The sequence below is a fragment of the Lycium barbarum genome, chromosome 11 (genome assembly GCF_019175385.1).
Source record: "Lycium barbarum isolate Lr01 chromosome 11, ASM1917538v2, whole genome shotgun sequence".
Classification (NCBI taxonomy): Eukaryota; Viridiplantae; Streptophyta; class Magnoliopsida; order Solanales; family Solanaceae; genus Lycium; species Lycium barbarum.
The window spans coordinates 110,913,058-110,985,146 of NC_083347.1; the positions used below are offsets into that span (position 1 = coordinate 110,913,058).

The 72,089-nt window shown below is 36.7% G+C and overlaps 1 long non-coding RNA gene, 1 other non-coding gene and 1 pseudogene across 3 annotated transcripts; 2 read left to right on the forward strand and 1 right to left on the reverse strand.

Annotated features, from left to right (window-relative positions):
• Window positions 1-1,822: 1,822 nt before the first annotated feature.
• LOC132618478 (uncharacterized) lies at window positions 1,823-14,533 on the forward strand. 2 transcript variants are annotated; one of them, XR_009574141.1, is made up of 5 exons: window positions 1,823-1,955; window positions 3,083-3,177; window positions 3,271-3,329; window positions 13,950-13,987; window positions 14,109-14,533. It is a non-coding gene; the product is annotated as an uncharacterized LOC132618478 (long non-coding RNA). The 2 variants fall into 2 exon arrangements; XR_009574140.1 differs by lacking the exon at window positions 13,950-13,987 and having other exon boundaries at window positions 14,109-14,529.
• A 3,249-nt stretch (window positions 14,534-17,782) lies between these two features.
• On the reverse strand, window positions 17,783-18,909 carry LOC132620112 (serine--tRNA ligase-like; annotated as a pseudogene).
• Window positions 18,910-22,500: 3,591 nt separating this feature from the next.
• Window positions 22,501-22,572, forward strand: TRNAE-UUC (transfer RNA glutamic acid (anticodon UUC)). Its single transcript has one exon. It is a non-coding gene; the product is annotated as a tRNA-Glu (tRNA).
• Window positions 22,573-72,089: the final 49,517 nt, after the last annotated feature.

The window sequence follows — 72,089 nt, forward strand, 5'->3', positions numbered from 1 at the left end:
ATTACCACAGATATTTTGATTGATTAAGTGAGAAAAGAAAAAATAGTACTCCCTCTGTCCCTATTTAGGTGGCTAAGTTCGGATTTTCGAGAGTCAAACTATTCTAATTTGGTCATGAATTTGGAAATGGAGTCTGTAAGTTTTCTGAAATAAAATTTACATACTTAGATGCTACATATAAAAATACTATAAGTTACAATAATTGACAATTCAAAATATTTAAAAGACATGAAAAAGTTACGGTCAAAGAAAAACTTGTTTGAATCTTGAAATCCGAAAGAATGCCACATAAATTGGGACGGAGAAAATAGTGTGTTCACACAGAAAAATTAACAAGTTTCCTACTTGAACTATCACCATGTGTGATAGTTTAGGTAGGAAAAGGTTAAATGATACTCACATGTTAGAGACACTCTTCTCTGCTGATGAGATAGATTGCATTAAGCGAATTCCACTAGGATTTGCTCTATGGGATGATCAATGGATGTGGAAACTTGATAGGCAAGGATGCTACACCATCAAGAGTGGTTATTCAGTACTGCATAATGCTATTGCACCAATCCTGAATGGTCAATTTTGGCGAAAACTTTGGAAATTGAAGATGCCTCCTAAGGTGTTGAATTTTGTTTGGAGAGCTTCGAATGGTGTCCTTCCAACCGGCTATAATTTAATGAGCAAGAATATTCTTTAATCCAACTTATGTCCTACATGCCTCCGAGGGACAAAAAAAATATTGCACTCTCTAGTTGAGTGCAACGCGGTGAAACCGGTATGACTTAAATCATCTTTAGGTTGGTGGCAATTTGGTCCATCGCTTTTCATTGGCTTAATTCGCTGATGGAAATTGTGACTCTTGATCAATTACATGAAGCCATTATGATTCTTTGAGAACTTTGGAATGCTAGAAATAGTCTTGTGTGGTGGGGAAAATCTCTGCGACCCGAAGCTGTTATCCAAAAGGCAGCCCGATTTTGGCAGGACTGGACTTAGGCAAGAACGCAACTTCTGATCATATAGCGATGGGAACTGACTTTGCAATTAAATGGTTTCCTCCTGATGAGAATATTCTTAAATGTAACATTGATGCTTCTTTTGATCTTGCTTCGGGACTAGCAGGAGTCGGTATGCCAGTCCGGGATTCTCATGGAAACTTCATAAGAGGTCGCTCTAGTCGGTTAGATAGGCCACATGACTCACTCATGGTAGAGGCTTTGGGTGTTCGAGAAGAATTAAGCTGGCTAAAGAATCACTTTACATCAACACCTATTATTGTGGAGATTGACAACCTTTTGGTTAAACAAGCATTGAAGAAATTTTGCGGCACCAACTCTTATTTTGATGTTATTATTCATGATTATAAAGCACTCATGTGTGACTTTACTTCTATTTCTTTGTCTTTTGTCAAAAGATCAGCGAACCAGTGTGTCCATCTGTTAGCTCGGGCTTCGGTTTCTATGTCTGATGCTATGGAGTGGATACTAGATCGTCTATCTTTGATTCATGATGTACTCAACTTTGATTTGATTAATAATTGATCAGAATGCCTTTTTCAAAAATAAAATAAAATACATTGATGGTGATAGTTCAGGTAGGAAACAATTGATAGTTGAAATCGCAAAAAACTGATAGTTTAGGTGTGTTTTTGACCACTAACTCAAAAATTAATTCTAAGCAATATCTATCAAAAGCAAGGATTGAATGACAAGTGTCATCACGATAAAAATCACAATTTAAAAACACAAAATAAATAAATAAAAAACGGCAACTAGTTAAAAAAACTGCAAAGAGCAAATAATAATTAAAAAGCCACTTGGCAAGATAAAAAGAAACCGGATAAATTCAAGCCGCAAAAATCAGTTTTGAAGAGCGCAATTTTTTTGAAGAACCAGTTTTGTTTCTCAATTAACATAAACCTAATCGGAATCCAAGCCCTATGCTCTCTCACTTTCATCCAGGTTTTCCTACAAGTTTTCTTTGTTTCAGTAATTAGAATATGTGTCTTCCGCTCATTCAATGTTTTTCCATCTTTGTTTGGTGATCTTTCGTTATTTCATTGTAGTTGTTTGCTGGTAATTGGATTTGGTGGAGATATCATAGTTTATGTTCATGCATGTCACTAATTGTACCTAATTTCGTTTACCTTTTTTTTATATAGGAATTTGGTAAATTAACTCATTGCCTACAACTGGGCTTTTGAGAATTCAATCAATTTTTTCTTTTCTTCATATCGTAAGAACATTTTGTACATATCATTGAAATTTGTTTTGTTTTTCTCATTCCTCTGCTTCAGAAACTACTGGAGTGCATCTCTATTTATTTGAGTGGACGGAGCCCTGCGTGATCTTGATATAATGTTCTACAAGGTGGACATTTTGAGATTAAAGACAAAAATCCCTAAAACATTACCCGTTATGTGCTTTTCAAGATTTGACTCACCAAGAAGCCGTGATTCGATATATTAGTTAAAGCCTAATTGACTAACTATCACTTAATGACTTTTAGAAGATAACTGATCCAAAGGTTTATATATCACTATATGTGAGAGAAATTAAGCACAAACAATGTGCTATCTGCAGCCAAATATCCACCTAAAGTATAAAATCTTCACAATGAAATGAAGATAAAGAAGAATAATGGGATGAGTCATTGTAGGAAGAGATTGAAAAGAAAAGTGTTGATGCTAAATAAATTGGACTGCCAGAACATAAGCCTAAAAATATTGTGATTAAACAAAAGAAACTTCACCACAGATAAAACACCAGTACCAATTTCTTCAACTACCAATAAACAGCTCCTCTTCATTTGTTGCTTTATCAATTCCAATTTCAGATGCATTTCAGAGAATTCCAGTAAGATATAGCAAATTAAAAGGCTTGGAAAAGTTCATCTCTTAATATATTCTTTAGAGCTCAATATGATACTGCATATTGTCGACTCCTGATTTCATTTAAACATTTACTGCAGTTGACTTAGTGATGTATTAAAATGTGCATTATTCATATTATTCAGTCTGTACTTTCAGTTTCAGGCATTTGTATTTCGTTTGGGGGGTCGTCCGCATCATCTTTTTGCTCTTTTTCAGGTGATACCAAGAATATTTTCAGAAGCTACTAGAGTGTATCTCTATTATTTTTGCGGACGGAGCCCTTGTGTGATCTTGATAGGATGTTCTCAAAGGTGTTATTTTCTTTTGTCACCATTCTTTTTATCAATTTGATTTTATTATTGAGTGACAATTTCTTAATTATATTACTTTACTTTTTGTTATAGAAATGCAGAGAGGAGGACGAACAGGGGCATATATATTTTTGTTGCATTCCTCCCGTCTGGTATGTTTTATTCATATTTGGTTTTCCTCTTTCAACATGTTTTACTGGTGGACTCTGTACATGTATTTGGTTGTGTCTTCAAATGTCTTTATGGGAAGTTTCTGCTTAGTTGCAGAAGCTGCTAAATCATTTAACACACTAAATTTTCATCCGCAGCCAGGGGCGGATCCACTGTGGGTTCGCGGGAACCCACAAATTTTATCCGAACTTTGTATTTTGTGAAACCCTTCAAATATATAAGAAATATGAGCTGAGAACCCAGTAACAACAGACACTGCTAGCTGGGAACCCACAAGTTTCAAATCTTGGATCCGCCTCTATCCGCAGCAGAAAAAAAAAAGAAAAAGGAAGAACACTTTTACACTACCAAGGTGGGTTAGACAAAATTTCCAAAATAATTAAGCAATTTTCTATTCCAATTTTAACCCTTAAGGATTTTATTAGGTAAACATCTGTCATTTAACAATTCCAAAGATACATCATTGGCATTCACCAAAATCGGTTGACATGAAAACAAGTCCACCTATATGCCTTTGCTTATATCGACTAACTGAGATCAATTGTCACGCACCGAACCATGGCCTGGCCGTAACACGACACTCGGTGCCTGGCTGCATGTGACCAAACGAACCACATGGCTTGCTGAATCATCATGAGGCATACATGAGCGGAAATATAACGTGAAGTGCATGATGAGCCTTTATAAAACATAGTCAGTCATAATATTAAACATAAGTTTTGGTTAAGTCATGAATGCGGACAATATCATAAATGAGCCAAAACGGCTAACTAACTCTGGAAGTCTAACATAACACTTGTCTTGTCTATGAAACCTCTAACATGAGTCTGAAACACGTAACATAATTGCTGGGACAAGGCCCCTAGCATACCTTTAGATGCAAAACTAAATAAAGAAAGACAATGCCTAAACCCCGAATGAGATGGGGCTCACCAATTAGCTGGTACGTGCAGATCCTAATGAGCAGAGGCGTCGTCCTGTAAATCCATACCGGCACCATGAAATGCAGGCCCCCGGGCAATAAAAGGGGACGTCAGCACATTGAATGTATTGGTATGTAAAGCAACTGAAAGAGATAACATGGGACATGGAATAACATGATAAGAACTGAAATTGAAAACCTAGACATGAACATGAGCATGAGCACGGGTACATATATATTATATATATAACATAAGTAAAACATTATACGTAGGGAGAGCATTTCATAAACCGACTATGTGATATCACCACGTGGGTACGTGGAGTCTGGTACCCCGCCGGACCAGCAGAGCCCCCATACCTTGCCAGGGTATAAGGTGGTAACGTGCCTGATGGATCCATTCAATGTAAATTAGGGAATCGTTCTAACTGGGCGGAGCGATCCTTGTCCTATGGTGGCTATGTAGTTTCAGGCTATCTGAGCCTTCTTGGTAACTTGTGCAACTCCCCAAAACATAAACATGATATAGTTGGCTAAGAAGCCTGTGACTTTCGTGACATAACTTGTAAATAACTGGTAATCATGATTTCACAAAATAACTTGTAAACATGGTTTCATGAAATAACTTGTATTTAGCATGTATGTATCTCAAATCATGGCATGAAGATAATTATTTAATACAATTGCATGAAAACTTGTAGACATGTAGGATATTTATGTAATAAGCATTATTATTTAAAACATGCGTGCAAGAACTCATGGAACACGAGATATGGGTGTTCATGGATTACGGCCGGATTCTCAATAATCATAAAGAAATATTAAGAACTCAATGATGGAATTATAACAATTCATGCATAATATAATCATGAACATGGACGGTTATCATGAGCATCGTAAAGAATCATAATCTATGGATTATGAGGCGTGGGGAAGAATAATGATGTTCCCACACGTAGATAGTAACTCTACATACCTGGTAATGCTCCAAACTTGAATTAAAGATTTTAACGTTGAAGAAGGTTTCCAAAATCTTGAATTCTTGAACCTTGAGATGGGCTTTCTTGAAAAACCTAGTTTAGGAATGATGATTTCTTATTTAGATTACAAGGATATGTATTAGAATTGACTTGGAATAATTAGAGTAGGCTTACCTTGGTGTTCTTGATGATGGAAGAGGGTAGGAGGTCGTTCTAGGGCTTGAAGGAATGAAAAATAATGATTTGAACTGATATGGACGAATATATACTATTCTACAAAATTGAATTTTACGCCCAGCAAAATACTGGCCGTATTTTGAAAGACGGGCCGTATTTTGAAATACGGTCCGTATTCCGTGTGGGCTGCACTGCATCTCTTCAGTAAAATGGCTATAACTCTTTGCACAGATATCCGTTTGACCCTCATAATATACCGTTGGAAAGGTATTTCAAAGATCTACAACTTTCATCAAGAAAGTTTTCCCAAATTCCAATTAAGGGTTTAAACACGGACCGTATTTAACAATGTAACATCCAAATGCCAAATTCCAGAATGCTCAGAAATCTTTGGTACCAGTTTACGACTTCAAATACGGCCCCTATACTGAAATACGGTCACTGTTCATTGGCATAAACCCCCATCGTACAACTGAACAGGAAAATTCCAATTCCCACATTCTTTATCTGATTTTCTAAGTTTAGGATTATGGTCAAAGCTTAGGTTAAGGTACGAGGTGTTACAGTATCTCCCCCTTAGGTCATGGTTAAAAATATGGCTGGGCATGGCTTGAATACATGAATGTGAAGAAAACCTGACATGACATGAGACATGAAATGATGTGATTACATGAAAACATGGATACTGAAGCATGAGACATGAAACATGAGCGCTGGATACATGACATGAGCCGGAAACATGAGACATGACATAACATGGACTATGGGAATTTACCTTGGGCGTTCTCTGCTTACTCTTCGAACAAATAAGGGTATGTGGATTTCATATCCTCTTCCGCTTCCCATGTAGCCTCTTCAACTTTCTGACTCCTCCATAAGACTTTCACTGAGGCTACTTCCTTAGTTCTCAACTTGCGAACCTGACGGTCAAGAATGACTACGGGAATCTCCTCATAAATCAAACCGTCCTTAACTGTTATAGTATCAGCAGGAACAACCAACGATGGGTCTCCTACGCACTTCCTTAACATGGATACATGAAACACTGGATGTACAACAGCTAACTCTTGGGGCAACTCAAGTTCATAAGCTACTAGACCGACCTTTCGTGAAATTCTGTAAGGTCCAATATATCTGGGACTAAGCTTCCCATTCTTCCCAAATCTCATAACACCCTTCATAGGTGAGACTTTAAGGAACACCCAATCATCGACTTGAAACTCTAAGTCCCTTTGCCTCATATCTGTGTAAGAATTCTGGCGACTTCGAGCCATTTTCAAACGCTCTTGAATCAACTTGACTTTCTCCATTGCCTGATAGACCAAATCTGGCCCTAACAACCCTGCTTCACCAACTTCAAACCAACCAATTGGTGACTTACACCTTCGCCCATACAGAGCTTCAGATGGTGCCATCCCAATACTAGCATGATAACTGTTATTATAAGAAAACTCAATGAGAGGCAAGTGATCATCCCAATTACCTTTGAAATCCAAGACGCATGCTCTCAACATGTCCTCTAGAGTCTGAATAGTACGCTCTACCCGGCCGTCTGTCTGCGGATGAAAAGCTGTGCCGAGGTTTACCTTGGTACCCAATCATTTCTGAAAGGATTTCTAAAAGTTCTCTGTGAACTGAGCACCACAATCTGAAATAATGGACACTGGTGTCCTATGCAATCTGACAATTTCATTAACACACAGCTTGGCATAATCTTCTGCTGAATCCGTGGTCTTGACTGTCAAAAAGTGCACCGACTTAGTAAGCCGGTCAACGATCACCCAAATAGAGGCATGTCTCCTAGCTGAACAAGGTAGACCTGATACAAAATCCATATTGATCATTTCCTATTTCCAGACAGGAATATCAATATTCTGAGCCAAGCCACCAGGCCTCTGGTGTTTGGCTTTCACTTGCTGACAATTCAGACACTTAGCTACAAAATCTGCTACATGTTTCTTCATATCATTCCACCAATAAATCTCCTTAAGATCATGGTACATCTTAGTGGAACCTAGTTGAATGGAATACTTGGAGTTGTGAGCTTCTGACATGATTCGCTCTTTGAGCCCATCTACATCTGGAACACATAATCTGCCTCGATACCTAAGGTACCATCATCTCCCCCTTGTTCAAAAGCCGTTGTTTTATTTGTTTGAATCCCCTCCTTCGGAACAAGTAGGGATCCGTATATTGTTTCTCTTTAACTTCAATGACTAAAGAGGAAAGAGATCTATTCTGAACAACCACACTACCATCCTCGGAGTCCAAAAGTCGAACTCCAAGACTGGCCAAACGGTGAACTTCCCTGGACATCACTCTTTTATCTGAATCCACATGGGCTAAACTTCCCATGGAATTCCGACTAAGAGCATCAGCTACAATATTCGCTTTTCCCGGATGATAGAGGATATCCACATCATAATCTTTAAGAAATTCGAGCCATCTCCTTTGCCTAAGATTCAGCTTCTTTAGCTTGAAGATATATTGTAGGCTTTTATGATCGGTGAAAATATCGACATACACTCCATACAAATAATGACACCATATCTGCAAAAACTACAACTGCTAACTCTAGGTCATGAGTCGGATAATTCTTTTCGTGAACCTTGATCTGACGAGATGCATAAGCTACAACCTTACCATGCTGCATTAAGACACATCCGAGACCAACTCCTGAAGCATCACAATAAACTACGAACCCTTCAGTTCCCTCTAGCAGCGTCAAAACTGGAGCAGAAGTCAATCTCTTCTTCAACTCTTCAAAGCTTCGCTCACAAGCATCTGACCATTGGAACTTAACCTTCTTTTGAGTCAACTTAGTCAACGGAGCAGAGAGAGAAGAAAATCCTTCTACGAAGCGTCTATAATAGCCTGCCAGACCTAAGAAACTTCTTATATTAGAAACTGAGGTGGGTCTGGGCTAACTCCTTACGACATCAATCTTCTGAGAATCAACTTTAACACCTTCACCTGAGATCAGATGGCCTAAGAACGCCACTGACTTAAGCCAAAACTCACACTTTGAGAATTTTACAAAAAGTTCGCGATCTTTAAGAGTCTGCAACACTATTCTGAGATGTTCTGCATGATCACCCTTATTACAGGAATACACCAAAATATCATCAATGAAGATAATAACGAATAAGTCGAGATAAGGCTGGAAGACCCTGTTCATAAGATCCATAAAAGTAGCTGGCACATTTGTCAACCCAAATCACATAACAAGAAATTCAAAATGGCCATAACGGGTTCTGAAAGCGGTCTTCGGAATATCAACTTCCTTAACCTTTAACTGATGATAGCCTGATCTGAGGTCAATCTTGGAATAACATTGGGTGCCCTAAAGTTAGTCAAATAAGTCATCTATTCTAGGAAAAGGGTACCTGTTCTTAATGGTGACCTTGTTCAACTGACGGTAGTCTATACACATACGTAAGGAATCATCATTCTTTCGGACAAATAAGACTGGTGCACCCCAAGGTGAAACACTGGGGCAAATAAACCCTTTGTCAAGAAGATCTTTCAACTGGGCTTTTAACTCTTTTAACTCTGCTGGAGCCATTCTGTATGGTGGAATAGATATCGGCTGAGTATCGGGAAGTAGATCAATTCCAAATTCAATCCCCCTGTCAGGAGGGACTCCTGGAAGATCCTCGGAAAAGAACTCTGGAAATTTATTTACAACTGGGACGGACTGAAGAGTTGGATTCTGGGCATTTGAATCCTTGACTCGAACTAGGTGGTAGATATAACCCTTGGAAATCATTTTTCTGGCTTTTAGGTAAGAAATAAATCTACCCCTGGGTACTACTGAATTACCCTCCCATTCTATAACTGGCTCATTAAGAAACTCGAATTTGACAACTTTGGTTCTACAACATACTGTGGCATAACATGAAGCTAACCAATCCATAACCATGATCACATCAAAGTCTACAATTTCTAATTCCGCTAGGTCAGCTATGGTCCTGCAGTGATAGACTAAAACTGGGCAACCCCTATAAATACGTCTAGCTATGACTGATTCCCCAACTGGGGTGGACACCTCAAAGGGTTCATATAATTTTTCTGGTTCATTACCAAACTTTTTAGCAACAAAAGGGGTTACATAAGATAAAGTGGATCCTGGGTCAATAAGGGCATATACTTCAAAAGTGAAAACTGTGAGTGTACCTGTGACAACATCTGCTCTAGCCTCTGTATCCCGACGACCTGTCAATGCATACAAACGGTTCTGACCACTACCTATATTACCGGACCTTGCCGTGCCACGCCCCTGCTGGGCCTGATTATAACGAGGAGCTACTGAATTTATGGACTGCGTCACATTACCTTCGGTACCCTGTCTGGCTGATGGACAGTCCTTCTGAAAATGGCCCTTCTGACCACATCTAAAGCAGGCATCAGTACCCACACGACACTCACCTGAGTGTCTCTTGTTACACTTGTCGTATATCGGATGGGTATTAGTCGACTGACCCACACTAGCTTGAGAGTAAGAGCTTGATGGCCTGAAATTCTGCTTCTTATCATTAAAGAACTTGGGGACTGGGGCACTTGCTGTGGACGGAGCAGGTCCTGCTAACCTGTTCTTAAAGAATTTCCTGTTTCCGTTCCCGCTGAACTGTCCGGTAGACTTGACCCTCTTGTTGAACTCCTTGTCTTTCTCTTTCTGCAAGGCTTCCTCCTCCTTTAGCCTTGTCTCATTACCTTGTACGAAAGCAACCATCTTGGAGATGGTCATTCCCCCATTCTGTGCAGCAATATTGGCCCCATCATACAAATGGGAATTAAGTCCTCCAACAAGCCTCCTCACTCTTGCCCTCATATCCGGTACCATATGTGGAGCATGCTTAGCCAGACTGATAAATTCCAAATAGTAGTCCTCAACTGACCTGCCATTCTTCTTAAGCTTCAGAAATTGCTCAGCCTTAGCCTCTCTGACTTCTATTGGCATGAAGTGGTCCAGGAATACGCTTGTAAATTCATCCCATGTAGTGTCAAGTGCATCCTCACCTCGAGATCATTCCCAAGATTCATACCAAGTGTTAGCAATGCCCTGTAGCTGATACGATCCAAAAGTAGCTGCTTCAGTTTCTGTAACTGTCATAATCTTGAAGATCTTCTGGAGAGCATCAATGTAGTCCTGAGGGTCATCATCTTTCTTTGTTCCCGTAAAGACTGGGGGATTCATTCTGAGAAAGTCCTTAGTCTTAGAAGACTCTCCATTTCCTCCTGAACTTGACCCAGATTCCTGACGTTAGGCCTGAACTGCTACCAATTGTGTGAGCATGTTGATAACACTCCTAACATCCCAATCCGAATCACTAGGAGGTGTAATTGTAGGAGCGGTTGGGGCTGTTGTCTGAGTCGGAACGATCTCTTCGCGAGTTGCTTCTGCAGTAGCCTCCTGGCTGGTGGCTGTGACCTTTCTGGTGTATTTCCTTTTCACAGGCATTTTCTGAAAATACGTACACACACGAATTAGAGAGGCATCCTAAAAGTACTGCTCTAACTGCACGATCTAGAGTATGAAGGAAATGAGACAAATCCTAAATGTCTTGGTGGTCAACTGTTTATATGTATGGGGCCCTCATACATATAAAAGTAACCCCACTGGACATGGTTTCATAGACTCTCCAAAGACACTTGAACCTAGGCTCTGATACCAAGCATTGTCATGCCCTGAACCATGGCCTGGGCGTAACACGGCACTCGGTGCCTGACTGCATGTGACCGAGCGAACCACATGGCTTACTAAGGCATACATGAGCGGAAATATAACGTGAAGTGCATGATGAGCCTTTATAAAACATAGTAAGTCATAATATTAAACATAAGTACTTGGTTAAGTCATGAATGCAGACAATATCATAAATGAGCCAAAACGGCTAACTAACTCTGGAAGTCTAACATGACACTTGTCTTGTCTATGAAACCTCTAACATGAGTCTGAAACACGTAACATAATTGCTGGGACAAGGCCCCTAACATACCTTTAGATGCAAAACTAAATAAAGAAAGACAATGCCTAAACCCCGAATGAGAAGGGGCTCACCAATTAGTTGGTACGTGCAGATCCTAATGAGCAGAGGCGTCGTCCTGTAAATCCGTACCTGCATCGTGAAATGCAGGCCCCCGGGCAATAAAAGGGGACGTCAGCACATTGAATGTACTGGTATGTAAAGCAACTGAAAGAGATAACATGGGACATGGAATAACATGATAAGAACTGAAACTGAAAACCTGGACATGAACATGAGCATAAGCATGGGTACATATATATATATATATATATATATATATATATATATATAACATAAGTAAACATGATAAGTAGAGAGAGCATTTCATAAACCGACTATGTGATATCACCACGTAGGTACGTGGGTACGTGGAGTCTGGTACCTCGCCGGACCAGCAGAGCCCCCATACCTTGCCAGGGTATAAGGTGGTAACGTGCCTGATGGATCCATTCAGTGTAAATTAAGGAATCGTCCTAACTGGGAGGAGCGATCCTTGTCCCACGGTGGCTACGTAGTTTCAGGCTATTTGAGCCTTCTCGGTAACTTGTGCAACTCCAAAAAACATGAACATGATATAGTTGGCTAAGAAACCCGTGACTTTCGTGACATAACTTGTAAATAACTTGTAATCATGATTTCACGAAATAACTTGTAAAAATGGTTTCATGAAATAACTTGTATTTAGCATGTATGTATCTTGAATCATGGCATGAAGATAATTATATAATACAATTGCATGAAAACTTGTAGACATGTAGGATATTTATGAAATAAACATTTTTATTTAAAACATGCATGCAAGAACCCATGGAATACGAGATATGGGTGTTCATGGATTACGGCCGGATTCTCAATAATCATAAAGAAATATTAAGAACTCAATGATGGAATTATAACAATTCATACATAATATAATCATGGACATGGATCTAGGATTATCATGATCATGGTATAGAAACCCTAGTTTTCATAAAGAATCATAATCTATGGATTATGAGGCGTGGGGAAGAACAATGATGTTCCTACACGTAGATAGTAACTCTACATACCTGGTAATGCTCCAAACTTGAATTAAAGATTTTAACTTTGAAGAAGATTTCCAAAATCTTGAATTCTTGAACCTTGAGATGGGTTTTCTTGAAAACCCTAGTTTAGGAATGATGATTTCTTGTTTAGATTACAAGGATATGTATTAGAATTGACTTGAAATAATTAGAGTAGGCTTACCTTGGTGTTCTTGATGATGGAAGAGGGTAAGATGTCGTTCTAGGGCTTGAAGGAATGAAAAATAATGATTTGAACTGATATGGACGAATATATACTGTTCTGGAAAATTGAATTTTACGCCCAGCAAAATACTGGCCATATTTTGAAAGACGGACCGTATTTTGAAATACGGTCCGTATTTCGTGTGGACTGCACTGCGTCTCTTCAGTAAAATGGTCATAACGCTTTGCAAAGATGTCCGTTTGACCCCAATATACCGTTGGAAAGGTATTTCAAAGATCTACAACTTTCATTAAGGAAGTTTTCCCAAATTCCAAATATGTTTTGAAACACGGTCCGTATTTTGAAATACAGTCCGTATTTAACAATGTAACATCCAAATGCCAAATTGCAGAATGCTTAGAAATATTTGGTACCATTTTACGACTTGAAATACGGCCCGTATACTTAAATACGGTCACTGTTCATGGGCGTAAACCCCCATCTTACAACTGAACTGGGAAATTCCAATTCCTACATTCTTTATCTGATTTTCTAAGTCTAGGATCATGGTCCAAGCTTAGGTTAAAGGTATGAGGTGTTACGTCAATATTAGTAATATTTATCTTCATAAATAGAGATGTATTATCTTAAGAAGTTGATATTTGTTTATCTTTTGATTCAAGTGATGTACACTGCTAAAATTAATTGTTGTTTGTTTCTCTTATATGAGTTCTCTGTAGTATAATACTCTCATGTGGGGAAAAAGTAAATGGAGGAGAAAGTTCGCAAAATGGAAAAAAGGTAGAGGGAGAACAGTAAACATATCATGAATCCTCTGTTCCTTGGAGTTGCATTTTGCATATTCTAATTTAACATTTGTTGGTGATTAGGAAGTGGATCTTTGAGCTTTTCTTTTTGGCAGTATGAGTTTCTAGACAGTTTGTATATACCAATTTAAAAATGTGAAAGAACCAACATTCTTTGCCATATCCTTTGTGTTCGATAATATTGTTTAAAGAAGAAAGAAAAAAATATGGCCATCACAAGGTGCGAGTAATGGGTATATAAGGACTGATAATAGAAATAATTGAGGGGTACATTTTGATGATCTGTTGCATCCTATATATTACTTTATAATTTTTATGTCGAAGTTGTTGGTTTGAGTTAATACCATAATTTGTGGTGGTATTTCTTATGATGTCAATGACAGTTCTGACTATACATAAATTAAATCTTTATCTTATCAAAAAAATATAAAACTTAAAAGAATCATTGTTATTGTAGAAATTCTAACGGAGAAGGTTCTTGAAGGTAATTGAGAGGTATATTTTGATGATCTGTTGCATCTTATATATTATTTATTTTTGTGTCGAAGTTGTTGGTTCGTGTTAGTACCAACCTGATTTGCTTAGGTTCATGATGTATTAATTTTCTATGTTTTAGGTGAGAAAAACAAAGAAAAGCTATTCATGAAATGAATGAAGAATATAAAGCTCCATTTCAAGATCAACATCCAAGATAGGGATTTCAACAGCAAAAGAGCACTTGAGCAACTAAAAATAGTGAATTCACACAAAAAAGATCTGCAAAGATACCAAATAAGTGGCTAATTTGGGAATGTATAGACCTATAGCACCTGTTCTTACATTTTGTAAAGAATACCCCATTTGAACTGTTGGACTCTCTATTTGAAGTGCTGGAATTCTATTTTAACTATTAGGGCTCATTTAAATTAATTGTTGTGCTAAAAGACAATTGTAAGACTCGATACTGTACTTGGGGTTACTGTTAACGCAGAGGATAAGATAAGGGTTAATAGTTTTGGGATCAAAGCCAGTCATTTTTTATAATGCTATGGCCATTTTCTCCTCCCAAGCCAAATAAATATAATTGTACTTCTTTATATGGCACATTTGATATTTGCTCTGAGAAAAACGTACGTAAGGAATTCAGTCTACACTTCTGGATTTTGTGCATCACATGAGGCTGGAGATGTTGTCAGTGCATCGATAGGTTATACATGCAATTGGAAAGATAAACTTCTTATGTGTAGGATATTAGGATTTTTGAAAAAACAAAAACCCTTTATTTAGAGCATATTAGGATTTTGAAAGATTACACCATCGTTTCAAACACTTTCTTGAAGTAAATAAGACCATATCAGTCTTCGAGGCGAACTTTGTCACATTTGAGATAAAAAGATGTATATGCAATTTTCATGCCAAAGTTTAAAAAAAGATCGCGTAATTAAAGCCTCAAATTATAGAAAATCCAAAAACATTTCAAAACCTTATAATCAATTTCTTTTTGCATTTAGATTAGCCCAAGAGAATTTTAGATGATTAAAAAATTATTGAATTGTGCATGAAGGTTGATAGTAGCATCATTATCGAGCTAAGTAAAATACTCCTAACCAACTTATATTTTGGTCGTAATAGATTATGCTACTTTTGGTTGAACAAAATGTAGCAGTAGCAATATATTTTTTTACAATATTATGATGGTATTGAGAAAATTATATTAAACAGATTGTGTAGGAAGTGTTTTTCGAAGGAAATATTTTACAACATTATGATGGGATCGTGTATCAATTCAATTATAATTGACTATCAATTGTGGTACATTCTCATTTCAAAAAAAAAAAAAAAAAAAAAAAAACTAAAATATCTAAGATTACTTGACATTAAGCTACTTGGTCAGTAAGTAATGAATAAAACACAGCGATAAGGATTACAGATAAATCTACCTTCCTCAAGCTGCTATAAAAAGTTTCTTTCTAAGTTGTATTGTTTTAAATTGAAAGATGATAGTGTTATTCTTTACTGTAGTATTTTTGAATTGATATGAAATTACTCTATGTTACTATATACCCATATTCCTTTTTGTTGGCCGCAAAATTCAATCTTCTATCAGGTTGCACTATTTCACAAAAGAATATTAATTTAATGCAACTTTTGTTATGATTATTCTTTCCTCTCATATTTATATATTGGTTTGTTTTCCATAAGTAATAACTATTATAACCTGTTGACGTGTTAAATATGCTAACGTTATTTCATGTAATGAGTACAATTTTACAACAAGTTAAATCTTGAAATTGTTCAATAAACCTGTACCATTACTATATTTAGCAAATAACATTTTCCATATAAACCTGTACAATTATAGGAATCTTTCATACTCCTTTATGTCTACCGTATTTTCAAGTAACATTTTCTTATTATTTTTTATATTTAGAATTCGGTATGGATACTAGTACCAATAATGACCAAAAATGCTACTATCCCAACTTTTTATTTGTGGAATAGTATTTATGGAATCCAAAAGGCTGGAAAAAATTATAAAAATTCCTTTACCGGAAATCGAACCCGGTTCTCCTGAGTGAAAGCTAGATATCATAACCGCTGGACAATAATGGATTACTGAGCATATGATGCCATGTTATTTTACTTATTATTTCTTCTCCACCAGTGTTATCAGAAAAAGAAAAGAGTTAAATTACTCTTAGAAGAACCACATATACTTCATTATGAAAATACTATTCTTTCCAAGGAGTTGAAGAAATTGAGCATCATGTTACAGACAGGGTACATTTTTTGCAGGTGTTAAAGACAGGGAATTTACCTCCATTATGAGGATGTTTTTCCCTCAAAACATCAACATTTTCGGAATCCTTAATGAAGTCAGACATTGTATCTCCTGTAAAAGCAATTTCAAGTGTTGCCGTTGTGTATGTGATCTGTCAAAAGTCCAAAGCCAGTCTTTGTCATACATAAGACTAGGACCTCCAGTTCATTCAAAAGACTCATCATCTTCAGAATATGGTCCTTAACCGATGACCCTTCAACCATCTTGGTGTTCAAAAGAGCTTTCATGGTTGTTTGTTTAGCCGCACATGACTCTTGTCTCCAAGCATCTATTGACATTAGCCTCCAGTCCAGCTTTCTAAAAAATAGACAAGCGACTGATAACGCTATTATCGTCCAAGAAATCGTGTCACACTTTGGGAAAAGGAAAGGAAAACACGCTAACATGATTTTAAAAGTGGATCTCGAAAAAGCCACTACAAAAAATAAAAAAAATAAAAAAAATAGGTAATTTGCGGAGGTTGAAAATTGTAATTTACGGAGGTTTTAGCCTCCGCTAGTTACTAAAGAGGCTAAAACCTCCGCGAATTGCAACTTTCAACCTCCGCAAATTACTTTTTTTTTTTGTAGTGAGCGTTTTACCATGGAATGGTCTTTTGTAAGAAACACCCTTCTATACTTCAATTTCCCTCCAAACATAATAAACCTTATAATGTCTTGCATCACGACTAGTAGTGTAGCAATTCTGGTAAATGGAAACCGAACTGAACACTTTGAACCATCGCGAGATATTATGCAAGGTGACCCGGCCCTTTATCACCATATATTTTCATACTTAGTATGGAAATGTTGTCGAGGAAGATTGAGTCTGAGGTACACAAAATAAATTGGAAACCGATCAAAATCTCTCACAAAGGTCTTATATATCTCATCTTTTCTTCGCAGATGACCTAACATTAATGGCTCGTGCTAATGAATCCAACTGCCAAAACATCAAAAAAAATCTTGGAAGAATTCAGTAAAGAATCAGGTCAAACACTAACTATTCAAAATCTAAAATAATTTTTTCAAAGAACTGTCCAGATAATACTAAGATACACCTATCAAAGAGCATGCAAATCAGAGTTGGGAAAGAATTTGGAAAGCATCTAGGATTTCCAATCTTCTATACAAAACCAACCAAGAGAGACTACCAGTTCATAATATGTCACGTGTAATCTAAACTAGCAGGATGGAAGACAAAATTCCTAAATATTGCGGGACAAACTGCAAAAGCATGCCTGAACAATATTCCAACCCATGGTATGCAATATATGAACCTGCCTGGTAACGTCACTAAAATAATGATCATATTCAGAGGAATTTTATATGGGGATCAATGGATTCCAAAAGGAAATTGCATCTTATAAATTGGGATTCTCTCACAAAGGATAAAAATCAGGGTGGTATTAGTGCACAACATACTAGAACCAAAAACTTAGCTCTCCTAACAAAACTAATCTATCCAACAGAAATTTTTAAAAAATAGATTCATCTTAAACCTAAGCAACTTATTATGCTAAAAGCGAATTTCAACACCTTTGATTTGATTCCTTTAGCTTCTTTTGCATGAGGGCCCTCGAAAGGTATGAATTTATTCCCACCCATGTATGGCAACTTTAGGAATCTCAACTCCGTCCTCCTCTGGTAGTTCTCAAGTATACAACACATAGTCCTCTCTGTCGCGGTAAGGGCAGAGTTCAATAAATGCACGTACTTCTTCGCTTGCTCATTTTCTCCAAACCGAATTTCCAATATCCTCGACTGATAATCTGTGAAGTTTGAGCAGGACACAAGTTCTCTATATGTGGATGATGCAGGCCAGGCACCACCCATCGAGATCGTACTTCTTTGCTGCTGCATCATTCAGTGCGCCAGAAACGATAGCCACAATTTGGTAAGGAAGCTTTAGTTGCTGAAAGAATTCCTCAGAGTTTTTTATTATTTCCTCATGCATGTCCCAGGAGTCGTCGCCATTTGGACTGATCAAACAAAACTGTTCGACTTTCTCAAATTGGTGGACTTTTTCCACCAGTGTCCCGGCCATGCTTACCTGCTTCGTTGCGGAAGCAAGTAGAATCCAACATACCTTAACTGTAGCTGTGAAGGATGAATCCATTCATCCGAATGATAAGAACAACATAGGTTGTTCAGCTGCAATCAGATAAGCACACTTCATCAACGAGATCAACATGATTTTTAAGACCCTTCTCAGTCCGCTTCTTTCCCCATGATCGCACTATCACATTATTCGCCTCATCATTACTAACTGGCACTGAATCGTGCACAAGGTTACCAATGAGTTCCAGCTTTGAGTACAAAGCAGCTCGAGCCTCAAGTACTTCTGCCTCATTCTTTGCAATTAGTTGCTTGTTCGCTACAGTGTCCTTGATTTTTTGACTTGCATCCTCCCGGCAGTTTTGAGCCTGGCAACTTCTTTCTTGATCTTGTTTTTCCGCAGATTATGAAGCTCAAACTGGAGCTGACGCCATTCTTTGTCGAGTTGAATGACCTGACCGATCAACGAGATCAACGTCAGCAAATCGACGATGTTGAGATTCACCAATAATTTTGGGATTGTGTCCCTTGTCTTCTCCGAAGAGATTTATGTCCAACATCTTAGATGCTAGTATATTAGGCGGTGGTGGAGAGTTTATGTTTTTGCTACAAGAATAGTCTCTTTCTTTGATGGAAGAACCTATATTTATAGCACATGTAATTTTTGCTAGGTAAGTTTTTATCGGGTTGAGCTTTCTATCCCAACAAGAAACAGTTTTTCATCTATATTTATAGCACATGATTTTGCTAGGTAAATAATGGATGCAACTCCTCTCCGGTACCAAATCTGTCAAGTTTGTCCAGTGCCCTTCTAATATTAATACGCCTGTTACTTTAGAGATCTAAGAGTCTAGATAATTTAATTAAAATAACCCCTAAATCATGGTTAAAACAGAAGTGGCTCTTTGGATGATTACAGCTTCCGAAAATAGTGTCGTATCTTCAATTCGGAATTGGAAAAAAGATTGTGCTACCATGGATAGAATTCATTTGAGAGGGAAACAATGCAACAATCAACAAACACTGAAGATCAAATCATATACTAGGTATAACTACAACAAAAGATCGCAACGGCAAAGAAAATTAGTTGATGAGAAAATTTTCTCTGGAGAATAAGTGGTAGCTCCAAATTGATCAAAACAGGTTCTTCTTACACTATTTTTATTGCTTCAAATTGTGATTCTTATAGTGGAAACTGCTAATATGAAAAAATGTCTATAATGTGTTTGATAAAATAGTAAGAAATTGAGATCCTTAAAGCACATCTTTAATTGAATAAAGCTCACAAACTATTCCACATAAATTTGATTAACCTGTTTCTGTTAACCTGTTGACGTAAACAAACTTAACTGTCACGCCCCGAACCATGGCCTAGACGTAACACGGCACTCGGTGCCTGACTGCATGTGACCGAGCGAACCACATGGCTTGCTGAATCAGCATAATACATAACATAAGCGGAATATAACGTGAATGCATGATGAGCCTTTATAAAACATGGTAAGTCACAATACTAAATAAAATACTTGATTAAACATGAGTGAACCAAAATGGTTATACGACTCCAAATGTTTGACATGACATAGCTGACTTGTCTAGTCTATGAAACCTCTATCATGAGTCTGTCTGGAAAACATACTTACTGGGACAAGGCCCCCAGCATACCTCAGATGCATAACTAATCATAAACAAAAATTAACTAAACCCCGAATGAGATGGGGCTCACCAATAAGCTGATACGTGCAGATCCTAATGAGCAGAGGCGTCGTCCTGTAAGTTCGTACCTGCATCGTGAAATGCAGGCCCCCGGGCAATAAAAAGGGGACGTCAGCACATTGAATGTACTGGTATGTATAGCAACTGAAAGAAATAACATGGGACATGGAATAACATGATGAGAACTGAAACTGCAAACCTGGACATGAACATGAGTGCATACATATACATATAAAAACACGGTAAAAATATCATAAGTAGGGAGAGCAATAACTTATAACCGATCCATGGTCTGGTGGTTGCGTCCCGCCAGCAGAACACTCAGTCCTTGCCAGGGAACATGAGATTTAATAAAATATGAAAGGATCCAGTCATTATGAGAGATCGTCCGGGACATGGGTGGAGCGATCCTCATCCTACGGTGGCTACGTAGTTTCAGGCTATCTGAAGCCCTCCTCGGTAATTAATGCAACTCCCAAAACATGAACATGAAAATAGTGGCACTTGCTGCCCATGGTATATCATGAATCATAACTTGCTTGTACATGGTTTCATAAAATAACTTGTCATAATCTTGCAAAAACATGTTTTTCGTTCATGAGTAATAACAATAGTTCGAAATCATATATATATATATATATATATATATATACTTGTCTTGAAAACATGCTTGTAACTTGCTAGATGAAATCATAAAGTTTCATATAAACATAATGAGAACGCATGAGGAAGAATTCATGATTCACGGATTTAGCTAGGATTCCTAATAACCGTAATGGAAGATTAGGAATACAATAACGAATAAGGATACAAACTCCATGTACATAAATACATAATTACGGGCTACCAATATTTAGGTTTAATGCCCTAGGATTTGAACTTCATGGATTTTACGAAACGGATCATGGGGAAGAATGTAGAGATTCCCACATGTGGATGGAAGTTCTACTTACCTTAACCTCCGCCTTTGAGCGTATCACAATGTACTTCAACCCTTTCAACTTCAATCTATAGCAATACAAGTCATAGGGATTCTATATTAGCAATCATATCCATATTTTGTTCATCTAAGCATTTTATCAAACACTTGGTGGGCATGAAGCTCCACAACCTTCATTAATGGTGATTTCTTCACCCAATTCCCATTCTATTACTTCTAGGTGATTCTACAATCTTAATTAGATGTAACTAACATCATCCTTCATCACCCATATGAATACAACAATCCCAAGTCAACAATCCAAAACTCTAGCATTGTTCATATAATCCTCTTTATCAAACCCATTTACTATTCTCCCAAGAACTCATCAATTCACAACTATAAATGTTCAGAGAGTAGAAACATTACCTTTTCGAAGTCCAATCCTCTTGAGTTCGGGTTCTAGGGTTTTCACCTCCAACTATAATGTTCCAATCATAACTCTATAGATTAGAAGGGTTTACTCAAGTTAGAACGGGATTAGGGACTTGGATTCAATCTAGAATCATGATAGAAACTTACCTTGGAAGATCTTGAGATTTGGGACTTGTTCTCTATGAGTTTAGAGAGTATTTTCGTGAATGGGGAGGCTGGGGAAATAACCCCAAGTCCTAAATATAGCTTAAAACGCGTAAACCCGACTTTTGACCCGAAAACGTACTTAACGGACCAAACGACGGTTCAAACGACGAACCGTCGATCAGATCGACGGAGCGTCGATCTGCTCCGTCGAATTGGTCAAATTTCCAGTGAGCAATGCACAATCGACGGTTCAAAGGACGAACCGTCGATCAGATCGACGGAGCGTCGATCTGCTCCGTCGAATTGGTCAAATTTCCAGTGAACAATGCACAATCGACGGTTCAAAGGACGAACCGTCGATCTTCCCGTCGAAGTCACCCATTTTCCAGCGAAGACAGGCTTCAGTAAAATGGGCATAACTCTTTGCAAAGATGTCCGTTTGACCTCCATAATATACCGTTGGAAAGCTATTTCAAAGGGCTACAACTTTAATCAAGGATGTTTTCCCAAATTCCAAATTAATAATGGGGTTATAATCGTTGGAAGTATGACCTTCTATAAACTCTCTTGCAAACATGCTCCGTAGAGTGATTTTCAACTTTGCTTTGCCCAAAGACATTTCTTATGACTTAATTGGTTTTCAAAACACTTCCTATAATCCTCATATTGGTTCCATTATATTATCATCTTATGAGTCAAACTTTCGTCCGAAGTTACGAGGTGTTACATTAACCAACAATATTTACCACAAAGTTAATTAATGAATTTTTTTATTATGAAAATAATTCCTTATTTCCTTTCTATTCGAATTATTGTTACCATAATATCTACGTCAAAAGCTCTCCTCAAACTAGGTTCCCAGTATTTAATTCTTTTGTTTTTCTGATAACGCTAGTTGGGAAGGAGAAAAAGAATGCCCTAATGCGATCAGCAATCCGTTATCGTCCAGCGGTTAGGATATCTGGCTTTCACCCCGGAGACCTGGGTTCGATTCCCGGTAACGGAATTTTGTATGTTTTTCAGCCTTTTCGATTTCACAAATAATTTGCCTTGTGAACATTACAAATAATTTAAGTTTTTCTTTGTAATTTCGTAGACAAGTTTCAGAACAAAGCAATCGTTTTAACCCACTGTTCAGCTTGCTATCAATTGGTTGTAAGCTTCTCTCTCCATTTACAAATATTTGATTGTGAACGCGGTTATTATAGGAACACATAAACTTTGAATCCTGGATCCGTTTATTTATTTTTCCACCTTGGTGGTCTTTTTATTCCCTCATTTGTTTGGCTGCTAAATTTGGTTTAAATTGGTGCATTCAACATGAAGTAACATAATGTTTCTTTGATTGGACTCTATGTTGATCACTAATCTCATCAAGCAAGGTCAGTCTAACAATTTCTTCCTGAAGCCTATTGTAGATGACATCAAGAAGATGGTGAAGGATGAAAATGCTGAAGTGTCTCACTGTTATAGAGAAACAAATCAGGTCACAGATGGTTTGGCAAAGCTGGCAACTACACTAAACGAGTCTAAATTCATCAACCAGTACCACGATTTGCCCCAAGACTCTCAAGGCCCTTATCACCTTGACAAATGGCAGATGCCAAGTTTCAGGATCCGCTGTGACAAAGGAAACGTCTGTGTTAGCAAAGCTCAGTGTTTCCTTTTATTTGTATAGCCAACTGGAAAGTGTATCAGACAACAAGAATTCGAGCAATAATATAACGAAAAAGAAGAACAAACAATTTTAACGAAGAAATCCTCAAGAGGAAGAAATCACCATCATCGCCACTCTTATTATTCAATAAAAGATGTATTTTCAGGATACATAATTATGAAGGAAAGCCATATATGTATATATATAGGCATATGGGCTGCGAAAGACCCTAAACCCAGGAGTAATCGGACCACTTTTCCATGTAGGAAACAGAACTAGTCCTTACATCAATCCCACAAACATAGCATATAGGGCCCCTTGTCTCATTTAGTGCCCCTGTAGTAGGGCAATTCGCAGAATTACCCTTCTTTTGGGGTGGTCTTTAAATTTTGCCCCTCATATTTGAAATCTTTAAATTTTGTCCTTCGGCTAAAACCTATGGGTTCCAGGTTCGAACCCCCACACAGTCAAAAATTTTTTAAAAAAATCGCAAGGCAGAGTTTAAATTTCGCTATGCCCCCACCGGCATACACTTGTGAAGGAATTACCAAAGTTATACCGGACCCGGCATACTTATACCTTATGGGCAGACTTGGCATAAGTATGTCGGGTCTGGCATAACTTTGGTAATTCCTTCACAAGTTTATGCCGGGTCCGGCATAAAAGTTTGCCCATTAAAAGTATGCCCCCACCGGTATAAATTTATTAAGGAATTACCAAAGTTATGCCGGACCCGGCATACTTATGCCAAGTCTGCCCATAAGGCATGAGTATGCTGGGTCCGGCATAAATTTAGTAATTCCTTAACAAGTGCATGCCGGGTCCGGCATGCACGCGACCCAAACCTTGTCTTGCAATTTTTTTTTAATTTATGTTTGAGCGGGGGTTCGAACTCAGAACCTCATGATTTCTGCGTGAACGCTCAGAGTTGCAATGCGAAGGGCAAAAAATAAAGACCAGCAATATGAGGCATAATTTAAAGACCACAAATATGATGGGCAAAATTTAAAGACCACCCCAAAAGAAGGGCAATCCGCGCAAAAAAATGCTTGTAGTATCTCTTAGGGACAATATTGGCATTTTAGGAGTCTGTTTGGTATAGGGACCTTGTGTACCTTTGTGCGTTTTGCAGGTAAGGTTCAGATTCCCCTTCGTTTATGTAATTTCTTCATTCAATACACAAGGTAGGGGTCAAAGCCAAATCCCGTCACCTTCAAGTAATGCATAACTAAAGGTGAAAAGGCTTAATGGAAAAATAACCTAATTCTCCCTTTTTCGTGTTAATTAATTTAGTTTACCGATTAATCGATCTTCCCATAATAGAGAAAGGTATCTTAATCTAGGACTAACTTGTTAATCATAACAATTTTGTTTTACTTATCAGGTTATTCAGGAGCCTATTTCTGCCATACCTCTGCCTTTGGCAGGCAGAGTTTTTCCGCTTACTAGAAGATTTTTGATGCAAGGCCAAGTCCATGTATTAGCTCCTGATCTAGTTCAATCAGATTTGTATTTAACCTTTATTTATTTGACTTCTATGTATCAATTTTTTTTGAAAAATCTTGCATGCTAGCACATTAGTATACGTTGATGTCACACCCCTTTTTTTCCACGAAAAATAAATAAAAATAAATATATTATTTGATTAGTTATAAATTTATTTAAAAGGATTTTTCCAGTTAAAGTGACGTTTTGAAAAGGGATTATTTTATTTATTCAAAGTCGCAACTTGGAATTGAGTTTTGGTGTTCCAAGTCACCTTATGAATCCCTAATCAAAAGGAAATGACTCTATTTTTATTGGTCTGCGAAAACAAAAGTCCGGGTAAGGAATTCTGTTGACCGAGGGGAAGGTGTGAGGCACCCCTCGAGTCCCGTGGTTCTAGCACGGTCGCTTTATCAACTTGTGTTCAGCTTGAATTATTTATGGATAAAATGTATTTATTTAGCTATGCGTATGATTCGCTTAAAAAATTGTTGAACTTTTATTAGTCTTAACTAAGACGCGCAGTTATGACCTCAGCCTCGACGTACACCGGTCAAGACGCGTAAACGCGACCTTAACTTGCGTATCGCACCTAGAATTTTGAGCCTATTCGCCTAGCTTAAACCATGATAATTATTTAGTCTCTTTTCCACTCTTTTACAACGGATTTTGAAGCCAATTTGAACCTGTCTCACTCCCTTACTAATGCTTTTTCCCCTTTTTCTTTTACTTGGCATTGGGACTTGACCTGAATTTGTGTATCTCGATTCCTCACAATGATTAATTATTTGGGCTTTAAACATTGGTCTTGGCCGGAGGTATATGATTTGAAACTGAAATAAATAGCTAAACAAACAATTCAAATTTCATATCACATGAACCACACAAAACAACGAAAATTAAACTCAAATGCTTGGTAATTCATAACACTACTTTAACATCAAATACATTGCACTCTTCCTTCGTTAATTTTATTAACAAAGACTAAAACACACGGATCATTTTCTTGATAGTCATAGATGCTCACAGCTTTGTGCATGTGCGCAGCCATTCTCTCCATAAATTTGCACTAATAAATTAACTTCAAATGACTAAGAAATTAGTCCAATCTTGTCATCCAATTTATTAAACCACAGATTTAGTTTTCCTTTGGTCCCTTTTTTTAATATCCTCTAAATCACTTGACATAATTTTTGTTGTCACGTATGATCTAGTGAAGACTTGGTTATCTAGTTGAGCTCAAACACATGGGCGGTTAAGACATGCAAAACAAATTCTTATGATTTTTTTTAACACACTAAACTGAAACCTAATTTATTTTAATTAAACATTGCTAACATGATTCTAGCAACATAACTTGTTAATAACTGATGAACTAGCATAAACCATTAAATAATAGTTGCAACATGCATATGTATATATCAAAAGTCCAAACAGAACTGGCCAACATCACATTTGTATAACAATTACAGATAAAGAAAAAAGAGTAGAATATGGACCTCTCGATGTAGATCTCTTTAAAGAACTTTATTACAATGAACTCCGTCGAACTCATCTATCCAAATAAAGCAGACAACAACAGGAGTTTGAATCACGAGCCATGAACGGAACCCGAATTTTGGACAGAAAACGAGATGTTATGGTGGTGTTTAAGGAGCTTCGGTGACTGGTTTAGGAGAAGATGAAGGTGACAATAGATATTTTTCCTTCTTGTCTCTTCTCATCTGTATTCTTTTTTTTTTTTTTTTTTGTGTCTCTGTTCACTGGTCTCCTTTTTTTTTTTTTTTTTTTTGTGTTTTCGTGTTATGTTATATATAATATATGTGGGTGTGTTGCATGAAATATGGAGACGTGAGGGAGTGGGGAATTTAATGGATAATGGTTGCTTAGTGTTTCAAGGGAGAAGGGGATTGATTTTAGGATTAGGATAGGGAGAGGGGACGTGAGTTTCATGGAGTTTTAAGGGTAGTTAGAAAAAAAGTGGTGACTTTAGTTAGCTGGTTAGTACGTATTTTAGGTTAGTATCTTCTTTCATATTTTTAGTTATTTTTTCCCTTAATAGATAAAAAGAGAATATGATGAAAAGAAAAAATTACTAGCTATGTTTAGATCAATAAAAATATAGAAAAGCTAAATAGTTAGTCCAAAATAAAATGTAATTAATAAGAATACTAAAATCACTAGCTTTTTTTATCAAAAACCTAAACGAAAACATATTTTTAGAAAAGAAAAAATTCTTTTGAAAAAAAAATGAAAACAAGACATCCTAAAATGTGACTCTATTTTTTGTAGTTTTTGTTAAAATAATATAAAATAAAACTTACTAAAAATGACATAAAAATTAAAATATTTAACTAAACCTAAAAGAAATATTTAAACGCTAAAAATGGTGTATGTTCGGTCAAAAATTGGGTGTTTACAGCTGTTTGCAAAGCAATTAACAGGGAAACCATCTAGCTTGCACCTTGGGTAAGCAGCAGAGCCACATAGGCTCAAGGTGGTGAATTGATTCATCTTTCGCCGGAAAAATTATGTTGTATATAGAGGTTACCGTTAAATATTTGTACTTTTATACACGGTATATATATATATATATATATATATATATATATATATATATATATATATATATATATATATATATATGTTAATTCTTGAACACTCTTATTGAATTTTTTGGCTTTTTAACTGCTAGGTATCACGGGACAACTTGAATGAACTACACTAAAATAAACGCAAACAATCTAGTGTGTGTGTGTGTAGGGTAACCGATGCATGATTCAGTAAGTTGCACTTCACAGAAGGTTCAAACATTTCTTGTCACTAAGGTCATTAGTTTTAAAGAGTTGCTAAAACTTTTATTAGATCCATTCCCTAGTTACTGGAGATAACCAACAAAATAAATTTTTATTTGGTAGCTTTAGTATAAGGTAATTGATTCATAACAAAAATACTCTACAATAACTTTTTTTTAGTAAACATGACATCTAAATGGAATGGATGGGTATATATGTATATAGTGAATTTTTTATATGTACGGGTTGGGCCAAAACTATTGAATTATGTCGAATGCTACCATAAACTGCACATTCCCCTCTGACTTCAGTGTTCAATATTTCATTAAAAGAAAGGAAATTTATGACTTTATCCTAAAATAAACAGTCACGATAAAAAAACTATTTCTGCAAGGCCTAATAAAATTTGAGGTAATCACTAATTTAAATTTAAACGAAGACACTATATAGTAGTTTATTCTCAGTGACAATCCCAAATAATTTGGGATTTAACAGGACATGCATCCTTAATGGGTTTATATCCTACTCCGAAAAAGGTTTCTATATTTAATCCCCACATGCATTAGGATTAAGAATATGCATTTGCAAAAATAGGTTAATTACTCCGATTCCTATAAGGACTATATCAACAACTTATATTATAAATATCTAAACTCTCGATTGCCTTCTATAAACTCATTGATCTACAACCTTCAAGTCATACACAACACACACAAAAAAAAAAAAAAAAATGACGTTTCCCTCGAAGACAGATTACGTAATGGTTACAATATGCCTTTTGTTTCTTTTGCTATTTTTTTACAAATTGATAAAAAACTTGTTGTGTTACAGAGTAACACGACCTGCACGTCCAAACTATATAGAGGAATTTGTACCGGCAATAGTGACAACAGAAAGAGCAACTATCGAAATAGTGATAGATATTTCAGAGGAAACAATAATGACTCCATCAATTAAAGGAAAAAACAACGATTGCTCGATTTGTATCGAAGAAATTAAACATAGGGAGATGTTTTTGATTTTTCCTGTTTGTTGTCATAGGTTCCATTATGATTGTGTTCAGCCTTGGTTAGAAGAAAATAAGACATGTCCTATGTGTCGTACACGTGTTCGTGTCGCGCCATTGCCATATGCTTGGAACGATGATTTAATGAAGGCGCTCGATAATCATCGAGACTTATAGTCTAGTGATACTGATTGAAATTTCCACACCATTCGCGTATGAGTTTCTCTTTCTTTTTTTCTATTTTTCTAGAGGGGGGTTAAAGGGATGCTGTTTGCCCAAATCTACGTAAAACTCAACTTTTCTTCTTCTGTAATATTAAGAGCATAATTTTACGTATCTGATATATACTTTTCTAGTTGGAGAAGCCATATTTTAGGTTTTGAAGTGTGTGTATTTCATTCATTATTCTCTCTTCTGTTGCAAGCATGTAAAATTATTGATGCTGCTTAATTATTACAAAAACTAGATTTCAAGGGATAACGTTTTCTTCACAACAAAGCCAAATTCTTCTTATATTTATAGTACTACATATTTTTGTTTTAAAAAAAATATTAGGTTGTTTTCACTTTAATTTATTCATCTTTCTCAATGACGTTTCACAACACTCCAAACTATTTTTTCCCACCCTCAAAAATCTTTATTATTATCTTACAAACATAAAAGTTAAACGTCACACACCTTTCCAACAAGTCAAATACATATTTTCACAACTTAGAAAATGGAAGTAAATGTAAATCTTATCAAAAATTCACGGGACATAACATATGTGTATAAGTATCTTAAATGTAGAAAAGAAAAGAATATTTTAATTTCATTGCGCATGCATAAACAAATTACATGTTTCCGTGCAATATATTTATTTTTCTTTATATGATTTAAAAGTAAAAAAGTAAAAAAAAAAAAGTGTTTTCACTATATAGCTTCTACCAAAATAAAGAATCTCTACAAGACAAAACCGCTTAAGTGAAAAAAATTAGAGATAGAAATCTGACCTTTCTTTATGATCATATAACTCATTTTTCGTTATTTTTTTTTTTCGAATCATTGAATATTCAGTTTGAAATTAAATTTCAAAGCTCGTTTAGGCTTTTTTTTGGTTGATGATAAGGTTCTTGTTTAGTAATTTATCCTGCTCTAATACAAAGTTAATACCCCTTGATTCATGCTTGGTAAGATTGTAAATTAATCTTCAACTTCAACAAATAGTGATTGTCTTCGAATAATCCAAATTTAATAATTTATTGAAAACAAAAACATTTAAGTCAGAATTTGGTTATTGGTTACATCACTTGTGCGTCATCTGGGGCGCCGCTAGGGAGCAAAAGGAGGTTCAATTGACCTTTCCTCGTCAAAAAATTATACTATTGTTCAAATAGAATAAAATGAATTTTTATAGTATAGCAAATAGGTTCAGAAATTAGTTTAGATGTGAAGGATTCAAATCTTAGGTGTCACGTTCTTGTATTTTATGAGTACTTGAGAAATTTCATTAGATCTTTTTCTTAATTCATTCAGTACTCGAAATGTGATGTTTTAGATTTTGTAAAAAATATTGTCTTCGATTAGCCTTTTTATAATAGCACTTGTAAATTTATTCGTGCTTCGAGTGAATATGGAAGACATAAGTGAATTAAAAAATGTCTGTTTTTATAAATTTAGTCGAGTTAGAGGAGATAAAAATTCACATACAATGTTAAATTTATTTTTTGATGAAATCACAAATAAAACATTTAAAAAATGACAATTCAGAATTTTATTATATGCATTCCCTTAATGGTTTATAACTCCTATTCCTAAAAGGTTTCTTAATTTTTTTCAACAAAAAGGTCTAATTCCCAATATAAATTGGGAAAATAACACTTCATGTCTATTTGGAAAAAACATTTACCCCAATAGCCTCTATTTTTTATTTTACCCAAATGGACCCAATTTGTGCATCATTTTTCACCTCTCTGCGCGTGCGCTTTTTCCAGTTTTCACTGATCTCTTTTGTCTCTTTTATTTTTGTACCAACAGATCCAATCCACAATCCCCATTCCCCTTTTTCCTATACCACGCGTAATGTACTCTGTTTTTACGAATCCGCGACTTAAGTAGTACAAAAAAAGAAAAGTTGAACCAAACTAGTACAAAAAAAAAGCACATTAATAGGTTTCACGCACGAATTTTGTGCGTGAAAGGACCAAACTGCAAAAATGCACTTTGGGCCTTTCACGCACGAAATTCGTGCGTGAAGCAGCAGAGTTTTTTTTTTTTTTTTTGTGTTACCTTTCAAATCACATTTTTTTCCATACTTTGGGCAAAGATTAGTCATGTTTCAAAACCCCAAAATATCAATATTTTATATAAAACTTAATATCTTTTTTTGCGTACAATAATGTCGACTCATTACATCAAGTCCACCTAAACGTTTGGATCGCTGTTTTAGGGGTTCTAAAGTGCCCCGAAGTAAGTTTTGAAACTTGTCATATTTATAGGGTTTTGATTTAAGTGTTTTATTATATTTGAATGTACAAATATAAATATTTGATTTAATAATAATTCATCCAATACGAGAAGTTTATACTAATTAAAAAATAATTCATTCCATCTAATTACAATACTAATTCAAAGTAATACAATAATAAATTACAATAATAATACAATCTTCAAGTTCTAGAGACTCTATTACTTCGAGACGTGTTTGTACTACCACGGCCTTGTTGCCCACACGAACGCTTGTCATGGCCATATTGCTTACAGGTAGAGCACTTGCGAGAATAAGTTCTTTCACTAACATCCATTTGATTGGGTCTACGACTCCGTGAGTTAATGCCCAATTTTCTGATGTAATCCTTGTTAGCAACTATCGAAAACGGCTCGTTTGGCCAATAAGCTTCATTACCAAGTGGGTGGAATTGGCCGGAATATGCTCTAAGGTAACTGTGGACCTTGTATTCCCCCGCCACATAACTTGTTACCGTTTTTCTCATTCTCTCGAAGCACTTGACAGCATGAGAACACGACATGTGATACGTTTGCCACTTACCGCAAGTGCATGTTCTTGTTGCCTCATAAACGGTATGCAGGTTTCCACCCTTACCGTTGTGATAACCCGTCCTAACTTCATACATATGTTGAATTGGGTCATACTTGGTCATTTGGTGATGCTCACATTTTTTTCTATAATGCTCCATAATTTTGAAGGGCTTTGGCATCCATGTCCCGCCGTCGGCTAATATCGCTCTAGCCTGCCTTGTCCTAACAACAAATCGCTCCACAACCTGCTTGAAAGTCATTCTCACCATTGCGGTGACAGGTAGTCCTCGAGCAGATTTCAGCAAGCCATTGAAAGATTCTGAGCTGTTTGTTGTGAGCATGCCCCATCTTTTGCCTCCATCAGCATGAAACGTCCATTTTTCAACTTCAAGCTTCATCAACCAAACATATGCGGGTTCACTCACTGCCCTGATCAGATCCATTTTTGCAGCCCATTTTCGTTGTTGATGCTCCATCGCAGCCCCCCACATCAATTTGTTTAGAGTGCCATTGTGAAACGTTGATTGCAAATTTGCCTTCAAGTGCCTTAAACAATAGCGATGGTAAACAAAGGGAGGCTTCCACCCCGGTAAATTAGCCATATTGTGCAATATGCCTTTATGACGATCAGACAACACGCATATGTCGGTACGATCCTTAATAACATGAGTTTTCAAATGGGTCAAAAAGATCCCCCATGTGTCGTTGCTCTCGTTAGCGGCAATTGTGAAAGCAAGAGGAAATATTGACCCATTGGCATCCATTCCTATTGCAATTAGGAGCTTGATGTCGTAGGCACCATATACATGCGTACCATCTATGGATATCACTGGTCGGCAGTGAGCAAAACCATCAATGCATGGTTTAAATGTCCAAAATACGAAGTTGAAGATTTTACCCTCTATAAGCCGCCACTCTACAACAGTACCATTATTAAAATGTTGTAGAGCTGCCATATACCTTGGCAGCGATTGAAAAGAAGTATGCCAATTTCCAAAGACCATCTCAAAAGCGCGTCTACGCCCGAGAAATCCTTTTCTGTTGCTTATAGTTTTACGATATACGGTTTGAACGTTTCGAATACAATCTTTGATGGGGATCCTGCACAAGTTTAAACAAACAACATTTAGTAATTGATCTTTTAATCGATATAAGACATATAATGTACTAGGTAGGATAAGTAACCTTGGCGTTTCAGCAACGTCTTTATGTAATACTTGAGCAATCATGTTTGTATCTAAATTATAATGATCTGCTCGATTTTCTTCCATATCACAAGTGTGTCTTTCGTGGAATTTTGTGATAGCCCACATACCATCAGGCTTAACAATTCCTCGAAGCAACCACTCACAGCCTTGATACCGTCGTTTACAAACTAGTCTCCATATCTTTGTGTTTGACTGATCAACCTTAAACTCCCTTATGTCCTTAAAACAATAAATTTTGACAGCCCATTGCAACACCTTTTTGGATGCGAACAACATTCCCTTTGCAAGGTAGCATCGATCTTTGGTAAGATCCTTTGGTTCAATCCAAGTTTTTTGGCAACTATCATCATCTTCTCTTGTGAAGACAAATGCATCGTCACGACCCTGCAGGCTGTCAAGATAAGAGATATTGTTAGAATGCCACTGAATTGGGCTTTCAGAAGTTGGGTTTTCAGCCATCGGTGGTGGTACGTGGTGGTGCATTGGTTCTTGTTGGTTTTGGCTTTGAGGAATATTGTTGGTCATACCAACTTGAACATCATCATCATCTTCATCATCGGTTACCTCTGCATTATTAACTATTTCATCGTCATCACTTGATGACGACTCATAATAATTAGGAAAATCTTCATTATCAAGTGCATTCATCCTCCTACACGAAAAGTAACATATTTTAAATACCAACATCATATATATATATATATATATATATATATATATATATATATATATATATATATATACATATATATATATACAGATAATTTAATATCAAGGTGATGAACTTACTGTCGTTCATAAGCACTGTCATGGTGTGGAGAATGATGAACTCCACCGAACTGAGAGGATTGACCAACATCCATATTTGGTACCACTGGCGAGTTTTGAGAATAGTTCCTATAAAGATTTGAAAACTGGTTATTGACCAATTCATACAACAAACACGTGCTATAATATGAAAAATCCATATTTACCAATTTTCATTGTAAGCTTGATTAAATTTCTGGCTTAGATTTTCCAGCGGCACTTGACCACTCAAAATACCACCATAAGAACTAAAGTCCCCATAAGTGTTACCATGAATAGGCTGGACTTGAGGGACTTCTTCTCGAGGTATCATTTCAACATACATCTCAAGAACATTAATGAATACTAAATCACGATATTCTTCCGGCGATCCCAAATAATCACTCAAAGATTCATCATCGTTGATATTGTGCATGCCATAACGCACTGCACCGTTTGATATTGTTTGTGGATATCTGCCAGTTATTGAGATTCCAAACTCAGTGGGTGTAGTTTTCATTCTTTTGTGCATGTAACTGACTAGTGTTTCATAATTTAAAGTTGTTGGAAATTTAACATGGCTTTTTGGTTTGATACTATAACGAATGGAGTAATTGTCCTCGACGATATCTCCATCCCAAAATAGTGAAACCTTAACAGTTGAAGCATTTTGAGACATTTTTTCTATGAAGTCTGATTTTTTTTTTGAATGACTTGTAAGACTTAGAAGTTGATGAGTTTTTCACTCGTCAAGCCTTCAAGTTAAATAGACCACTCAAAATTGTAATGTGTGGTGTGTTGTCAAATCAACACTTAGATTGCGCATTAAAATGGTGCGCAATACAAGTCGTGTTAAAACGGTCAAATAATGCAACAACGTATTGTCAAATCAAGGCTTTATGTGTCATTGATTCTTGAAATTGACATTGCGCATTAAAATGGTGCGCAATACAAGTCGTGTTAAAACGGTCAAATAATGCAGCATAGGATTGTCAAATCAAGGCTTTATGTGTCATAGATTCCTGAAATTGACATTGCGCATTAAAATGGTGCGCAATACAAGTCGTATTAAAGCGGTCAAATAATGCAACAACGTATTGTCAAATCAAGGCTTTATGTGTCATAGATTCCTGAAATTGACGTTGCGCATTAAAATGGAGCAAAATACAAGTCGTATTAAAGCGGTCAAATAATGCAGCAACGTATTGTCAAATCAAGCCTTTATGTGTCATAGATTCCTGAAATTGACATTGCGCATTAAAATGGTGCGCAATACAAGTCGTGTTGAAGCGGCAACTTTTCACGCACAAAAACTGTGCGTGAAAGGTTAGTGACTAGTTTTACACTTTCACGCACAGTTTTTGTGCGTGAAAGGTTCTGTTTTTCATTTTCACTTTCACGCATAGTTTTTGTACGTGAAAGGTTCACTTTTTCATCCAACTTTACACTTTTTACTATCACGCACAGATTTGTTTTTTTTTTTAACCTATTAAAATCACGATTTTTTCCATACGTTGCACGAGTTATTATTAAGATAACTAATTATCATTAAAAAAATAATAACATAAAATATACACTTTATTTACAACATTCACAATCTTAGGTCCCACAAGTGGGAGCCTTTAGAGTTCGGCTAGGCCTAAGGCTAACCCCACCACCACCACCATCATCTCCATCCCCCTTCCTCCTCTTAATCTGTACATGTTCTATGGCATGATCATCATTGCTTCCCTTCCTTCCCTTCTTTCGACTCAGACCCCGGTTCATAACATGCTTTCTATGGGAAATGACGGTGTGCGGTGGGGACGATTCATAACATGGCTCCTCGTCAATCTCATCAGGAGATGGGTCCACAGGCGCAGAGGAATGAACCTGAAATAACATAAAAACAATTTAATTTAGATTTATTCTAAAATGAACCTGAAATAAATAAATAATTAATAAATTATTTTATTTTATTGTAAAAATCAAACCTGTGTGTCGACGGCCTCCTGAGAAGCCTGGTGAGAGGGCTCCTGAGCTGGCTCCTCAACGGTCTCTTGAGTGGGGCCCGGTGCAGGATATGGGTCCACAGGCGCAGAGGAATGAACCTGAAATAACATATAAACAATTTAATTTAGATTTATTCTAAAATGAACCTGAAATAAATATTTTATTGTAAAAATCAAACCTGTGTGTCGATGGCCTCCTGAGATGCCTGGTGAGAGGGCTCCTGAGCTGGCTCCTTAACGGTCTCTTGAGTGGGGCCCGGTGCAGGAGATGGGTCCACAGGAGTAGAAGAATGAACCTGAAATAATATATAAACAATTTATATTAGATTTAACCTGAAATAAACAAATAATTTTACTTTTTTGTAAAATTTAAACCTGTGTGTCGATGGCCTCCTGAGATGCCTGGTGAGAGGGCTCCTGAGCGGCCCCCGGAGTAGGAGATGTAGATGGTGCCGTATCAAACACGAACTCCTCGAACAAGGAGTCGTCGAAGTGCAGATGTAGGCCACCCCGTAGATCACGAACCAGCCGCTCACCCTGTGGATCACGAACTGGTGGATGTGAAAATGAAGGCAAGGGCACATAATCTGAAAAAGGGTCCGGCATATACAGAGGTGTCTGTGAAGTCAACGGCCGGGAATGAGAAGTCGATGGGATATCTGAAGTCGCCGGCTGGTAAGAACTCGGTGGGATCTCTGAAGTCGCCTCATCACCTCTGCCAGCCCTACCACCTCTACGACGGCTACCAACTCCTCTGCGACCACGACCACCTGCTGCCCCAGGTGGGGCAGCGGTAACACGCTCATGAAGACGCTCAAAGTCATGTGCCTGTCTCATACCAGCCTCGGCAAGCTCAATCATCCGTGCTGCATACTCCGCCGTCTCGGGGGCCTCCATACGGGTAGTGCTCTCATAGCGCATCGTCTGAACGGACCGTACCTGTAACACCCCGCATTTTGGGACTGAGTTTAAGCTCATATCATTAGAGTTCTAGTGGAAACATGGAAGGTTTGAACGTTTTGCGAAAATGGTTGATAGGCCTATTTCGGGCAGCGATAACTCCTTGATCGGTTTGGAATTTGGGAAAGTAACCCCAATGAGGTTGTATTATTTAGAAATACCTTTCTAACGATATAAGGATCAAGCCAATCAGAGATCGGAGCAAGGAGATATGATCGTCTCAATATGGCTAATAGTAAGGCACTTGAAATCCTATAGAATCGGCTAAGTTTTTGATACGTCTGACTTCCAGTAAAATTTCATGGAAATACGTTGGGAATTTGAGAAAACTTCCTTGATGAAAGTTGTATCCCTTTGAAATAGCTTTCCAACGGTATCTTACGGAGGTCAAACGGACATCTGTACAAAGAGTTATGTCCATTTTACTGAAGCCTGTTCGCTGGAAATTCTGCCAGCGTAACGGTGACGTTACGGACCGTAACACGTGTTACGGGCCGTAACAGTGGACCGTAACGTCCCGAAAATTTCCAGAACCTCACTGGAAAATTTTTCCAAGGTACGGTACCAAGTTACGGTCCGTACCTCGTGTTACGGGACCGTAACAGTGACCGTATCTTGGTCCGTATGTACGTTTCGGGTCACCTGACTTCGGGAGGCCATAACCCTATCATAACTTGGGAATTTGGGAAAACTCAAAGAATTAAAGTTGTAGATAATTAAAATATCTTTCCAACCATAGGTTGTGGGTTCACAGGAGACATCGGAATAGGGAGATATGGACGTTTTAAGACAGCAAGGTCCCAACCCGTTTTCAAGTTGGGTCAAACCCATTTCCCCTTGGTATAAAAGGGAAATATAACCCTAGCAGCCCCATTTTTTCCCATAATTTCAGATTTTAGAGAGAGGAAGTGAGAGAGAGGAGAAATTAGAGAGAGAAAGTAGAAAATCAACCAAGTTTAAGGCCCCGAATCCCGAAGCTCGTGAAGGATAAAGTGTAGTACAAGTTGTTGCCGTCATTCTAAGCTAAGGATCGAACTTGGGGGTGTTGATTTCGTGATTTCTACTCTTGAAAGGTAATGTTTCTACTCCCTAATCATTTATGGTTGTGAATTGATGATTCTTGGGAGAATAATAATTGGGTTTGATGAAGATAATTATATGAACTATGTTAGAGTTGTTGGATTGTTGACTTGGGATTGTTGTATTCATATGGTTGATGAATAATGATGTTAATTACATCTAATTGATATTGTAGAATTAGCTAGAAGTAATAGAATGGGGATTGGGTGAAGAAAACACCATTAATGAGGGTTATAGAGCTTCATGCCCACTAAGTGTTTGATAAAATGCTTAGATGAACAAAACATGGATATTGTTGCTAATATAGAATCCCTATGGCTTGTATTGCTATAGATTGAAGTTGAAGGGATTGAAGGACATTGTGATACGCTCAAAGGCGGGAAGTAAGGTATGTAGAACTTCCATCCACATGTGGGAACCTCTACGTTCTTCCCCATGATCCGTTTCGTAAAAATCTATGAAGTTCAAATCCTAGGGCATTAAATCCAACATATTGGTAGCCCGTAATTATGTATGTATGTACACGAATTTCGTATCTATGTTCGTTATTGTATTCCTAATCTTCCATTATTGATATTAGGAATCCTAGCTTAATCCATGCATCATGAATTCCTCCTCATGTGTTCTCATTATGTTCATATGAAACTTTATGATTTTATCTAGCAAGTTACAAGCATGTTTTCAAGTCAATTATATATATGATTTCGAAATATTCTTATTACTCATGAATCAAGAACATGTTTGCAAGATTATGACAAGTTATCTTATGAAACTATTTTACAAGTTATTTCATGAAACCATGTTTACAAGATTATTTCATCAAACCATGTTTACAAAATTATTGCATGAAACCATGTTTACAAGATTATTTCATGAAACCATGTTTACAAAATTATTGCATGAAACCATGTTTACAAGTTATTTCGTGAAATCATGATTACAAGACAAGTACAAGTTAATTCACGAAACCATGTTACAAGTTATTTCGTGGAATCATGATTACAAGTTAATTCACGAAAATCAAGGGCTTCTTAGCCAATTATATTATATTCATGTTTTTGGGAGTTGCACGAATTACCGAGAAGACTCAGATAGCCTGAAACTATGTAGCCACCATAGGACAAGGATCGCTCCGCCAGTTAGGTCGATACCTTAATTTCACACTGAATGGTTCCATCAGGTACGTTATTACCTTATACCCTGGCAAGGTATAGGGGCTCTGCTAGTCCGGCGAGGTACCAAACTCCACGTATCCACGTGGTGATATCATGTGTCGGTTTATGAAATGATCTCCCTACTTATCATGTTTTACTCATGTTATATATATATATATATATATATATATATATATATATATATGTACTCATGCTCATGCTCATGTTCATGTTCAAGTTTTCAGTTTCAGTTCGTATCATGTTATTCCATGTCCCATGTTGTTTATTCCGGTTTCTTTACATACCAGTACATTCAATGTGCTGACGTCCCCTTTTTATTGCCCGGGGGCCTGCATTTCACGATGCAGGTACTGATATACAGGACGACACATCTGCTCAGTAGGACAACATTCGTATCAGCTTATTGGTCAGCCCCATCTCATTCGGGGTTTAGTCAACTTTTATTTTATGATTAATTATGCATCTAAAGGTATGCTGGGGGCCTTGTCCCAGTAAGTATGTTTTCCAGTCAGACTCATGATAGAGGTTTCATAGACTAGACAAGTCAGTTATGTCATGTCAGACATTTGGAGTCGTATAGCCATTTTGGCTCACTTATGTTTAAAAAAGTATTTTATTAAGTATTATGACTTACCATGTTTTATAAAGGCTCATCATGCATTCACGTTATATTCCGCTTATGTTATGCATCATGATGATTCAGCAAGTCATGTGGTTCGCTCGGTCACATGCAGTCAGGCACCGAGTGCCGTGTTACGTCCAGGCCATGGTTCGGGGCGTGACAGTACCAGCGCCTCGTACGCTCCTGCGAGAGCTACATATCCCAGGCCATCTGGACCACGCCTAGAGGGGTTGCCAATAATGATGCGAGTGATCCGCATGTACCACTCCATGTACACATGGATCAGAGTGTCATGTCCGACCACTGCTAGGCTCGTCATCCTCACATCCCAACTCTGGACCTGCTGCTGCATATATAGTCGCCAAGCATCATCGATGCCCGTACGCTCGTCCCTAGCAAGGTGGTCATGCTCCCAAACCGTAGCCGCGGGTATATTTTGTACATACCCAAACTGCCGTAATACGCGGTCGGGCGCGTGATACTCAACGATATCCATATGTATCAATGAACACTGTGACATCCACATATGCTGACCAGCCCTACAAAACGCCGGCAGCTGGTCCAAAATATGATCATACGGCGTCCATATAAAAGCTTGTAAAAAGAATTGAACTAGTTAACAATAAAAGACTAAAATAGTAGCTATGTGGTCTAGCGTGTAGATCTAAAATATGAACATACCGTCTGCGCCGTCATGCGGTTTAGCTGATCCCTAAACGGGAGAAGGCTGTGATGAGTCTCCGCACGTCGGCGTACGCCTCGCGACCATTTCCGCGCGTAGGGCATCGGCACAGTAAGATAGTCAGCGGGAGGGTGAGCTGGTATGGGCTGAAAAGGTCTCAACCTAGTCCACACCCATATCTGATATAGTCATTTAAAAAACATTTTATCAGTCGTCGTTTTAAAAAAATATATTTTGTGTTTAATTACACAGACTTAAATATATCACCTGAAAGAGCGAGCAAAATGCAGGGACCTCTACCCTCGTGCCCATAGAACATCGGTAGAATCCTCGATACATATAGCCCAGCACAGCAGCGCCCCAACTATAACATCCTAGCTCGGCAAGATCGTCGATATACCGAAGATACCTCAAGCTCCAATGCGAACCCGAAGTGTTCGGGAACAGGATGGCCCCGAATATGACGAGTAGGTATAGACGCGCACGTCAGTCAACATCAGCCTGAGGCGTGTCCTCTCCAATCGGATGCTGCATGTCTGTGAGGCGCAAGTGAGCGTAAAGGGCCGACAATGAAAGCCGACTCTAGCCGGAAATATGACCATCCAGAGCCGCGAAACCGGTAAGCCTAGTAAACTCATCCCGGTAAGGTGGAAGCACGGGGGGCTCCTCAATATACAATGGGCGTCCATCAACCTGTAGCCCATAAATGACCTCTATATCCTGAAGGGTAATGGTAGCCTCACCGGTGCGGAGATGAAATGTGTGCGTCTTCGGTCACCACCTCTCAATCAATGCCGTCACTAGCGACCTATCGTGATGTACCCGACCAACTTCGCCGCACCGGTAGATACCGCCCCGACGTAGTATATCTAGGCCACGAGGATGTGGGGGGTGAGCAGCTAAGATCTCCCATGCTGAGTCCCCTAACCGGGTACGAACCTGAGACTCAGGCTGCAGGTCGGATGTCCATATATGTTGCGACCTATGCTCGGGCTGAAGATACAGTAACTCTCGGTCGAAGGGCCCCGGATCAAGAGGGTGGTGATCCATCTGTTTTACGTATTTTAAATCAATCATTAACAAGTAGTATTAGTTATGTAATCTTTTATCAAAATTTTTATTAAGGATTGTGGTGACCCTATCTATTTTACGTATTTTAAATCATTCACTAACAAGTAATATTAGTTATGTAATCTTTTATGGAAAATTTTATTAAGGATTGTGGTGACCCATCTGTTTTACGTATTTTAAATAAATCATTAACAAGTAATATTAGTTATGTAATCTTTTATCGAAAATTATATTAAGGGTTTTCAATCCTAAGCTACGGGTTATGAATCCTAAACTAAGGGTTTTCAATCCTAAAATATAAAGATTAAAAATTAATAAGTCAAATAATTAACAATTAGTTAGCATACAATTAGTATAAATAATTAATAAATAAACAATTAACTAACTAATCAAATAATTAACAAGTTATTATCATATATTTAATAAATAAAAAATTAAGTAACTAATCGAAAAATTAATAAATTATTATCGTATATTTAACAAATAAACAATTAATTAACTAATGAAACAATTAAGAAATTATTAGCAAATAAACAATCGGCTTAACAAAAACTCAATAAATAATTAGCTAGTCTAACAATTAAAATAGCTAGTATAACAATTAATAAATACTTAACTTGCTAATCAAACAATTAATAAATACTAAATAAACAATTACTAAATAATTAACTAATTAACAATACATAAACAAAGTAAAAAAAAAAAAAAGGCAGTCCCAACAGTGCGTGGGCACTGCCCAAAAACGCACAAAAAAATAGCGCAAAACGGCAAATCCACCTCAACAATCCTTAGGTAATAATATATTTAGCAATGTAATAAAAAATTCGTAGTGAAATACCTAGATTGAAGGTTTTTTTGAGTTTTCAAAATGACCTCTGTGCCGCTCTATTCCAAAATCTAACCTTAGAAACTTGGTCTTACACTTCAATATACCAAGAATATTGAGTTTTGGATTGAAAAACAACAAGAAAATAGAGTTTTTCGGGTTGGGGACCACCGAAAATCGGCGTTAATGGCGGTGGGTGGGGGCGAACTGTCGGGTTCTGTGGTGGGGAAGGAGGGGACGGGTTTTTGATGGTCTCCTTCACGCACTAAATTCGTGCGTGAAAGGCAAAAAGGGAACTTGCTCTTTCACGCACGAAATTAGTGCGTGAAAGGTGGAAACTATATTTTTGCAACTTACTCCTTTCACGCACGAATTTCGTGCGTGAAAGACCCAAAGTGCATTTTTGCAGTTTGATCCTTTCACGCACGAAATTCGTGCGTGAAACTTATTAATGTGTTTTTTTTTTTTGTATCAGTTTGGTTCAACTTTTCTTTTTTTGTACTACTTAAGTCGCGGATTCCTTTTTTTACTCCAACCATGTGTCTGACCATCTTCCTCCAAAAGTTTCAAAGAGAAAATGCACATTGCAGAAGAAAGGATTTTGCAGCAAAGATTTATTGATACCTTCTTTTACCTTTTTCATTGCTTTAGCTAAAAGGCACCCTTTTGTTTATTTGGTTTGGTTCTTTTTTTCTTCTTTTGATTTTCGCCACTGTCACACACATAAACTCCTTTTGTTTATATGTCTTTTTTTCTTCTTCTTGATTTCTCTCTGTCATTGCTATTCTATTTTCGTGCTTTAGAGTTTAATGTTGGTGTTATTTAGGATAAAATGTGTAAAAACACCTCTTATACATTATTTTACACTTTTATACGGTGTAGAAGTGTCTTATACATTATATATAAACACTTCTTATGTATAAACATCTCTTGTATAAATTTGTATAATATTGTATGCAGGATAGAAGGGTGTTGCATCTCTTAAACATTATGTATGAACCCCTCTTATGTATAAACACCTCTTGTATAAGTTTGTATAATATTGTACAACGGTCTAAAAGTGTGTATAAACATCTCTTATACATTATTATACACTTTTATACAAGGTTGATACATTTTCTACAGTAAGTGTATATTGTTGTGTATTGTTGTATAATGTTGTATACCGTGAATGGAGATACTGCTACAGAGGAGCAATTAAACAAACTGGAGATAGTTTAACCAAAGAAGGTGCCGATCGACAACAACACTGCTAAATGGTTTTTCATAACTCGGGTTATTTCTGTTTGTCGAGATATTTTAGCTTTTTTGAAAAAAACAATTATGCAGATAATGTTTTCAAGTTGGCTATTTAAAGCCCTCTTATGCTTAATAAAATAAGTTGAGAGACATTTTTATTAATTCTTCAAACTTTTTGTTGCACCATCTTTTAAAAAACTAACAGAAGATTTACAATATCTTGTATCAATGATATGTTCTCTCTCTTATCAGATTGTATATGGGGAAAGTTCCTCTACTGTACTTTAAGCTAGAAATTGGTGTGTTCATATTGTACTGGATTGGGGATGGCCAATTCTTAGCTCTTTTTTTTGAGGAAGTAAGGTTTTATGTCTCCCTCCTGGGTATATTCTCTGTTTGGATTCTAATTCACAATGTAGGGGTCAATGCCAAACACCCCGTCACCACAAGGCTGCTTTATTTTAAAAAGTTTAAGTCAGTCTTCGGCCATTTTTGGCCTCAACATAAATACTTAAGCAAAAGTCTAAGTATTTCGAAAATTACAGCCCAATGCCTTTTAGTGATCTAGTTTACAAAATAATGTATATATATATATACACACACATGTACGATACGTATATATATATATATATATATATATATATATATATATATATATATATATATATATATATATATATATATATAGACACACACACATATTAGTGTATAGGTTTTGTATGAATATTTTGAGATTTGGTATTAATCTTCCTTCTAAATGTTGTTATTGCTCTAATCCTAGCTTGGAAGATGAAGATCATTTATTTTTCAGGAGTGATATTAGTAAGACTGTTTGGCATTTTTTTAATCAATGCTTCGGGATCCATGGTCACTAGAATGATTTTAAGCACTTGATTATCACATGGTGGCGTAGTAAAACCAAGAAGCCCCTTCTTAAATTGATTAATTACCAAGCATTGCCAGGAGTCCTTATCTAGCAAATATGGAAGGCAAGATGCAAAAGCAGATTTGACAATGAAAAGATGAAGTCCAACAAAATCAGAACACAAATATGCCAACAGGTGAACTTAGTTATGTATAAAAAAAATTCTAATGTATATCCTTTCATGCCTTGGAACAGATTGTTATACATGGTAGAGGAAGCCAGAAGCAGCTTCAACATCACTCAAGTCAAATGGAATGCACCAAAGACTGGCTTTGTGAAAATCAACTCAGATGGATGCTCAAAAGGAAATCCAGGACTTAGTGGAGGTGGTGGAATTATCAGGGATGATATGGGCCAAGTGATCACAACTTTTGCTTCTCCTTTTGGTAGAATAACTAACAACCTGGCAGAAGCCTTAGTAGTGGAGCTAGGCATTACCTGGTGTTTAGAAAATTCTGTTTTGAAAGTTGAGATTGAAATGGATTCTATGATGGTAATAGATTGGATAAAAGGAAAGGCTCAAATTCCCTGGAATATCCAAGATGCAATTACCAACATCAACAAGAAGATCCGTCTTATGGAAGAATGCTCTATATCTCACTGTTACAGAGAAGGCAATAACGCTGCAGACATTCTTGCTAATCATGGATTGAAACTGGGGCAATGTAACTAACTTGGTTCAACAACCTTCAAGATATTCCAAAAGAAGTGAAAGGAGAAATCAGAATGGATGTTTTACAATTTCCTTCTTTCAGAATAAAGCAACTTAAGAATACCTTCCTTGTGAATAAAAAGATGGAATACGGGTACCTCTTTGATGTTCCTTGATCTGTTATGAATAGGAGAGGGATATCCAGTGTTTCGTCTTCATCTGCCTTTCTCCCCATCTGTAAAGGAATTGTCCTTTGAACAATTTATTTTGGGTTTGGGAGGTAAGGCCATATCCCCCTCCTTGTACCTGGTGCAATTCTCAGTTAAAAAAAAAGTGTATAAGTTTTGTATAATTAAGCTACTGTCGATAATTAACTTTGGCTGATTGTACATTTACGTAAGTTTCCCTTCAATTATTCCATGCCATGTGTGATCTCATATGATTAACAATAATGCAACCAAACAACGTCTATGAAGCTTCTATAATGGAAGGAATAAAAAATAAATGTTCGGGACACACTCCTACTATACCAAACGAATAAAAGTATCTAGCCAACACTAGATGCAAGGAAGGGCTCGTCAAAAGAAGTCGGAAGGAACAAATGCGTAGCTCATAGCAACGTCCCCGGGCATACCTGGACCTGGAACATGATGGGACATTTTAGAAAACAAGTATGCAAAACGAAATCAATATAACATTTCACATTTCTAATAACATTTGAGAGGCGAAACCATACTTTAGGAAATCTAAACATCTACCCACTGGCCTTTATGGTACATATCAAATATAGCTTTATTTTTTATTGAGTACCTATATCAAATATAGCTTTTATGTTCCTCGAAAATGACTAAATTCTTAGATGAGGCATACAAATTTTTGGAGGAAGTACATATATAACTTGATTACATTTATATTTCTTACTTTTCTCAAATAAGAGTAATTGATTTGGTAGTGTTATGCTAGAAAATAGTCAATTTAATATGTGTTTGGACGTATATTGTCATATATTTAAATAAAAACCGATAAGAATCCGGAAAACCCAAAAAACCCGACAAAAACCGAAGCAATGAAAAACCAACTTAATTGATTTGATTTTATTCTAATATTTGAAAAACCGACTAAGTTGATTTGGTCGTCTTTTAGAGAATAACCGACTCAAACCGAACCATGAACACCCCTACACACTGACATGAATTGTTTCATCATGTGTAGTGTGTACATTATATCGGGAAATTTGCACGATTTCCCTTGGTTGGGGTGGTTTTTAATTTTTGGCCCTCAAATTGGTGGTATTTAATTTTTGGCCTTCGCCAAAAATCCCTTGATTTCGAGTTCGAACCCGCGCTCAGTCAAAAATTAAAAAAAAAAAATCGCAAGGTAAAGTTTGAATTTGCAAGGCAAACTCTACTTTAAGGTAAAGTTTTGGGCAAAACTCTGCCTTGCGAATCCAAACCTCTGCCTTGCGAAATTTCTTCTTTTTTTTACTGAGCTGAAGTTCAAACCCAGAACCTCGGAATATTGAGCGAAGGGTAAAAATTAAAGACCACTAATGACAAAAATTAAAAACCACCCCAAAAAAAAGACAATCCGCGCAGAAAAAAATGCATTATATCATCATCGATCTAGGCCCAATTGGCTAAGCCGTCTTACCATAATTTGTAAACAACGCAAGTTTTGCCTACCTGACAGAATTGTGAACAATTTTTACCATAGGTATGCTCCGCCTGTTGTAAATGTGAATAACACTAATTTTTCCTATCTGGCAAGATTTGTCACCAATTAACAAAATAGATACAATAATGATGATGGTACTTAAAGCTATGCTCGTAATTTGTGAAAGTTCAATTAATACTTTATTCACAAGGCTGGAAAGAAGTCGGCCTAGTGAATGTCAACTGTTTAAGGACCAACACTATTGACTCAAAGAGTTACAAATGCGGAAAGTTACATAAATACAAGTAAAATATTTCCTAATCTATAATTATTAATTAAATTACATAATCTACAATATATACTCTATATTGAGGGTATATGTATGATTTTGTACCATAAATAAAAAAATATTGCTATGAATAAAAGACTAATAATAAGGAGTTTCCTATATTAGTGATAACCAAATTAAATACATATCAAAACACATTAATTACTTATTTAAACATCCCAATATACTCAGCTAGCATTTTAATCCATAAAATAATATACTACTGTTTATATGATATATATTATACAATTCCTTGAACAAGTATATATATTCTTGTACTTATATATTACGTATATTCCACTATTATATACTATATATAAAATAATTTCTTATGTATAGTAAACAAGAAGCATTATATATATATATATATATATATATATATATATATATATATATATATATATATATATATATATATATATATATATATATATATATATATATATATATATATAAATATGACCACATACATTATTGTATATATTAGGCATATATTGTTTATTATATTAAATATATAAAAATATAAATTGAATTGAGTTAATTTTCCTATTTCAGAGAGAGAGAAAAAAAATTGAATAATTAATATGTGATGGAAGAAAGGAAGTCAAGTATTATGGGATGGGGTGTCAATTATTAATTAATATCCTATTTTACTGGTAATCAATAAATCATTATATTATTCTTTCTATATATTGTATATTGTATATTTTATATGTTATTGTAGAGTACAATTAGTTGACACATAGAGTAATCTATTCATATATTAGGTATATCATAATATTATATACTATATACACAACTAATATTAATAGATTATATACTATATATAATATACAAACTTAAATATACTAATTTCTACTATTATATTCACAAATATTTTGTTATCATCTTTTCAATTATATATACCAATTTGAATATACCATATACTTTTAATGTATATTTTCATGTACATTTCTTATACCATATTTCCATGTACCATATCTATTCATGTATTTTTCTATATTAATATATTCAAATAATTTCTATTAGTCACAAAAAAATAATTGAATCATCATCAAGTGAAATTAAAAAAAAAGGAATAAAAAGGAGGAAATGAAAGAAAAAAAGTCTTTTTAAAACGGTAGATGGAATATGGGATTTGAAGTTGATTTTGTTATGTTTTATTTGGAAAATTACATTCTAATGATTTTGAAAGAAAGAGAAAGTAAAAAGTGAATATGCATTAATGGTAGTAACTCCTAAAATAAAGTATTATCAACATTTTAGGAATGTGAAAAATTGTATTTTTGTAATTAAGAAGTTAAAATTTTGAATAAGTTTGTTCGCAATAAATTTTGCTAGCAGAAAATAAATAACTGCAATCACAAAACAAATATGAGAAAAAAAAATCATTTTATTGATTATTTTGTGAGTACAACTCTGGATGTATCCCTTGATTCTAATCTCCATGTTGTTTGCCTTGATTCAAGGGCCAATGTAGCGTCTTTCTCAAATGAAGGATGAACTTCTGTTGATGTATTGAATCTTGGAAGAACTTCGAGCAACACTTTGGATTGTTCTTGAGGGAAGACGTTTCTTGAACTCTCTTTTTTGTTGAAGACCTTTGGAGAAGACTTATGTAGATACTGTTGCTCTCCTTTTGCCTCTAGTCAAGATGGTCTGCCACTTTCAAGATGTCTTCCAAAGGAGATATGAGACCCCTTTATATAGGTGTGACCTAGAGCTTGAGGGTATTTTGGTCTCCAAATAATTTTAGCGGACCTTGGGCTAGAAAAACATCTGTTGGGCTCGTCTTTAGAGGCCCAATTTAATGGTCTAACTCAAATCTAATTTGGATTTCATTCAAGTCATGTAATTTTGACTTAAATAATTAATCCGACTTTATTAACCAAAATTTGACTTGGTCAACATGTCAATAACTTAGAGTTTAATCCAAATTTTGTATGGATTAACTCAGCTAAAATTTCGATGTCTACAAAGTTGTATTTATGTAATTTTTTTAAAGTAGTTATAATCTTTTTAATTACCATTTGAAAAAGTTATATTTGTGTGACTTTCCCTACAACAAATCATCTTCAGCCCAATACAACTATAACCAAATCCATTAATGCTGTTTTTTCCCTCTCTTAAGAGTTAAGAATAGATTTAGGGGTCATTTGGTTGATGGGATAAGGGATAACAATTTCGGGATAAAACGAGAGCTATTTTATACTGTGTTTGGTTATGGTTATTAATTAGTATCGGGATACATTTTGTACTAAAATGGTGTAGCTATCCATATAGAGGGTGGATAGCTAATCCCATGACATATCCCAGCCTATTCCAACTCATTAAATATCCTTATCTATCCCATCTCGTTAACCAAACGATTCCCAATATCTAAATATACAAGTATAACAAATCTGCTTCAACTTTAAAGCGAAGTATGAATTTAAAAGCACAAAAGCTTTAATTGAAGTGACCCATTTTAACTTGGATGGTTTTTGGTTCCGTTTAATTTACCATACTTAAGTAGAATATATTATGTTAAATCACTTAATTGTCAGCAAATAACTCTAGCAAAAAAATCACTGAACCAACACGTGGCACGTTCATAACAGTTTAATTACTGTATTATATCAGTTATTCATAAACTTTGTGAAGGATATTTTTCAAAAGACCAAAATCATCTCAGATGGTGTTTACATAGTTTCCCTGCCTAAGCATTTTTTGTTCAAGACATTTATCATTTTTCGACATTAAAGAATTTGTTTAGCATATAAAGCAATTTTGGGGCATTTGTTTAGCACACAAAGATATTTTACGGTCAGATACTAGGTCGGGTAGGAGATTTGGTTAAAATGAATTGTTTTTTTTTTTTTTTTTGGCTTACACGAAGAAATAATACTTGTTGCGAAATTGGAGTTGCCACTAACGGTTTAATATATTTTTTAGCAATGTTAGTCGCCCTTAAAAGCCTTTCTGCCACGGATGCTTTAATTTAATAGATTTTGTACTTGAACCAAGTAGCGACATGAGAGTTGCCACTGTGGCTTAATTTTTTTGGAGACTAAAGTCGCCCTAAAGGTTATTCTTTAGAAGAGACGTGAGAGTAGCCACGAAATATAAGCGATTCTTCTGATACTAAAGAAAGAAAAGTAACTTTTTAAGTGAAACTGCTAAAGTTAAGTGACATTATTAATACAAAAGAAAGAAAATGACTGTTTGAGTGAAAATGCAAAAATTAAGTGACTTTTCTGACACAAAAAAATGACTTCGTTCATCTAATTTCATAAGTGACCTTTTATGTAATCAATCATATTAAGCGTGATGCTTTAAAATAATGACCCGCCAGTTGTCATAAATGCCAATCTATCTCTTGTCCAACTGGTTTTGACAAAGTGCCTCATTCTACGATGCTTCCTCCATTTTTAATTTGTTTGATATAGGTCAATTATACATATAATTTAGAAAAGAAAAGAAGACCATAGAGTTCTTACACATAGTGTTATTATTATAATTTTTTGAAATTGTAGTATTAAATATATCATATTATTTATATGGCCAATAAAAGTTTCTCCCTACAAATAAAATAATTTACGCTATATTATTTTTAAATTTTGGAAAGTTGTTATTCATTTTTTAAGCGAATGAAAAAGAAAGTGGCGCCGTATAAATTAGGGAAATGTCCAAATATTGATCTAAACATATCCTTATTTTGCTAACGTCATAAGCTTTCCTACATATGGTCTTTTTTCACAAGAAAAACAGATCAAATTTACCCCTGAACTTGCGAAATGACCCTTATTTTCCGCTGGACCATTTCACAAAATTCAACTATATATTTGAACCTTTTACCTATAAATTATAATAGAGGGAGTAATAAGGAAAGAAATAAGTGGGAAATATACCCTTTTTTATTATCAAATGTAGTTATGAACCTTCGATTGAATCTATTACCAGGTTATATTTGGATACAAGAACTTTTTCACTTTTTTTGGAATTTTTGAAGTGGGAGTTGTGTTTGGCCATAGTTTTTGAAATTGTAGTTTTTGGTGAAATGTAGTGTAAAAAAGTGAAAAAAGTTGAAATTTTTTGAAAAACAAGTTTTTCTTGTTTTTAGTATTCCGGAATACAACTCCGGAAAAAAGTGAATAATTTTTATGGCCAAATGCTAAAAGTAAAAAAAGTGAAAAAAAAATCCGGAAAAAAGTGAATAATTATTGTGGCCAAACGCCCACTAAGGGATCGTGATGAAACGTGTTTTACATATATATTCTTGGTTTATGTAATCTCGTTTCGAGTCATTTTAAAGTAACTTATATGTCATCTTGTGCAACTTGATTTATAAAAAAAAAATCTTTTTGGTACTATATATTATAATATTCTTCCACATCTGAGCATCACTTACATATTATTTATAGAGATCGAGTCGAGAGACTTAGAAGTCTTCATTTTTAATATGCTGCAATTAAATATGTAGACGTTGAATATAATGTAGTGTGTACATGTTAATTGTTATATAACATTCATATAAGTCGTCGGTTAGCAACAATGATTTGAAAGATTAATAATGAATTAATAATTCGCCTTTTAATCTAAAAGAATAAAACTAAACTTCGGATAAAGCGTTGAAATCATATGGGTATGTATACCCATAATATATAGAAATTAGATGTGCTTAGAATGACATGAGTTTAGAATTTGGAGAATATAAATCATGATTTTTTTTTTTTTTTAAAAAAAAGAAATAAAAGAAGAAGAGAGAATTAATGATGCTCTTGGTTACGGCTATTAGTTGGTGCTACTTGTTTTAAGGTAACTTCAATTATTGTCCTGATTATTTGTAAATGTCAACCATATATTGTGCAACTTGGCTTATAATAATCATTCAGTTCATGTAACAGTGGGTGTGTTCGGTGTGGAGGAAAATGTTTTAGTAACGACCCAAGGTTGCTACAAAGCCTTCATCGTCGCCAATAAATACAACTAGAGACGAACCCAAGGTTGCTGCAAGCGCTTCCAAAACTGAATGCTAGTTATGACGACTCTTCAAAGTCGCCACATACCTATTGTGGCGACTAGTGTCCCCGCTAATACACTACACCAAAAAGTTCTACAAAGACTAATTTTAGGTTGCTCGCTGTTAAAAAGTTAAAACTTTTAGTGGCTATTGAGGTCGCTACAAAGCTATTATACTACTTTCAGGCAACTTTAGTCACCAGAATAACCGAAGTTTAGTAACGACCTTGATCGCAACAAATACTCATTGTTTTTTGTGACGAGGTTTAGTTGCCTCTAACACCAATTGTTTCGACAACTTTAATGGCCAAAATTCTAATAGACTTCGAAGGGTGTTCTAAACTTAATATATATATATATATATATCTTTTTTTTTTGCCTGACATGCTCGAAAAGTGAGTTGAATTCAAGCCTAGAGACTCGTGAGAAGAGAAAGATCAATGACAAAATCTCATTAATTGGTTTGTTGTTGGTCTGCTTATCACTAATGGATCATAATTATGAACACAAAAAATTAAGAGTCATAATATGTTGGTTGTACGGTCTATCTACAAATTTGAAATGGTGCAATTTAAATTATAAAATGAGAAAGTATTTGTTTTAGCTTGGTTAAATTTGAGCACTAGCTTCCTTATGTGTGGCGCAAAATGTTAGAAAATTTGTCGTTGTATGGGATTTATCCATAAGGCATGCTAATTTGTCCATTAACCCATTAGCTAGTCCTCTTTTAAGTATTTGTTTTAGCTTGGTTAAACTTGAGCACTAGCTTCCTTATGTGTGGCGGAAAATGTTGAAAATTTGTCGTTGTATCGGATTTATCCATAAGGCATGCTAATTTGTCTATTAACCCATTAGCTAGTCCTCTTTCTAAAATCCAAAATCTATAAATACACCATAGTTTAAGAAACATTATAGAAAAATATTCCTTGCATCTTAAGAGGACTTTTAGGCTGAGAAACAAGCAATACATCTGCTTTGTGAGAACCCCTAACACTGATAATGATAATTCAAATCGCAGTGGAACGAGATTCACCTCCGCCAGAAAAAATTACAAGTCTCCTAAATCTCTGATTCATATGAAATATTTCACAAGAGAGCAATGAAGAAACCAATAGTGGCCTCCAAGTGTTTGACATGAAAAGTCCTGATAAAACGTGAGGATAAGAAAGAACACGTCCATGACGAAAGCTAACAAGATTGAATACAATAAAATGTCTTATATGGAAAGATTGGAATGGGTAAGGTACAAGTTCAAACTCAAGATAAGAAGAAGAAAGGAATCAATGCACCAACAACTAGGCCTTTAGATTTAGATAAAGTGAAAAAGAAGAGGAAGGTGAAACCGAGCAATCGGAAGAGGAGGATCAAGTGAGACTGAATTCATATAGCATGAAACTGAACCTCCAACTTCCACAGATTAAATAGTTAATGGTCAAAAACACACCTGAACTATCACTTTTTCATAAGTTTCACACTCCGACTATCAGTTGTTCTCTTTTCCTACTTGAATTATCACCATCTATGTATTAAAACACACCTAATTGAGAAGATGGTGATAGTTCAGGTAGGAAAAGAGCACAACTGATAGTTGGCCAATGTGTGTTTTAATACATAGATGATGATAGCTCTGGTAGGAAAAGGGAACAACTAATAGTTGGGGCATGAAACTCGCAAAAAAATGATAGTTCAGATGTATTTTTGACCATTATCTCCTGATTAAAAGATATGGGAGACAAAAAAAATCGTCTCACGTTGACACCCAATTCCGTCCCTCCTTTATTCCAAATTGTTTCCTTAGGCTTCTAAATTTATTAACAAGCTAAATACTTTGTTTTCGCTACTATTCTCTATTTCTACTACTATTAATATCGTTACTTTCATTTTCACTATTTTACTATCAACATTACTAGTATTACGTCATCACAAATTTTTTATATAGTGCGTCATCATTTTATTTTCGAATTTGGACTCGTTAAATTAATTACAGGTCAACACTTTATTAAATCCTTACTTTCTACATATTAATTACTAATTGTCTTCACATAATATACATTGTTCTAATTATTAAGTTAGAAGCCCAAAAAGAATGAATTAGAAGAAGAAACACCCAACAAATAACCAGCCCAATATCATCAGCCCATATTTTAAGTTCAGCCGTCCACGTTTTAAGTCATCCGCCCAGCCCAACATTACCCGACCCGACCGGCCCAGCCTCTACATCTTATTCATCTTCCCTAAAACAAAACCTATCCGCACAGCTTCTCTCTCTCTCTCTCTCTTTCTCTACGCTCTCTCTCTCTTCGTTCCTCTCCCCTCTCCATTTCCAGCAAAGAACCAAAGCATCTTTAACCATAAACAGACCTTGCATGGCTAAATCGGGAGGGATCATTAATGGGCTATCACGGGTTCAATATTGAAGAAACGTTTCCATCCTCTTTCTTGTTTTTTTGTGTTTTGTCTCGATCTGAAGCTTTAATGGCTTCTTGTCTGTTGTAAGTCCGAATCTCGCCTTATCAGTTTTTTTTTAATTCTTCGAGTACAAGTTTTAATGGAGCTTTATCTCCTTCTTCTGTTGTTTCTGATCGGGATCAGAACAAGCCCTAACGTTCTGATTTGGAACGAATTCAACTTCAAGTCCCGCCCAAATCGAAACCCTAGACTTTAATTTTACACCTATAAAATCCCATCTTACATCTTCAACGAAGGGGGGATATTACCATACTCAACAATTCCACCTTTCACTACTACTTTAAGTCTTAGATTTTGTTCAAATTCCATTCTGTTTAAGGGAGTTCTTTTCAGTCGCCTGAACCCTTACTTACATTTGAAATTTTTGACAAACGGAATTTCTCTTTTTCAAACAAGAGTATATTGTTTCTGTTGATATCTAGATTTTCGATTCGAAAGATTTTTCGAGTTCGGGTCGTCGTGTTCGAGCATAGATCCGAGACTCCCACACCCCGTTCACTGCACGAACAAGAGGTAAACTCCGATCCTATTTCGACCCGTTGGTTTCTTTCAATTAAAATTCTGTGTTTTGCTCGAAAATCTGTTGGAGTCCCCTTGTATGCAAATATGTTTATGATCAAGTTATGATATCGATTACTGTTTCGAATCTCCGAAGTCGTAGCATTTGAGTGTAATAGAAATCATGCCTTTAGTGCTTTATTTTGGACATACGACTATTTTTAAAGCATGTGCTTGACTGGGATTTCTATGTTTTAAGAAGCATGTTCGGGGGTTTCGTTCCTCAAATCGTTGAAAGCGAGTGTAAATGATTATGGACAGAACATTCGTAATCTTCTACATAGGTTAGAAACTATGATCATGGTCTTTATGTTAAAATGTGTGTCGAATGAAACATTTTTGAGCTGTTTCATGTAGTCTATGCCCATTTGTCTCAAGTCAAGTTGATGTAGTCGCCTATTAGATCAAGAGTTTGTTCATGTCATATAGATCTCATGATCTGAACTGGAGGTTTGATTAGTTTATAAAGGCTACAAAGTTTAAAAGCATTTGTAGTAGAAATCATGTCTCAACATCTTCTTTCGCATCTTCAAATATTATATCGCTGGACGAAATTGAAGAATCATGAGTGTTTTGTGGATTACTCTAAATGACTTAGCATTTTAAAGAAAGTTGGAGTTAATGCTAGGTTCATGTGGTTGTTACCAAACAAATGTGTTCATCTCTGTATAATGTTAGTAAGTTTTGTTATATTTAGAAGCCTATTAAAATTTTCGCTCTAGTTGTTTACTTAGTTTACTACACCACAAAGGTTTAAATCTAGACTGGTATTTCTATTCGTTTAATAGCTTACTGTGTTTATTATGCCATATTTGGAATTGGTACGCCGACTGAAGAACATGCGTTTGATGACCTATTAGAGATCATGAGTTACAGTTTGTACTACCTGTTTAGTGTTCATAGTTTAAAGAATTATGAATTCGTGGCTTTGTTTAATGGCTGGCTTTGTTTGTAATCCATAGCTTTGTTTGTAACCCATGAAGTCTAATGGCTACCTGTTAGTCTAGATTTAATGGCTACCTGTTAGTCTACCTGTTAGTCTAGGAATGCTGTTCATGGCTAAGGGATAATAGCTATATATCTGCCTAAGCATTGTTATAAAGGATCTATGTGGGTTGTCTGAATATGAATTCTAGTATCTTTCATCTATTTATTTGCCCATGTTTGAAGCTATGTCGTGATAGACAGGAACTATATCATTGTAAACGAGAATTTGGTATAACGTTTATGTGATTGTCTTGTTTATTTTTGTACACTATTAAGGATTATCTTACTCTTTCTAATTCCTATTTGTTGTTTCTTTTCTTTGTTTGCATGTACATCGGAGCCGAAGAGTTTCATTTGAGACTCAACGACACCGCTTACGGAAGTCCACACACCCTTATTCTTTCTCGCCTTTGCACTGCTTGAACAGCGAGCTACATAAAAGATTTTGTCCTTCTGTTAAAGCCGGACATGGCTGTGGGTCGTCTTATTCATTTTTGCTTGCTTTCACTTACTTGCGTTGGAATGACTTTTATCTTTGATTATGTGTTTTTCTGTTAGAAGGGACGAACAATACAAAAAAAAAAAAAAACAAGGGTTGCTTTGTTCATTTGTTACCATTTCTTAGTAAAATATGTGTCTGCAAAACGCAGAATCAACAACAGTTATAAACACTTATGCAAAAATGGACAAATATCAGGAGCTTAAGTTGTAATGGGAATATAATTAAAGAAGATGAAGAAAGGTCAAATAAACACTGTCAAGTTTTTAAAGCAAAAGAAGACAGGTAAAAAAAAAGAAAAAGAAACTGGAAGTTAAAGTTCAGTTAGGCCATATTGAAGAAGCAATTTAACGTTTGGCTATTATTCGTGAGGAATTAAAAGGATTAGCACACCCAATGAAGAAAGAAGTTTTTTTCAACAAGGAGCTAAAATCCCACAACACATTTTCAGTCACTGCCTTTCACTTTTAAACACTAATTCCCGCTCTTAATTTAAATCAACTATCTTATAGGTTAATACTTATATTTTACATTTAATTAAACTCTGAATTCGGTCGGTTAACCATTGTTAATGGGTCTTAGAGGATGCCTAATACCTTCCCTCTAGATTAGTTGAACCCTTACCTAGAATCTTATGTTTCGTAGACCTTAAACGGAGTTAACTTTAGGAAATAACTTTAATGAACTTTAGGTGTCCTAATTCACCATAAATAATTAGGTGGCGACTCCCTAACTTTAATTAATCCCGAAATTACCGGGATGTTGTAAACTATTTTGACTCCGGTTAAAATAGGGTATAACATCTCAAAGATTACACATCGAAAGTAAGAGTGTCAACAACTTGTATGGTTAGATTAACATGTCTTTCGATTATGATGCACGCTAGAGCAGAGGTGATAAGTTATGCCATTTTGTGTTTTGATGATTTGACCAACACTTGAGGGACCAGGTACTCGATCAGGTCCCTTGAGTGTCGTACAGTTAATGTGCCACAGCTGTACTGTCATTGTGTCGACTGGCCGAACCGTAGCAGCATAGCTGCAGTTTGCTAGAGGCCAAACCTATAGTTAAAGACCACTACCAAAATATGAAATGTCCCTATCCATGATCACATGCTCCCTAATACATATACAACATATTACAAGGTTTAACCTATCTCTTAAATGTAGCCGCCACTGCTCTCTAGGTGCTCTTAAGAACAAAAGCTTCATCAAACTAAAGGACCAAGTCCCGACAACTGAAGATGTCTTAAGTCCTAGGTTTGTTAAGTCTTTTGTTATTTCATCTTTATTTGTAATCCTACACTACTTTCGAGAAGCGTCATCGTAGGAAAGTTTCTCAACCTTTGTTATTTTGTTTTCTTGGCTAGAGTTAGTCAAGGGCAATTGTTTCGTGGCTAGAGTTAGTCAAGGGTAGTTGGTTACTTGGCTAGAGTTAGTCAAGGGTTGTAGCTTATAATAGAGTTATTGTAAGGGGTGAGGGATTAAGAGTTTAATTCCTAGGTTGCAAAGGTTGTAATTTGAAAGTTGTTCAGTTGGTGAAATTGAAATCATACTCCGGTGGGTCGTGATTTTTAATCCCTTGAGCAAGGAGTTTTCCATGCAATTATCTTGTCTCATTTACTTTCTGTTATGTTTACTTGAGGGAATAGATAGAGAACCTGGTTCTTTATACTGTTTGGTGGACTCTTAGTTTCTATCAATTAGTATCAGATCCGATTCTTTAAAAGGTTAAAACCTAGAAAGGATCTTCTTCATAGCTGCTCCACCAAACCTCGAGGAAGGACAATCTCAAACAAGACCCCCAAGGTTTAATGGAAAGTATTATGGGTGGTGGAAGACAAGGACACATGATTATATTATGGCTGAGGACTCAGAGCTTTGGGATATCATCTGTGATGGTCCTTTTGTTCCTATGAAAACTGATGTGGAGAGTTCAATGTTAGTTCCAAAAACAAGAAAACAATACTCTGAAACTGACAGAAAAGCTATTGAGAAAAACTACAAGGCAAAAAAGATCTTGATTTGTGGTATTGGGCCGGATGAATACAATCGTGTTTCATCTTGTGGATCTGCTAAGGAAATATGGGAAGCTCTTCAAACAGCCCATGAAGGAACCACTCAGGTAAAGCAGTCCAAAATAGATCTGCTTACCATTGAGTATGAGCTGTTTAAAATGAAAGAGTATGAGTCCATTCATGAGATGCACACTCGTTTCACCATTATAATCAATGAGCTTCATTCCCTTAGGGAAATCATTCCCACCAACAAGCTAGTCCAAAAAATACTCGTGTTCTATCAGGTTTTTGGGAAAGCAAAGTTAATGCTATCACTGAGGCCATGGACCTACAAATACTGACTATTGACGAGCTTATTGGTAACCTTAAGACTTCTGAGATGAAAAGAAAGAAGGATCTTGAACGAAGAGAGCGAAAGAATGAGAAGAGCCTGGTTCTCAAAGTTGCTAAGAGTGACACGAGTAGTGATGAATATGAGATGGCGTACCTTACTTGAAGATTTCACAAGATGATTCGAAGAAATGGTGGGGTCCCAAAAAGAGAAAGCTCCAACAGGAACTTCAAAGGAAATGATTGCTGTCACAAATGTGGGAAGCCTAGACACTTCATCGAAGAGTGTCCTCTTCACAAGCAGGATTATTACAAAAATGCTAATAAGGCGGCTAAGAGGAACCAGGTCCCTGACAAGAAGTTCAACAAGAAGGAAGCTGCTGACAACTTAGTATAGTAGGCTTTACCTGCTTGGGGAGATTTCTCCAGTGAATCTGAAGATGGAGATGATGCAGGCGATACATCCATGATGGTTATTGACAGTTGATACGCCAAAATTACACCTTTAAAATAGGAGTAAAGCGGTCGTTGTTCAAATATAGAACCCAACGAGGTTGGGGTCGAATCCCACAGAGAATACAATGAAAAAATATACTTACTAAGTTTAACGCTCGACTATTAGTCTATATTTCTAGGGAAAGGGGGATAATAAAGATTGGTTTGAAGTTTGTTAACTAATTTCTCGCAAATGTTGTTAAAAAGATGATCCATTAGTAAAAGGACTGAGGTTGTGGTTCTAAAGGAAAGTAATGCGATTGGGTATTGATTCCACTAACCTATATGTTGAGGCGTGATAAAAAATGGGTTGCTTGATTTTACCAAAAGTCTTTCAACCAAATTAGTAAATTTCATTCCTAAACTTTTCCAAGCCTTAGAATGTTACAAATGTGAATCCCTATTTTTAGCTTTAAGTAACCTTCCTATTCCTAGCTCAAGCTATTAGATGGGTTTAAAGCCCTAAATTCTTGCTATTACCTCTTTTCCTAACGCTTACTTTCTTTTCCAAGCAAAGTAATAGTATTTAGGCACAAATAATGATGGACACCATTAAACAACATTAAAGCTTGAAGAGTTGATAGAAAACACCTTTAACATACAAACGTAGTTGAAATATAAAAATCCAATCACATAGCTAACACACTTCGTCCCTTAACCTTAGCTAACTGGTTTAGCTACTCATGTTCATTAATACAAAACAATGGTAAAGAGAATATCCATAAAGCTTACAATGATTAATGGAAGATGATGACAAAAGTGAAGATTCTCCTTGAAACCTTCAACCACCACTATTCAATGCTCTAAATGCTAAAAGACAACAACAAAGTTTGTCTAAGGAATATTCAATACTGTCCACGAAAATCTAGGCACTAGTATATGTAGAAGGACAATAAAAAGTACAAAAATTGCCTAAATGATGACATGCAGCACCAAGTATGCGGTCTCAACATGAGTATACGACCGCATCTGGAGTTTGCGGTGTTGTATGTACTCCACAGTCTAGTGCGCTTTGTCTGATTCCCTGGTTGCTCGGAGCTGGAGTATCCAACCACATATTGGAGTTTGCGGTGCCGCATATTGCTTTGCATCTTGCTATATTTTGGCAAACTCTCTGTTGATTTGTGCAAACAACTTGCGATTGCATCTCCACTTTGCGGTGCTGCATCTTCGCTGCATTTTGATCGTTTTTGCTCCTTTTTCTGCTATTTTGTTCCCTTTATGCCTTCGAACTCAAAAAACCTTAAAACACACATAAACATAATAGAAATTGAGAAAAATACTTGAAATGACTCCTAAAAAGCATAAGTAGTGGATGTAGAAAACCTGAAAATCCACGACTTATCAACAGTGAACGTTCAGAATATGAGTCAATCTTTGCACTCATGGCCAAATCTGAAGATGATGATGACAATGAGAAAGATGAGGTAAACTTTTTTGATGTTCAGAAATATTTGAAAAGTTACTCTAAGAAAAAATTGATATCTTTAGAAAATATGTTGATTGATGCCTATCATAGCCTTATTAATGAGAAAAATGCTCTAAGTGAAGAGATTGATGAATTAGAACAAGTAAAGAATGATTTTGGTAGTCACTGTTGTGGATCTAAACGAGCAAGTTGAGAAAGTAACTAGAGACAACTCTCTGTTACAAAGACAAATGGAAAAATGGGTGAACACTCCATCCAAAGGAAAACAAGAGGCTAGTGAGACTCACCTTGAGCTTGAAAATGAACTCAAGAAAATCAAAATGAGTCTCACTGCAGAGCTAGAAAATAATAGGCAACTTAAAGAGGATCTGAAAAGGGTTAAAATTGATCTTGACAAGTCACTTCATTGGTCCTGGTCCTCTGATGTGGTTGTTGCAATGTACAAGAGTAATGATGGTAAGCAAGGCATTGGTTTTCAAAAAGCCAAAGACCCCTACAATTCCCATAGCAAGTATGTCAGTGTGATTGATAATTGGATGTGCACTCACTGTGGTCAAACTGGCCATTACAAGGACACATGTAAAGCCAAGCTTCAGTCTTTGGAAAAAAAAACAAGAATTTTGTTGAAAAGAAGTCTAAAGCCTAGAGACCTTGTCCCCGAAAAAAGAAGAATGTGCTGCCTGCATGGGCAAAAAGAAGCAGGTACATGGATAGTGGCTGCTCGAAGCATATGTCTGGAAGAATGGATGATGTCCTCTCACTTAAGGCCTTCCAAGGTGGGAAGTGTCTTTTGAAAATGGAAAGAAATGACATATTCTTGGCATTGGCAAAATTGGAAAGACACTCTCCCATGCAATTGAAAATGTTTGTTATGTAAATGGCCTGAAGTACAGCTTGTTAAGTGTGTCTCAAATCTGTAATAAGGGAAATGAAGTGAAGTTCTTGTCCTGTTTCGGCACTATCACCAATCTCAAAACTGGTGAAGTGGTGCTTATAGAAAAATGATTCAAGAACATCTATGTTGTAGATTTTGATTCATTGAATGGTGGTGATTTGACATGCCTGAGTGCTATAGATGATGATGCTGAACTGTGGCACAGCTAACTAGGACATACAATTTTCTCTCTGTTGAACAAGTTTTTTTGCAAAAGACCTGGTCCGTGGGCTACCAAATGTCAAATTCAAATATCATAAGGCGTGTGATGCATGCATAAAAAGAAAGCAGGTGAGATCCTCCTTCAAACCAAAGTAGGAAGTGAGCACATCAAGGCCACTAGATCTTCTTCACATGGATTTGTAAGGGCCAATGAGGGCTCAAAGAAGAGCAGAAAAGAAGTATATCTTTGTGCTTGTTGATGACTATTCCAGGTTTACTTGGACTCTATTTCTAAGAACCAAGGATAAAACATTTCCTGTGTTTGTGGCTTTTGTGAAACAAATTCAAGTGAAATTGGGAAATCAAGTGGTGAGCATTAGATCTGATCATGGTATTGAGTTTGAAAATGCCAAGTTTAAAGAATTATATGCTTAAAATTTTATAATTCACAACTTTTCTACTCCCAGAACACCTCATCAAAATGGTGTTGTGGAGTGGAAAAATAGGATACTTGAAGATATAGCCAGAACAATGTTGATAGCAAGTGGTGTGTCCAAAGGTTATTGGGTTGAGGCTGTTAACACCGCTTGCCATGTGATCAATAGGTGCATGATTAGGTCCTTGCTTGAGAAGAGCCCCTATGAATTGTTAAATGGGAGAAAGCCCAAGCTGACCTACGTAAGAGCATGTGGATGCAAATGTTTTGTTCTCAACAGTGGTAAGAAAGCTTTGAGATAATTTTTATGCAAAGAGTGATAAAGGAACATTTCTTGGGTATTCTTCTCATAGAAAGGCATACAAGGTCTATAATAAAAGAACTCAGTGTGTGGAAGAAAGTGTGCGTGTGATCTTTGATAAATCAAATGAATTGGGAGACAAGGGAACAAATGATGATGAAGCTACAGATGGGGAGTTTTCAAAGGTTCTTGATGAAGCCATTGAAGTTGTCATGACCCAACCCGTCATGACTGGCACCCACATTAACTCCTAGTGGGCGAACCAGTACGTCTAACCAGCTACTCATTCAAGTCCAGTTTTATATTAACTAATTCATACACAAGATGAATCAAAATTAAGTCATGCCATAAAATAATGAAGTAAATGCGGAAGTCCTAACTATTACAACCCTAAAATCCGAAAGTCATCGTACAAGGACTCTAAATCCAAAACATGTCTAAGGAATGTAAGCTGTCTGAACAAATAACCAACAATGTCTGGAATAGAAATAGACATCATGAAAGAAGATCTTCGGGCAGCTTGGCATGGATAGAAGCTCACCCTAAATCTGTCAACAAACAACCTCAACGATATGTGGTCGGGTAGCAGTACAATCTGCACTCAAAGAATGCAGCAAGGTAGCATCAGTACAAACACTATGCACCAGTAGATATCATAGGCCGACTAAGATTAGTATCATGCATACATCACAAAATCAATAAAATAGACAAGCCAGCCAACAACACATAATCAATTAACCTAATCAACAAGACAACCACAGTTATTAAAAATCAAGTCACCCAATGATAACATGGGTCAAATCATGAAAACAAGCAACGAAAATAAGTCTATCAACAATAACCATATACACATTGTACACACATGCTAATTGATGTCATTGCTCAGTAGTCATGACCTGCAGGGGACCCATGGTGTCCATTTACCACTCGTTCCGGACTCACTCCTCATACACAAGCTCATAACTAGGCCACATCCTCACCCCCGGTCAAATGTGCCTGTTCATATCTAGGCCTCATCCTCACCCCCGGTCAAATGAGCCTTGTCATATATATATATATATATAGTCGTATCTAGTGTCACATTATTTTCATTAATCAAATGATCATTTGTATCTCAATTCCACGAACAAGATCATATTAATTTCTCATCATAACACCATTGACCTGTAAGTCCCAACACAATGAATAGTGGCACGAAGCCCACATAATCACTCAATCAACAACATATAGGAATCTCAACCACACACATCATGCTTGAAGACTAGACATGCTTTCTCCTACCAATTTCACAACACGTACAATCAACTAATTAAATTCTAACTCAAGTAGACCGTAGCATACCTTAAATGTCGAGCTGGAATAATGCAGATTCCTCCGCTATAACATTTCCTTTCTGTAAAGCCTCGGAACGCTCAAAGTATAGCAATTAGAATGCTTAATAAGTCATAATTACTCTAACTACAAAACCAATTCAAAGAATATACTTCCCTCTAGCCCCATTCTAATGGGTGAATGATTTATAGGTGTAAAACAACCTAACAATTGCCTTAGCAACCACCAATTATAAACAGTGTTTTAAAAGGCATTTTTGGGGCGAGCCCTAGGGCGGGGCGTACCAAAAATGCCCCGGGGCGATGGGTCGGGGCGAAAGTCTCCAAAGGCGTACGCCCGGGCATTTGGGGCGAGTTTGTTTTGTTGGGGCGTGTTGGGGCGTAAGCCTAGAAAACTTCTTCAAACTAAAATGAAATTTGTTAAATAAGTCCTTAATATAATGCCCAAATTCTCAAAAGTCAACATGTAATTACTCAAATGTTTTAAAAAGGAACTGAAACATTAAATTTAAAAGTCAAGATCTTTTTTTATTGCTAGAATGCCTAATATATATTCTTTTCCAATTATTTATCTTGTCTTCTACTATTTCAAAAAGTAACGAGCAGTCACTTGTACTTGTAAGTAGCATATAATAGATTGTTCTAATTAGTTTTTTTGTGGGAGTGGAGCATATATATATATCACTTATTTATAGTTTTCTTTAAATTTTTATGCTATTTCACCTATTTAAAAGTATTTATTATAATTATATCATTTTATAAAATACTAAAAATTAAAAACCCATGGGGCTTACGCCCCGTGCCTCGGGGCTTACGCCTCACTGAGGCAAAACGCCTCGCCTTACGCCCTCTCCTTTTAAAACACTGATTATAAATTTATAAGGCTATTTAATCAAAACATCTATTGTAAGCAGTTTCCATAGTCAAGCTACCCATTTTATGAAACCCTAAGTTTTAATTCACTTAGTTCGTGACTTTACCGGTTCAATTCTTGATTAAAACGTGGTAACGCAAGCCATTAGATGATAAACACATGATAGCAATCATAACCCATCAACTATAGAAGGTTTATTAGGTTATAGGGTTACTATTTCTAATTCACCATTGTAGACCCATAAAAGGGATGATAATCATGAAAATGATAACGTAAGGATGGAAGGAATGGTTAAGACTTACCTCTCAAGGTTATTCTTGCCCTAGCTTGAAAATTCGCCCTAGGTTCTTGTAGGGAACTATTTTGGAGTTTTATGAATAAAGAATTCAGAACTAAGTGTTTAAAAGCCGACATTCTGTTCCCATCGCTCGCTGCGGCGGTCAAATCACCGTTGTAGCGGTCTCGCTATAGAGGCCAAGTGCCCGCTATAGCGGACCACACTAAACCTGACCTCCGTTATGGCGGGCCTGATCCTGCTATAGCGACAGCGCCATAGCGGTCCAGTGCCTGCCACAGCGGACACAATGAAATTGGACTGACTGTTGTGGCGAGAAGCTGGCTGCTACAGCGGTCCCGCCATAGCGGTAATACTTCTGCCACAGCGGTACCACTGAACCAGTGAACTCACTAATTTCACAGTTTTTCAATACACTACCCAACATTTCACCCGAGGCTTCACAAACACAACCAAAACAAGCATATACACATAACAACACCATACGAACTCACCTGTGGCCTCAGAATTCACAATGGAGCTCTAATTTCCTACGTCACCCCCAATGGACTCAACACAATCAAACAACAATCACGAACAAGTCAAGTTTTCAGTTCTTAGACTTATACAATCAAGTTTCTATTAGCTCGTACTACCCTTGGGAAGGTTCTATTTGGTGGGGTGATCTTATATTTTCCATAACGACCGGGAGGGTCGTTACAAAAATCTCAAATGGAAAGACTGAATTGATGATTCAAGACAAGAAGAGCAATGAAGAAGATGCAACAGAATCTCTAGAAGGCACAGAGGAACCAGGTCCTTCCATTACCCCACTGGAAGCTGAACATCGGGTTGCTGATGCCATGTTAGGTACTCCTGGGGATGAAAAAAGAAGCAGAAGTCATGGCTCTATAGATGTCAATGACGAATCGAACAAGGAGGAACCTGGTCCTTCGAATCCTAAAGTCCAATTATCCAACTGGAAGCACAAAGGGTCTCATCCACTCCACAATGTGATTACTCCCTTAGACTCTGGTATTCAAACTAGGTCTAGGGCGTGAAACATGTTTGCCTTATCAGCCTTTCAATCTCAAATTGAACCTAAGAATATCAAGGAGGCCTTAAAAGATGCTGATTGGGTAGCTTCTATACAAGAAGAGCTTCATCAATTTGAGAGAAACAAAGTATGGTACCTAGTCCCCAGGCCTACAGACAGAACAATGATTAAGACTAGGTGAGTGTTTTGAAATAAACTTGATGAATTTGGAAACACTACAAAATATGAGTGCTGGTGGTTCAAGGCTACAATCAAGAAGAAGGCATTGACTATGATGAGCCTTTTCCTCCTATTGCAAGAATGGAAGCAATTAGAATTCTTATAGCCTTTGCATCTTATATGGAATTCAAATTGTTCCAAATGGATGTCAAAAGTGTTTTCCTTAATGGGTACCTGAAAGAGGAAGTCATAGTCAAGCAACCTCCTAGTTTTGAAAGTCATGAGCATCGTGAGCATGTGTTCAAGCTTGACAAGGCTCTATATGGTTTAAAACAAGATCCTCAGGCATGGTATGAGATATTGTTAAAGTTTCTTCTGGAAAATGGCTTTACTAGAGGAAACATTGATAACACCTTATTTCTGAAGAAAAGAGGTGGAAATCTGTCGATTGTTCAAGTTTATGTTGATGACATCATTTTTGGTGTCACAAATGACTCCCATTGTGAAGAATTTGGCAAGCTGATGGGAAATGAATTTGAGATGAGCATGATGGGTGAACTGAACTTCTTTTTGGGGCTGCAAGTAAAACAAACCCCAAACGGCACCATGATCAGTCATCAAATATACATCAAAGAGCTGCTTAAAAGATTTGAGATGGAGAATGCTAAGCCTATTAATACACCTACAACTACTGCTACTGGGTTAGACATGGATGAACCTGCTCTCCTGTGAATGAAACCACGTATAAGGGTATCATTGGGTCACTATTGTACTTAACTGCCAGCAGACCTGACATTGTCTTTAGTGTTGGGTTGTGTGCAAGGTTCCAATCAAGTCCAAATGAGTCTCATTTGAAAGCTGCAAAAAGAATCTTGAGGCATTTCAAGGGAATTCAAGACCCAGTCCTCTTCTATTCTTTAGGTGATAATTTTGACTTGGTTGGATATACTGATGCTGGATACTTGGTGGATAGGAATAGCACATCTGGAATGGCACATTTTTTGGGGTTATACTTGATCTCTTGGGGTACAAAGAAACAAAATTCAGTGGCTCTCTCTACTGCTGAAGCTGAGTATGTCGCTACTGCTTCTTGTTGTGCTCAAGTGCTTTGGATCAAATAACAGCTTGAGGATTTTGCTGTGCTTACTGAGTGTGTACCCTTGTTGTGTGACAATACAAGTGCACTCAACATGGCAAAAATTCCAATGCAACACAAAAAAACTAAGCACATTGATGTAATACACCATTTTCTAAGGGATAATGTTGAAAAGGGGTTGATCTGTATAAATTTCTGCAAGATAGAGGACCAGGTAGAAGATATCTTCACCAAAGCACTGAGCAGGGAGTATTTTGAAAGAAATCATTTCGAGTTGGGCTTGATCAAGCTCAACTAGTTGTTCCTCCTCAAAATTCCCTCAATGATTAGTTATGTTAAGAGGAAGGTACAATGATAAAAGTCTTTTTGTGTGGCATCTAACTCACTTTTATACTGTTACAGGTATACACGCATGGCATCTTCAGGATAACATAAGTATTGGAGACATTGCATTTATCAGAGTCTTTGCCCACATCTTAAAAGATCGTCAAGGAACCTGGTTCCTGTGACTTAGGTTAGTAGTCTCTTCAGTACATATATGCTTTTTAATTTTTCTAAAAGTTCCATGTCATTAAAATTCCTCCCACCTCTTTTTCAAATTTGAGCCCAAACGATACACCTTTTCTAAACCAACCCGCGTGCAAAAAGTTCATTTTTAAAACCAAATCAGAACTGGTTCCTTGTTTCCTTATTTAAACCAAAAGTTCCAGTCTCTCTCTTCACTTAAAACTCATTTCTTCACTCTCTCACTTCTGTCTACTATTTACCTTCTCCTTTCTTCTCTTATGTATCAATTTTTGCCTAAAAATCACCATGTCTCTAAATGACTCTTCCTCTCCCAATGTCCCAGAAAGGAACCCCACATCTTCACCTTCCAAAAACCCAACTTCATCATACTCAAAATCATATGATTCACCACTAAAATCCCCAATCTCCACTGACAAAAACCCATCTGCCCCACTACCACAACCAACCGTTTCAGGTTTTTCTAGGACTCGTGAAAACCAAACCCACAAAAAATTTGTGCCATCTTTCTCAAAGCTTTCCCCAACTGAAAAACTCAACTCGAAGGAAAGAGGTCAAACTCCTATCTGGGTCCAAATTCTTCCAAAATGAGGAGCTTGACGAAAAAGATGATGGAGTTAAGATTTCTAGCCAAACGGTGGGTGCTGTGGTTATGGGTACATAGGTTCCAAGAGGGGTTGCAGAACAGTCGAGTATCGTGGTCATGTATGAGTCTGCCAGTGTGGGTGGTGCAGATGAACAAGAAAGGGTCACTAATAAGGGAGATTCAGAGAAAAGGCCTAAAAAATCAGGTAATTCCAACCCTTTGGATAGAGCTAAAAGAGTTGAGGATTCTACTGTCGATTTTGATGGAAATTTGGTTGAAAAAGGGTTAGGTATGTCTAATATTCTGGAAAGTGAAGTAGAAATTATTGCTGGTTTTATGGATGTTATTCATGCTAAGGGTGTTAGTACTGGGAGCCAAGGGGAAAAGACTTAGGGGGAAGAAAGTCAGGGGGGAAAGGTCAGTGTACCTGAAATAGGGGAATTGAATGAGGGACATGATCCCTTAAGGAAAGTATTAAATATTGTGGACCCTGGAAATGCCATTATTGTTCCCTGGGTAGAACACTCTCCTGAGAAGGAACTTGGTTCCCCTAGTCCTTCTCAAGAGGTTGACTCTGATGATGATATCATCTTAAGAACTGTTTTCAAAAGATCATCTGGTCGTGCAAAACAAAGTGGTGTAAATGTGAGAAAGCATATTGCTGCTAGGCCGCCTACTACCAGGAAAAGGAGCAAGGCTCAAAATGAGACCGCTCTAAAGGCTAGTAAAGAGAAGATTGGTAGGAAGAAAAGAAAAAGGCTGGCGAAACATGGTTTGAGAGATGAAGAGGATGTGGTAACTGTGTCTGATAATCAAGAGGAAGTGAAACCATCTCCACTGGTGAGGAAAAAACTCTAAGAAGAAAAGGGAAGAAAAAGGAAAAGAAAACTACTGTGGAGGATGAGATTGAAGTTGATGCCCATGAAACTGTTAAAAAGGAGAAGAGTGTGTCTGGCTCTTCTAAGAAAAGGAAAATCTATGTGAGTGAGGAACCTGGTTCCTCCAAGAAGAGGTAAAAGATTAAGGAGTTGGAATTTCAGAGGCAAGAAAATTTGAAACAAGCAAAAGGTGCTACTTGGCAGAGTGTTTGACTCTAAAATTACTAAGAAACATGGAATGAAAGAGCTGCTGGAGATTGTTGAATTTCAGAAGTGGGAGCATCTGTTTGTCTCCCCTGCTCCTAGTGTTTTATTATGATGAGGTGGCTAAGTTATATGCCTCCTTAATGTACACTGATGACTCCACCTTAGTCATGACTGTAAATGATATGGAGTTCGAAATGGATGAAGCAAGGTTGGGTGAAATTCTTGGTGTCCCAACTGATGGATTGAAAACAGTTAAAGGGAAGACATCACAAGCCTTCAAAGATCTGATTATCAAAAGGGGAGTATCTGCAACTGGTGAGAGGGTCTATAAGAAACAACTTAATCTTGAGTATCAGATCCTTTTTTAGCTTGTCAACAAAGCGCTGCTTCCAAGGGCTGAAATGAGATGTATTGCCTCGGTTGCGGACCTGGTCTCTCTTCAAGCTTTAGTAAATTTTCAATCTATCAGTCTGCCTACTCTAATGATTGATCATATGATCAAGGTGGTTAATGCCAAAGAGGGCAAGCATAGTCTCCCATATGGCTTTTTCTTGACTAAGGTGTAACGACCCATTCCGCCGTTATGGCTCTTTTGACTATTTTACCTCTGTTGACCCGTCTTTGAGCCCTATTAGTACCATTTTGACCCGCGGGGACAGGTGGCATGATCCTCATGGTCATTGGGTGAGTTTTAGTATGACTTTAAGGTCATCGCGGGTTGACTTGGTCAAATAGACCTCCGTGGGAAATCCAAGGCCACGGGTATGTTCGTAGCGCGTTTTTATATGTGTTGCATATTTGGTTTGTATCTATGGGGCCTTAGCTGATAGTTGGATTTCGGGTTGAAATTGTTAAAAACTAGGATTTTTGCTGGTGTCTAGTGTCCGCCGCAGCGGCACTTGAAGCGCAATGGCGATCCGGCGGCAGCGAGGACCGACGACTATATAGCGGTCGTGTATTTTGGTGATTAGCCGCCATAGCCGTCAGCCAATAGCCATGGTTGGCTCGCGACAACGGTCATGTGCGCCGCTATAGCGGCCTTATGATTTTAGGTGATGGCCGCCAAAGTTGTTCCCCTTGTCGCCCTAGCTGGTGCGCTGTAACAGGTCCTATGACAGCCGTAGTCGTTCACGGGCAGATTTTTCTCTTTCTTCTTAAGTTAAAACCCTTAAACCCTTATCACTTTATTACATCATTTCTTAAGCATTTTGGGACGATTTTGAGAGCATTTGATCAGATTCTTCATAGAGGTAAGATCCTTAGTGATACGCTCAAATTGCACCTATTAATGGCGTAAAGCGGACGTTGTCAAATATAGTAACCCAAACAAGGTTGGGGTCGAATCCCACAGGGAATATGGAGAGAAAAGGATACTAATCGTATGCGATACTAGTCTTTAAAGGCTTTAATCCTACTCCTGATAGTTTGAAATATTTGTTGAATAATGTAATTGAATACTTTGACTTGAATTGTACTAAATGCGAGATAGAGACTAAGGTTGTGTTCCCCAACTTGATTAGATATTATGGTTCAGGTTTCAATGTGATATATTTCTAATGGTTGTTCTATGAATATGCACTTGATCTCTTAAGGACTTTCTAATGTTTCCTAACAGTTAAGCCGTATTTCCTCTTTATGATTCTTCCGAATATAAAAGAGTTGCAATCGAAGAGCGACCAATAAGGCCAATTTAGACTTGTTCTTATTCCTAAGTTAGTCTATTAAACGAGGGTTAACGCCTCGAGTCATTGTTATTCAATCTTACCAATATTGACTCTCTTTCCCAAGAAAGGTTAATATAATGGCTTAGGCTAATGCTTGCAATAATTACCCAACGCTAACGCACAAAGATAGAATAAATAATAACAACCATTATGCATATATCAATAGTAGAAACCCATTCACATAATATCCATCATGGGACCCACAACCTTAGCCTTAAAATTAGCTACTCATAATTTTGGCTAACAAAGAAAGCTTACAAGTTAACATACTATACTTACGATGCGAATACAATATGGAATGGAAGTGAAGTTGTTGCTTTAAATGCTCCAACCACTTCTAATATTAAAGCCCTAAAGTTAATGCTCCCAAGAGAAATCTGAATAATGAATTTAAAACCCTACTTTAAGTATTTATAGGGCCAAAAATCGCGCCATGTTTCTGGACAAAAACACCCTTACGCGGCATCGTTACGGACTGCAACACAGGTTACGGTTCGTCCTTCAGTTCGTCCTTTTGTCAGCATGATGTCACGACCACTATGCGACGGACCGTAACACAGGTTATGGTCCATATCTCCCAGCGGATCATGGCCTCAGTCTTCAGTGGCCAATGCGTTACGCCCCGTAATCTGAGTTACGGACCGTCCTTCTGGGGCGTAACGTATGACACTACTTGGCAACTTTCTGGAAATTTCCCTCAGCTTACGGTACACGTTACAGCCCGTAAGATGAGTTACGGACCGTCCTTCGTAGCGGCACGTATCCTCTCTAGTACAGATCACGTTACGGCCCGTAACATGAGTTACGGACCGTCTTTTAGCTCCAAGTTGTCCGTTTTTCAGCATTCTTTATCATTTCCGATCCTTAGTCAACTAACCCTATAAAACACAAAAATAACATAAGAAACAATATAAAAACACTTAAAAACAAGAAACACTTCTAGTTACAAAGGTATAAAATGTGTCGAAATTCACGGCACATCAACACCCCCAACTTAAGCTTTTGCTTGTCCTCAAGCAACTATAATAAGACCCA